This window comes from Gracilinanus agilis, chromosome 4 (genome assembly GCF_016433145.1).
Source record: "Gracilinanus agilis isolate LMUSP501 chromosome 4, AgileGrace, whole genome shotgun sequence".
NCBI lineage: Eukaryota > Metazoa > Chordata > Mammalia > Didelphimorphia > Didelphidae > Gracilinanus > Gracilinanus agilis.
This window is the reverse complement of record NC_058133.1, coordinates 413328063-413400151: the sequence shown is the minus strand read 5'-3', so window position 1 is coordinate 413400151 and position 72089 is coordinate 413328063. Positions and strand designations below refer to the sequence as shown.

At 36.7% G+C, this 72089-nt stretch overlaps 3 protein-coding genes across 4 annotated transcripts in view; 1 reads left to right on the top strand and 2 right to left on the bottom strand.

Annotated features, from left to right (window-relative positions):
• Positions 1–405, bottom strand: part of CCDC170 (coiled-coil domain containing 170) — a 117154-nt gene extending 116749 nt beyond the window's left edge. The window contains 2 exon segments of the mRNA XM_044674854.1: positions 155–376; positions 379–405. Of these exon segments, the coding sequence (XP_044530789.1) occupies positions 155–376; positions 379–405 (249 nt within the window).
• Positions 406–15037: 14632 nt separating this feature from the next.
• LOC123243668 (glyceraldehyde-3-phosphate dehydrogenase-like) lies at positions 15038–16306 on the top strand. Its single transcript, XM_044671703.1, has one exon. The coding sequence runs from the start codon at positions 15094–15096 to the stop codon at positions 16090–16092; it is 999 nt and encodes a 332-aa protein (XP_044527638.1). The 5' UTR covers positions 15038–15093; the 3' UTR covers positions 16093–16306.
• A 28473-nt stretch (positions 16307–44779) lies between these two features.
• LOC123245746 (damage-control phosphatase ARMT1-like) lies at positions 44780–71372 on the bottom strand. Of its 2 annotated transcripts, none has more exons than XM_044674750.1 (5): positions 71332–71372; positions 64542–64647; positions 50879–51123; positions 49238–49403; positions 44780–45571 (listed from the first exon to the last, which is right to left on the bottom strand). In XM_044674750.1, the coding sequence occupies exons 1-5, from the start codon at positions 71370–71372 to the stop codon at positions 44792–44794; spliced, it is 1338 nt and encodes a 445-aa protein (XP_044530685.1). In that variant the 3' UTR covers positions 44780–44791. The 2 variants fall into 2 exon arrangements, with proteins under 2 accessions (XP_044530685.1, XP_044530686.1); XM_044674751.1 differs by lacking the exon at positions 71332–71372 and adding an exon at positions 71177–71258.
• Positions 71373–72089: the final 717 nt, after the last annotated feature.

Genomic DNA, 72089 nt, shown 5'->3' with positions numbered 1-72089 from the left:
AGGAGGAGGAGGAGGAAGACAGGGGAAGAGGGAGATAGAAACAGAGAGACGGACAAAGAAGAAGCTATGGAGACCAACTAGGCATATTCATTTGCCCTTTTTGGATTTTCCACCAGCACCTGCACCCAGTAGTGCCTACTGAGATCACTGATACCTCGGGCGCAGCTGCGAGAGAGGAGACACCAAAGGCTGCGTTGCTAGTCATCTCGTAGAGCCTAGAGCAGGTGGAGGGGGGCCGGGAGCTATCCCCGCTGCTGCCGCTGCCGCTGCCGCTATTGCTATCCCTGCTCATGCTTGGCCCAGACGCGAACGCACGTCACCACTCCAAGTACCCGGACCCACGTTCCGAACTCGAACCTCTACCCAGGCTGCTGCTCAGCAAGCGATCTGCCCTGGGCAGGGCATCCGAGCGCCAGGATTCTGTCACCAGCGAGCTGTCTCCCTTAGCAACGCATAAACAAGCGGAGAGCCAAGAGGAGAAGAACGGATTTGTCAATTCTCGCGGGAAAAGTGAGCCTGTCTATTATCCCCGGGAGGAAATGCACGCAGGGAAACATAAGCTTGGAGGCCTGTAATTTTGAACTTGTGGCCACCGGGGAAAGGGACCAACAACCTCGTGAACTCCTCTCAGGAGGACCTGAAGAAGTCAAGGGTCAGTGACCACGACAGTGGCGCAGGGATCGGCTTTGAGAATATTATTCCCTTACCAGGAGGGAGCCTGAAGAGGGCACATAGAAAAGAGGGGCCGGACTGTTGTTCCAGGCTTTGACCAAGAGTTCATGATATCATCGTTTGACCACCCATGGTAGTTATGAGGGAAATATGTAGTTCCAGGCACATATCATCTCGAAAGTACGAGTGAGAAGTCTCCACCGACCTCCCAGAGATCCCAACCTGGCTCCCAGCTCAGTCACTGACCCCTCCCCTTCCGTGCCAGACCATCAATTGCTAAGATCCGAAGATTCTACCTCAGTTTCTTGCTCACCTCTTAATTGGTCTCCCTGGTGGAAACTTAACCCGAGCCTCTTGAAAGTTCAATTTACTCATCCCTCCTCTTTCTCTTTCAGCCAATAAGCCTCTTTTTCATCTACTATCTAATAAGATATAAATTCCTTCTCTTGAATTCAAAGCCCTCCCAAACTAACTCCAACCTAATCTCCCACTGCTTTCTCAAAAAGTACTCTTTAAGATCTAGCCAAGCTGAATTTTACTGTCCAAAAGTCATTTAGCTCTTTCCCATATCCGCATATATCTCAAGCAGTTTCCTCACCATGGAGTTCCCAATATCAGGAAAATCACAAGTCCAGTTCCTAGACAGGAATGCCTTTCCCCTGATCTCACAACTCAACCAATTGAAATCCCTGCTACCCTGAGAGATCTAACTTGTGCAGCAAGTCTTCCATAACCCTTCATTTTTTGCCTTTCAGTGTCTCCTGGCACTTTAATACTTCTTGGTTTCTAATTTGTATCCTAATTATTTGTGTCTTTACCTTATCTCTCCTCTTGATTTGCAAATTGCTTTGGACTAAAGACTATGTTTATTTTTGCGTAGCATGCTGTCTAGCAGTGTGTCTTGTAAACTCAAAGGAGGCAAGTTCAAATTGTAACCTTGATACTTAGTCCTTTATGAGGAAATCATCATCTCTGATGTTCACTTTCCTCATCTGTGAAGTAAAAGGAGTTAGACCAGATGATCTCTGGGCTTCCTTCCAGTTTTAAATCAAAGAGGGAACCATAGATTTCCAGTTGGAAGGAACCTTAAAGACCACTTAGCACAGGCCCCTCCTTTTATAGATAAGGAAACACGACTAGAAAAAGTGACTTGCCAAATCATACTTCTGGAACTTCAACCCGTGTCCTTGGCTTCAAATCCAGGCAACCTACTCTTGCAAGAGTGCTTGATAAATGTACCATACAATAAGAAAAAAATGTACTAAACATATACTCTACATATGTATATATGTTTTGTTTTGTTTTGTTTTTCAGTGGCAGACCCTTCTGAATTCTGTAAAATCACTACTTATTGGGGAACTCTATAAATTAGATCTGTTATGGCTTAGAGGATTTAATGTGTCATAAAAAGACAAAATCGAAATATTCCCTCATTTCCTTTATCTTTTAAAAATAGTCCCTATCTGAAAATCCTTCAGAGGTTTCTTAGAAACATCAGATTTTATAATATTGTAAAAAATATTTTAGGTTATTTTTTCATTGCAAACATGATATTAAGATGATAATTTTTAATAACCAACACAACTGGGGGAAAACAAAAGTTCCTAAAACTAAGTTAAAAACTGTCCTAAGAGACAGTGCTCACACACACACACACACACACACAGAGATATTTTAAATGATGTGAAATTATTTGAGGACAGTTCTATGAAGCATCACATTCAGCCTTGTGAATGGTTAAGAGTTTCAAATGCTTCAAGGTCATTTGCAAACAGGGCATTAAAACTGCCAATACAAGATAGAGGGATAGGGTTATCAACTGGATGTGTTCCTTCAAGATTCTTCAAGTGGAAGAGAGCTGTTGAAAGATGGAGAGGACAGTGACCTTAGTCTATAATCAGATGGATTAGAGGGAAAAGTAGTAATGCCAAATTATGCCAGAGTTGCATTTAAAATCTTTTTATTTTAAAATCTTTTATTTCATTTTTTAAAAACATGAATATTCCAATTGTAGCAAACATAGAAGATAAAAAATGAAACAATTATTTCAAGAAAGAAAATAATTACTTTAAACAAACAAAAAGACCACACTTGGAAGAAATTTTGCATTAAATATATTTAGCATTTATCTAATCAAATATTTGAAAACAGTGGAAGTTCCTTTAGAATGAGACTTGTGGGACAGCTGAGTGGCTCAGTAGATTGAGAGCCAGACCTAGAGATGGGAAGTCCTAGGTTCAAGTCTGACCTCAGACACTTCCTAGCTGTGTGATCCTGGGCAAGTCACTTAACCCCTATTGCCTAGCCCTTACCATTCTTCTGCCTTGGAACCAATACACAGTATCAATTCTAAGATAGAAGGTAAAGGTTAAAAAGAAAAGAATATGAGACTTGCAAATTTGAAGATCGAGGAAAAAGAGTGAAGGTAGAATAAGAAATTAAAAGATGGTATTGGGGGCAGCTGGGTAGCTCAGTGGATTGAGAGCCAGGCCTAGAGACTGGGAGGTCCTAGGTTCAAATCTGGCCTCAGACACTTCCCAGCTATGTGACCCTAGGCAAGTCACTTGACCCCCATTGCCTAGCCCTTACCATTCTGTCTTGGAGCCAATACACAGCATTGACTCCAAGATGGAAGGTAAGGGTTTTAATTTTTAAAAAAAGAGAGATGGTATTGAGTGTGAAAACACTCTTATTGTGAGAGTAAAGTCCTGAAGGAAGCAGATCATGGGATTTAGAGAACAAGTGAAAAAAATCAACCTTAGAAAAAAAGAGGGATGTTTCTTCTTCTGAAGCTGGAAAGTTGAAAGAATGGGTATAGAAACATCATTTCAGTTAGAAAGACAAGGCATGAGGGATCTCAATCTGGATGGTTTCCATCATCACATTCAAGATGGAAATGAGGTTATTTTGGTAGTAAGTGGGTCGAAATTGGGACTGAGGATTTTAGAAGAAGAGAATTATGAAACATTTGCTATACAAAGTATGCTAGAGAATCAGCAAAAGGTAAACGTTGTATAAATGAGTTCTTGTAATGATCTGATTGAGGCTACTGTTGTTTAGTTGTGTCCAACTCTATGTTAAGAAAACCCATTTGGGGTTTTCTTGGCAAAGATACTAGAATAGACTGTCATTTCCCTCTGCAGCTAATGTAACAAATGAGGAAACCAAAGTAAACAAAGTTAAGTAGCTGTGAGGTGGGTGATAGGAGGGAGGAAGGTAGGCGAAGGAAGGGAAAGGAAGGGAAAGCCAGAGGAAGGGAAGGAAGGTAGCCCAGCCTTTAGCCGCCAGCCCCAGTAGGGGAAATTGACCTGAACTCTTCGGAGCTCAATAAAGATCAGGTAGCACTTATTGTAGAATAGCTAGGTTTTATTTAGTTAGGAAAGGGGAAAGTTAAGTAGGGGAAAAGGATCTCCTCTGGTAGGCACTTCTCTAAGGCTGAGAGCCTCCAGGGTAGAAAGCCAAGAGACAGAGAGAGCCTTTCCAGGGTCAAGAGTACAAAAAGGGACCAAAACTCTCTCTCTTATACTTTCTCTGACACCTCCCACAAAGGAAGTGGGAGGTGTCAGGGGAAGTTGTAGCAGGGAATCTTGGGAGACATAGTCTCCCAGGGCTTAGAATATTTTTAAACGACACATTCCCCTCTGTGATCCTTTGGGAGACCAGTCTCCCCAATGGATCATAACCAACATAAATGAATTTACAATTACAATAAGATAAAGGGTATATACATCAATACAAGGGGAGAATGGTAACAATTTTTACAATATAAGGAAATCAAATGCTTGGCGCTTCTTTTACAAAAAAAAAAATTCCGGGGGCAGTCCCCTTCTTTCACAACAAAATATATAGATACATAAAACAAATGCATTTAAACAAAACAGGTGAATTTAACAAAACGACTGAATTTTAGCAAGACAAATGAATTTTAAACCAAACAAATGAATTTAAAACCCCCCAAAGTTCAAAATTTTGCACATCTGGTTGCTCTCTTTAGGCTCCTGGATCAGTATGCATTCTCCATGTGGTCTCCACAGGGATCTCCATCTGGATTCCAGGAGGTAGTAAATCTCTTTTCCTAAAATAACTTAAACTCTCCATATGAAATAAAAACACATTCCCCCCTGAGGAGGATAGAAAGAAACAATGAAATCACAGAGGGATATATGGCTGAGGCAGGAGGCGTATGAATCACTACCAATCAAATTCATTAGGAAAATTAGCACAAAAAAGCCAAATAACTATTGGATGAAAATTCTAAACATCCAATCCTAAATTTTATATGGAAAAAATTCTAAATAAGAGAAAACAAAATCACACTAGGTCTTGGAATAATGCCCAATCAAAGCAATCCATGTCTGACATCATACACTTACCCACTTAGCAGCCAGGATCATAGTCAACCACCATAGTAAGAAAGTTAGGAAAAAAGGGACTAGATTCTTATTTATTGGTCTGATATTTCATTTCTTCTTTTCTTCTTTTCTTCTTTTGTCATTTCTTCTCAGGGATAGAATATGGAGTCAGAACAGCCAATTGTTAAGTACTTGATATAAATTTTACAAGGCATGTGATTCAAGGATTCCTACGTCTTAATGTATGTTAAGCATTGCAACCTCAATTCTCACACTAGGTTCAAGTCCTTTTTATTGGCATAGAAGTCTCAGCAATCCTAGTAGGATTAGTTTCTCTATTTGACCTGTGTGCTCATTTGGTATCAGTCAGGTTAAGTACATGATGCTTTGGCACTGTGTGGGTATCTGTGCTCTGTATATTTGAAATCTGTGCTCCTTTGTTGATTCCATTTCTTCAAATCAGACATATGTGCAAAGTACCATATTAGTTAAAACAAATGGCAGTTTCAGTAGTCTAAGGCTTTGGGGCAGGCAGTTACAGTTAGAACAAATGGATATACTAAACCTACACTAATCTAATAATCAAAAACTCTTTCAATCTAGATAACACATGCTTCAAATACAAAAATTGCTCATGTATTTTTTTAAAATGTGCTAAAATTTCAAATATATATATATATATCCTATAATCAGTGACAATGAGAGAAAAAGAAAAAATATATATATGTACATATATACATATATATGTATATATAAGTTGCAATTCATGTCACTTAAGGAGGAGTAGAATATAAAGGTTCTTACCTAAGAATTTAGATGCATTTCCTCTTAGCTTAGCCATGATCCACAATGTGAGAGCAAATGAGGTAAAACAATGGAGTTATAAAAGCAATAATACATTTAAGAAAATACAAAAATATCACAAGTCAATTCAATACAGGTTTCCTAATATAGGTAATATACGTTCAAATCTTTCAAATATATAAATACAAGTCTTCCAAATTATCAACACAAAGGCACATGTCAAATACCAGATGGCACAAATAAAGATAAGGGGGTAAACAAGCACCATATTGTAAAATCTGCTTCTTCTTCCTTGCTATTTGGGGGAGAGAAAACTCAAAAGGGTTAATAGCAACAAAACAGCAAAAACAATAGAGTTTAATAGAGTTTAAGGGGCACCTCCTTTTGTCCCACGTGGAGGAGCAGAAGCACCCTGAGTAGTGTGTGGACGAGCTCCACTTAGAAGATACTGCTATGGGGTCATTTGTTGTGAGTTACTGCCTGATTATCAGTCCTGAAATTGCAATTCCAATACCAATGTTTCTCAAATTAGTATTATTTCTATAATTATTATTGTTGTTGTTATTACTGTTCCTGAAATTGTTGTAGTTGTTATTATTCCTAATTGTCTGGAACAGATTCCTGCAAATCATTACGAAGTGGCCCTTCTTGTTACAGAAGTGGCAGGTTGGAGATTGATAATTAGACTCTCAGAGAGGGGCAAGTGGTATTGGTGTAGTGTCATCATGCCCTCTTTCCTACTTTTGTATTTTATTTCATAATGATTTCAGTTCTTTTTGTATGGTATCCAATAGATCATTAGTTCGTACCTTTGTCTCTTCATGTCCTTTAATGGCATACACAGCTATTCTCCTGAATTCGTCCAGATCCATTTCTGGCCATTTGGGAAAATGTATCTTAAAGTAGTCCTGAATCACTCTGCTAGAATTGTTTACAAATTGTCACCTTATTTGTCCTATGCCTTGCTCTGTCAATAAATCTAAGTCCAAAAATTGACCTCCCGATTCAATAAGCCTGTCCATAAATTGAGAGGAAGTTTCATCATCATTTTGCTTTAGGCGATCAAATTTGGTCCAGTTCTCTGGATGTTCTGCACATTCTGTCATTGCTTTTAATATTGTAGCCCTAGCATTATTTAACTGCAAATATTCCTCTGGATCACTATAATTCCAGTGAGGATCCTCATGTAACCAGTATACTGCATCTTGTCCTCGGGCCTTATTTACATGAGAGATGATTTTGTTTCTTTCTCTCTGTGTCAGGAAGATCTGGAGTAATTTTTCCACATCCTTATAGGAAGGATTGTAATGGAAAAATATGTCTTCCATCCATTTCATTACAGCTATGGGTTTGTCATTATAATTTGGAACATCTTTTTTAAATTCTTTGATATCCTGAGGAGTGAATGGAGTGTTAAATTTATCACATCCCCAGATCAGTCTAATGTAGACGCTTCCCTTGGAGGGAAAAGGCCATCACAGGAATTAGAATCTGTAATGGGGATAATTTGAGGAAAGGTGTGTGGTACAAGGGAATTTTGAAAGGAGGTTATCAGGGATTTGTTAAGATAGTAAATCTAGATTATAGGTAGGCTGGAATAAGGAGATTCGGGATATAATAGGGCTGAATTCAGGAGTATAACACTGAAGGAATAAGATCTTCAGGAGAGGGAGAATTAATCTAACAGGCAAAGATGCTGGGCTTATAGACAAGGACTCAGACTTAAACACAGGCTGAGGGAAATAGACTAAACTGAAATTAACAATCAGGCTTTAGTTAATTTCATAGGAAGGGACTTGTTTTGAAGTTACACCTTCCTTCAAGATGGATATCCCGACTTCCCTTCAAGCCCAGAGTATGTTAGTTCTTTCCCTCTTCTTCCCTCTCTTAATAACTAACTGACAAATTATACTAATAGGTCTCTTGAAACACAAAAGGATTTATTATATTCAAAAGGATGATCTGACAGGAAAGTGAATTAAGGAAGCCCTAACAGTTGTCTCAGGAACCTCAGGTGGGGGAAGGGAGGCAGAGATAGAGTCTGAGTAAGGACCTGCCTTTAACTCAAGCTTACAAAGTGCTCTTGATATCCAAAGGGAATAAATGATGACTGACTAGTTTCTTTATGTCTAATATTATCAATTATAGTTAACCCTTCATGAATTTGAACTCCTGTCTAATCACTCTCCTTATTAACTCCACAGACATATAAGGTAAGGGAGGGGAGGTAGAAAATAATATAGGGAAGGAAGATATAAAGGGTTTATCCAAAATAACAATTTCTTAAATAAATATTTCAAAGCTAGGCTAAATTTCAATTCTACAGATAGGTAAGGAGGCAGCTCAGCTGGTCAGACAACCTCCCTCCACGGGAGACCCAAACCAACTGAACTTTTCCTCAAGATTCCAAACCCCTAACTGATTTCAGACTCAGCCAAAGCTTGAAAAAACTATATGACCCCCTCTCTATATACTATAAATCATATGAATCAGAATCATAGCATGGTTTTGGTTTCTTTTGAGTCATTTTGGTGCTTACCATGGCAGAACAGGTCTTTTAAGGTGTTTGTGTGCTTACCTTGGCATGGTTAGGAACTGGTATGGTCTCGGTTAGGGTTGGTTATGGGTTGGCAGAAGGGACAGGAGTATTAGGAGAAGGAGGAGAGGAGGGAGGGTTGGCCAGGAGATGCACAAGATGAGAGAGGAGTTTTGTTACATCTGTCTCTGACTCTATTGCAGGGGAAATAGGAGAAATAGGACTTTCCTCCTTCAGTATTTTGGAAACTGCCTTGCTGTGGAAAGCCATTGAGAGAAATAGAGTCTATAATAAGCATTTTTATCTAGATCCCATCAAAGTTAATGTAGCTGACAGGGTCATACTTTGACCTGAAAGATTTGAGTCAGGTGATGGATGGCATATCTGAGATAAAAAACCAGACCTCTCTCGATGGCTCCTCTTCATTATTGAAAGCATATTAATTTAGTTTTTAGGATAGCCTTAAGTTTTGTAAAAAGCCTAAGTGTCGTATAGTAAACCAGCAGTTAAGGAGTTAAAAGTTTTTCTCTAAGACGAAAATAAGAAAAAAAGCTGCCTGGGCTGTGAAATTGTTTCCAGACTGCCCAAGGTCAAAACCAGGCAAAGTCAGACAATCCCTGATCCAGTCAGGTGCATTCCTCCCAATAAAGTTAAAGACCCATTCATTAAAGGATATCTTTAAAATATAGAAATTTTTTCCCAGAAATAGCTTTCAGATAATAATGAGGCTCATTCCTAACCTTGAATCTTGTTCTATTTCAGGCTTAATCTTTATGAAGTAACCTTTTACCTTGAATAACTGTGCAAACTATAATTCTATTGTGCTTTGTAAAGTCATATGTTGATCATGACTTAATTCTGTAACCTTGGCATATCTGTGCAGCTGCAAAACTTCTTTGTACTTTTGTGTGAGATAGGTTTTTAATTCTGTATATATTAATCTTGAAGCTCCATGGCAAGTTGGAGCAGCTATGGGCTAACCATTAGTCTAGCTGTTCTCAATTTTCTGTTTTGTTCTTATTGACCAACACCACAAAAAGGCATTCAAAATCCCTGTTGATATAGAGCTGGACCTCTATACCTTACAAATTTTCAAATCCTCCTTTTCTACTGCACCATGCATAGTGTATTTGAAATTGTCCAATTGGGTTTGTACTGCTTAGATCTGGACCTGAAGTTTCCTATTTGAAGCCTTTTGCATTTTATTGGAAAATAAAAAAAGAAAAATTCCCAGCAGCATCAAAAGGAGGAGGCATTCGGAAACCATAAAGGTTTCCAATTTGGCAAAAGCCAAAAGGCTCTCTTGTATAGAAGCGTTCATATTGAGTGGCTTCTATTGATTTATTTATTTAGTCAGCTAGCCCCAATTATTTATTTATTTGGGGGGGGTATATTTATTTATTTAGGTTTAGCTGCAAAAAAAATTTTTTTTATTTATTTGTTTGGTTTTGCTATATATTATGTATTATTAGTGCTGCTCTCCAGTGGCAGAAAGGCAGCACTGCAGCTTAGCAGAAAAAAGGGATGGGGGAACACACTGAGTGCTCAGTACTGGCCTCTAGTGACCAAGATTCAGTACTACGGGGGAGGAGAATTAGGGCTGGGACTAGGGCTGGTGGGGGTGGGAAGGGGTGGAGTTAAAGCCAAAATGAACAAAGCAGGTGTAATGGAAGCCCTCCCAGCTGAAAAATCAAGGTAAGTGGAGTTTCATTTATTTGGGGATTTTTATTATTGCCTTTTAAAAAGGCAAAATAACTCCAGAGGGAGAGATTGGAAGTAGATAGGTAAGGTAGGAGGTAGTAGGGAGTTTTGAGAATTAGGCTGGGGTGGGTGGAAGTCAGAGAGGGACCAGGGTTTTTCCAGACCCCCTGCTGAGTTAGCCCGGCAAGCCCTGCTGAGGCAGAGGAGCTTAGCAGGGGTTTAGTAGGAGAAGCCCACCCACACCCCTTTTGGGCTGGAAATTTTTTTATTTACCAGTATGCAGTAAGGCTGGTAGGCAGGCAGACAGGTTCAGGTCCAATCTGGTCGCCAAGTATTGTGAGATGGGTGATAGGAGGGAGGAAGGTAGGATAGGAGAAGGAAGGGAAAGGAAGGGAAAGCAAGAGGAAGGGAAGAAAGGTAGCCCAGCCAGTAGCCCCCAGCCTCAGTAGGGGAAATTGACCTGAGCTCAATAAAGATCAGGTATCACTCATTGTAAAATAGCTAGTTTTTTATTTAGTTAGGAAAGGGAAAAGTTAGGTAGGGGGAAAGGATCTCCTCCAGTAGGCACTTCTCTAGGGTTGAGAGCCTCCAGGGTACAGAGCTGAGAGAGAGAGAGAGCCTTTCCAGGGTCGGAGGGGGGAAAGGCAACAAAACTTTCTCCTTTTTACTTTCTCCAATACCTCCCACAAAAGAAGTGGGAGGTGTGAAGGGAAGTTGTAGCAGAGAGTCCTGGGAGACATAGTCTCCCAGGGCTTAGAATATTTTTAAATGACACATGGCTGATTAGCACAATTTGTCAATTTCTGAGATATAAATACTTGAACTAATAATTCAACAATTGGCTCTTGTGAGTCAGTTTGAGCAGTTCAGAGTGGGTGAATGACCTGAATATAAAGAGGGAAACTATAAATAAGTTAAGTGAACACAAAATAGTATACCTATCAGATCTCTGGGAAAGGAAAGATTTTAAAACCAAGCAAGAGTTAGAGAAAATTACAAAATGTAAATTAAATGATTTTGATTATATCAAGCTAAAAAGCTTTTGTACAAACAAAAATAATGTAGTCAAAATCAGAAGGGAAACAACAAATTGGGAAAAAAATCTTTATAACAAAAAACTCTGACAGGGGTCTAATTACTCAAATATATAAGAAGTTAAATCAATTGTATAAAAAATCAAGCCATTCCCCAATTGAAAAATGGGCAAGAGACATGAATAGGCAATTCACAGGTAAAGAAATCAAAAGTATCAATAAGCACATGAGAAAGTGTTCTAAATCTCTAATAATTAGAGAAATGCAAATCAAAACAACTCTGAGGTATCACCTCACACCTAGCAGATTGGCTAAAATGAAAGAAGGGGAGAGTAATGAATGCTGGAGGGGATGTGGCAAAATTGGGACATTAATGCATTGCTGGTGGAGTTGTGAACTGATCCAACCATTCTGGCTGGCAATTTGGAACTATGCTCAAAGGGCTATAAAAGAATGCCTGCCCTTTGATCCAGCCATACCATTGCTGGGTTTGTACCCCAAAGAGATCATAGACAAACAGACTTGTACGAAAATATTTATAGCTGCGCTTTTTGTAGTGGCAAAAAACTGGAAAATGAGGGGATGCCCCTCAATTGGGGAATGGCTGAACAAATTGTGGTATATGCTGGTGATGGAATACTATTGTGCTCAACGGAATAATAAACTGGAGGAGTTCCAGGTGAACTGGAGAGACCTCCAGGAAGTGAAGCAGAGTGAAAGGAGCAGAGCCAGAAGAACATTGTACACAGAGACTGATATACTGTGGTAAAATCGAATGTAATGGACCTCTGTACCAGCAGCAATGCAATGACCCAGGACAGCTCTGAGGGATTTATGGTAAAGATGCTACCCACATTCAGAGGAAGGACTGCAGGAGAGGAAACATATAAGAAAAACAAAGGCTTGAAAGCATGGGTTGAGGCGGACATGATTGGGGATTTTGATTCGAAACAACCACATCAATGCAACTAACAACAATATGGAAATAGGCCCTGAACAAGGTCACGTTACAACCAGTGGAAATGTGGGTCAGCCATGGGTGGGGGGAGAACGGGGGAGGAAGGGTAAAGTAGTGGTATGAAGCATGTGAACAGGTTAAAAATGAATATTAATAAATGTTTAAAATAAAAAAAAATTAGTGGTGATAATTCAATCAATGTTAATGATAATTTGAATGGAATTAATGATAGTTTAATCAATGTAAATGATTAATTTAAAGAGAATTAATGATAATTTGGTGTTAGTGCTAAATTATCTGAATTAAATACTGGTAATGGTGTAAATTGTAATTTAACTAATGTTAATAGTAATTTACCCACTGGTAGTAGTGATTTAACTAGTGTTTGTAATAATTTGATTACAATTGACAATGGTTTATTTGGTGTTGATAATAATTTGATTAGTGTTGTAAATAAGTGTGAGAAAAAGAAAAATAGTGGTGTAAATGGTGTTGGAAGTTCTAGTAATTGTGTAATTAAGAATAATGAAAATTGTGATTTAATTAAGGATAATCTGATTGTAAATAAGAACAATGATACCAGAATAGAGGTGAAAAGGACCAAAGGTGTAAAATCCTGGGAAAATTCTGTAATTCAAGACCATGTTAAGTTGGATGGACAGGAAACAATGGAGCTTTGTTCCAATGTTATTGTTTTAGCTCCTGTGTTGGAAATTTTTCAATCTCCCAATAGCACAGAGCCACATGTGTCTGTGACTATTGGAGACCAGATTTATGATCTTCTTATTGATACAGGAGTGAGTAAATCAGTTTTGCAAAGTTTTTCTGAAAATTGTAGAGCTGTTGGTACAATGGATGTGGTTGGTGCTGCAGGCAAAACTCAGAAAGTAGCTAAATTACAACCAAAAATGATAACTCTTGGACCCCTTTCCATGGAGCATGCTTTCCTTTATATGCCAGGATGTCCCATGAATCTTTTAGGCAAGGATTTGCTGTGTAAATTAAGGGCTACTATCCAATGTACTGAGTCTGGTGATATTTCTTTACATCTCCCCAAGGAATCTTTGAAAGCTTTTCCATTGCTTTTCTCAGATTCCAACAGTACAGAAGATGACTTAGGTACAATCTATCCAATACCTGAGGATATACCTAAGGACTTGTGGTCAAAATTATCCATAGATGTTGAGTTGCTAAAATCAACTACTCCAGTCAGGGTGAGGACAAAGGAGGTAACACTGTGGGTATCTTAAATATTAATGGGTTTAGAGAAAGGGGAGAAGGAGAACTGACTGGAAAGGGATAACAGACCAGACTAACAAACTGGGAAAACACAAACCTCTCCAAAGAACAAGGAATGGGAGATTATGGTTTGGCAGTTGATGTCAACTGCCACCACAGATCCACCTAGCCTGGGAGTCTGTGAAACTAACAAGTGAGTAGATTGGGACCAAAGATTTATAAAGACAGGTTTAATTAGATAAACATTGGTTTTGAAGGAAGGGAAAGGGATGTCAATTCTAACAATCTATGGGCAAGTCTCTGGGTCAGGGAACGAACTTATCTACACTAAGCTAAAGGCTATATCAAGGCACAGCTGGACTATCAGGGATGGAAGTGAGATCCTCACTGCTGAGTCCCGTCCAAATCCAGTGATGATACAGCTCTCCCAGGTCCTCAGCCAGTAATCCTTAAGATGGGTAAGGTTAGGGAGTTAAACCAGCCTGAGCTGACCAGCAGCCCAGGTCAAGTTTGACATTCTCAACCTAACTTCCCTCATACAGATGATTTTCTTCCTTCAGGATACCAGGATACAAACTCCACTTTCTCTGTGGTCTCCTGCTGAGTCAGTTGGTCAGCAACCACTTTCACTCAGCCAACATGGAGTCCATCTCAGGAGAGAGAGCCACTTCCTGCTTCCTCATTCCATTTAGAATTCCCCAGCCTTGTTCGATAAGCTTCCTAATAATACCTAATCTTTTACCCTACCTTTTAATTTATCTACAACATGCTCACATGACTTCAGAAGTTGCCATACTTCATAAGTTTAAGATTTTAATTGTTTCGGTTAAGTGCTATTCTAAGACTTAGATCTAAACTAAATTGAATGTCAATTTTGTATATCTTTCAGTCTTAGATTTCCTTAAGTTCTTTTTTTTATTTTTTTAACCCTTACCTTCCGTCTTGGAGTCAATACTGTGTATTGGCTCCAAGGCAGAAGAGTGGTAAAGGTAGGCAATGGGGGTCAAGTGACTTGCCCAGGGTCACAGAGTTGGGAAATGTCTGAGGCCAGATTTGAACCTAGGACCTCCCATCTCTAGGCCTGGTTCTCAATCCACTAAGATACCTAGCTGCCCCCATAACTTCTTGGGGATTATATTAACACAATGTTTTACAATAAATGGGTACTCAAATAAATGTTAACTGTTACAAATTGGTTACGTTTATACATATAAATGCTAAAAATTATGAAATGGTTAAAAACAAAACAAATTTAACAAAATTCTACATGTAAAAATACCCAATGTTTCAATTTCATTAGACCAGTTGTCAGAAATTAATAAATCAACATCAATATGTTGTTTTAGCTGTAGTGTTTAACTTTAGCTCTCACTTTTTAAACAAGCAGTGCAAAAAAGGAACTAAATATTACAAGATTGTAGGACTCAATCAGGTTAGCTTTTCTAATATCATTTGCTCATGCATTTAGACTAAAAGAAACTGTTAAAGTTATATACAGCACTCTCATTTTATAAGTGAGGAAGAAGACCCAGAAACTTTAGGTAACATTCTAAGTAACATAGAAACCCAGAATTTGAATCTTAGGTCCACTGACTCTATAAATCCAGGGTTATTCTATTAATGTTGCTCAAGAAACATTATCTAATTCAACATTCATGTATTAGGAAATGTCATATACAAGACATCATGTTGGATATTGGACAGTGAGAAGCTTAAAAAATTACTGTCTCTGGCTCTCAGCTCTACACCCAAGCTCGCTGCCAGAATCCTCTGCTGCAGTCGCATCCTTTAGACAAGATGGTGAAGGTCGGAGTCAACGGATTTGGCCGTATTGGACGCCTGGTGACCAGGGCAACATTCAGCTGCAAAGACATAGAAATTGTGGCCATCAATGACCCCTTCATTGACCTCTCCTACATGGTTTACATGTTCCAGTATGATTCCACCCATGGCAAGTTCAAGGGCACTGTAAAGGCAGAGAATGGAAAGCTGGTGATCAACGGAAAACCCATTACCATTTTCCAGGAGCGGGATCCCGCTAACATTAAATGGGGAGATGCTGGAGCCGAGTACGTTGTGGAATCCACTGGCGTCTTTACCACCATGGAAAAGGCCGGGGCTCACTTGAAGGGTGGAGCCAAGCGAGTCATTATCTCTGCCCCTTCTGCTGATGCCCCAATGTTCGTGATGGGGGTGAACCATGAGAAATACGACAATTCCCTCAAGATCGTCAGTAATGCCTCCTGCACTACCAACTGCTTGGCCCCCTTGGCCAAGGTCATTCATGACAACTTTGGCATTGTGGAAGGACTCATGACCACAGTCCATGCCATTACTGCTACCCAGAAGACAGTAGATGGCCCCTCTGGCAAGCTGTGGCGGGATGGGCGTGGGGCTGCCCAGAATATCATCCCTGCTTCCACGGGTGCCGCCAAGGCTGTGGGCAAGGTCATACCTGAGCTGAACGGGAAGCTCACAGGCATGGCCTTCCGTGTTCCTACTCCCAATGTGTCTGTGGTGGATCTGACCTGCCGCCTGGAGAAAGCTGCCAAATATGACGATATTAAGAAGGTGGTGAAGCAAGCTGCAGAGGGGAACTTAAAGGGCATCTTGGGCTACACAGAGGACCAGGTAGTATCCTGTGACTTTAACAGCGACACCCACTCTTCTACCTTCGATGCTGGCGCTGGCATTGCCCTCAACGACCATTTTGTCAAGCTCATTTCTTGGTATGACGAGTACGGTTACAGCCACCGTGTAGTAGACCTCATGAAGTACATGGCCACCAAGGAGTAAAGTGGAAAGCCATGATGGATCTTCATCCCCAGCCAAAAAAAGAGTAGTTCCACCACTGGGGAGCCCACATCCATAATAACCTATGTCCCTGTGCTGGGGATCCCATGCCCTCTTCACATCCCTGCCCCAGGCACCCCTGTAGTGGGGGGAGGAGCATAGTCCTATCTTGTGTACCATCAATAAAGTCATCACGTTCAGTGCAAAAAAAAAAAAATTACTGTCTCTGATCACAAGTATTTGTATGGAGTAAATAGTAATTAAAGTCACCAAACCTAAAAAACATCTAGGGTTCCTGCTACAAAAAGCAAAATAAGAGACAATGGGGGTTCTAACCCAAAAATCCATAGATATATATTCAATAGTTAGGGGAATCCAGTGACATCTACTTTCAATCAAAGTAAAGGACTTGTTTTCAAAAGGGATTTCTTCCGGGCTTGTTTGCGCTTGAGAAAAGTAAAATTTACAAGTCAGTGATCTAGTATAATCACTTAATCTTTCAATACCACCTGGAAATTTTTTTTCTTTCAAAATCTAAACTAGACAACCTGTCAGATAAAAAATCTAGCTAAAGATAAAAATTATTATGATTAATAACTGAGAAATGCCCTGTTTAGAATAGTGGAGAGTTCATCTTATTTATAAACACTGTCCTTACTCTTCTGTAGCTGAATGCAACAAAATTTTGACAGTTCCCAAGAGAAATTTTAACTTTCTTGAAGTATTTGATTATGACTGATGTACACAGGCTATGCTTGAGGGGAGTTCAGTTTACTTGTATAGAACAGCCAGGACTAGGAACAAATGCAAAATGTTTATTTAGAAACTTTTATAAGGTTTCTAGATTTGTAATCTGTCATCTCAGACCCAGATTCCTCTCCATAAAGCATTTGGACTGCAGTTATGACAATGTAACATATTACAAGCTTTGGACTCAATCTCCCAACCTCAGCTCCATTTGCAGTTTAGAACTCCAAAACAATGTTACTTCTTCCTCTCAGAATTTTAGGGGTAGACCCTGAGGAGTTATGAAGTATCACTCCACTACTATCATTCAAAAGCTCTCATTGCATATATTCCTCCCAATATCAATCATCAGTTAATATTTTCCCCAAATCTTCTCATTAATAATTATTCTTCCAATATTATTTGGCTACTTGATATCCCCTTTGTACCACTGATAATGAATTATCAACAAGTAGTTTTTACAAAAGGATAATTATTGAAAAGATATAGATGTTGAGTATGACCAAAATCCTCCAAAACTGAGAGCCCACTCCCCTCTACTACCTAGGTCCCTAAAAAGTTAATTCAAACTTAAAAATGGGTTTTCAAAGCATCCCCATTGCCAAGCTCACTTTTGGTGGTCATAGAGCCATTGGAGAAGATACTCTCTTGCTTGCATAACACAAGTGTGTCGGCTGCTCAGTCCATTCATTACTAGACTGTGTCAAGCAGTTGCTCCTCAAAGATAATTGCTGCAGACTCCGGTTGCTGTACTTCACATGTCTCTTGTGCTCTTTCAAAGTTGACACAGTCATACCCAGATCTATTTGTCTCCAATACTCTTTCACATAAAATCAGGAAAGGATGAACACAATAGAGAAAGAAGAAGCAGACCAAACACATGGTATGGGTAAAAGGAATGAAGGAAACAAGCATTTATAAAGTGAATTTTTTTTTTACTATATATCAGGTGAATTTTTTTTTAGTTGAAATCATGCCATGTGACAAAATGAAAGGAAACATTCAGAAAATTTAAAGAAGAAAATTGCATTATGTGGAAAGGAACCACAGACAACTAATATTAGTAATAAACATATAGGTTCCTTAATGTAAATTCATAAAGGAAGACCTAGAGAGTAACACAACACTGAAGAGAGACTTCAATATCCGTCTCTTGGTTTTAGATAAGTCTAACAGAAAGATTAAACAGAAAATGTGGAACTAAACAAAAAGCTGGAGAAACTACAATTAGTCATTAAAAACTACAATTAAAAATTTAAAACTACAAACTACAATTACTTAGGTCATCTTTTAAATGGGCAGCAAAAAAATATCTATATATTTCTTAGGACCATTTGGAACTTTTATAAAAATCAGCTATGTATTAGGGCACAGAGATATTCCAAACAAATGTAAAGAGTAGAAACATTTACTTCATCCTTTATAGACCATAATGCAATAAAAAAGTTATTAGTTCAAGGATCATAAAAAATAGACACCTTGGATAAAGGAATATCAGGATTCCTAATCATGAAAAAAAAGGATAGACACCTATTCAAATGAAAATTTCTAAATGAAATCATAAGTGAGTGGGTCAAAGAACAATCATTGAAATGATTAATGATTATGTGAAAAAATTGTAACAACAAAACCAGGAAGATATAGGTTAAAACTCTAGCTCTGACACCTAGTTATAATTATAATAATAGTTAACATTTATATAACACTAACCATGTGCCAGGCACTGAACTATAAACACTTTACAATTATTATCTCATTTGATCCTCACACCAACCTTGCAAGGTAAGTGCTGTTATTATCCCCATTTTACAGATGAAGAAACTGAGGTAGAAGATAAATGACTTAACCAGAATCACTCAGCTAATAAGTGTCTGCAATTGAATTTGAACTTCCTATTTCCTGACTCTAAGCCTAGTAGGCCACTTACTATCCCAAGGGTTATGTGACTCTGTATACTTAATGTCTGAGTAACACTGAGAAATTCCCTAAAACAAATTTTCAGACTTTTGGGTCTCAGGACACTTTTGTACTCTTAAAAAATTGAGGACTACCCCCCCCCTCCAGCAAAGAGCTTTTGTTTATATAGATTATATCCAGGAATATACTAGAGTCAACTCAAACAGATTCACCAATTGCTAGTTAAATTTTCAATGTGAATATTTATGCCTCAAAAACAATCAAATCACAAAGCAGGGCTTGATTTATTGTTTTTTTAATTCCTAGACTTTAAAAAATAATAAAGAAAAATAATAATGCAGATTAAAGTTTAAAGTATGCCTTACGTACTTTTTTTTTTCCAGAAAGGAACTTTTAAATACTTACCAGCATTTACCTAGTTTTATCCAACAGTATTTGCCATATTAGAAATTAACAACTTGGTTTTACTAGGAAAATAATTTTGGTTTTGAAGCTCTCCTATAAGGGTCTCTTAAGGGGGAACCAGGGACCCCCAACACCCATTTTGAGAAGCGCTGCTCTAGATTCATAAATCACACACAAATTATAACTGCACTGATAGTTTCCTCATTACAGAGTTCTCTATACTGGTGTGCTAGTAAAACTCACCCAAAAAACAACAGGAAGGAGAGAGGGCAGTGGTTTGAGGTGGGGTGTAGAAGATTACAAAGGCCATGGTGCCTCCACTGCAAAAGAATTGAGTGGATAACAATATTTACTCTTCCAAAGGTACTGGAAATTTTCCAAATGTCCACTAAGAGAGCCTAAAATTGTCTGCTGTTACTTCTTCTTACCACTCGTTCTACTGCCATGGTGTTCCTCTCCTCCCTTCTTCTGTGTCACCTATGAAACCAATTAACTAATTTATAGGCCTGAGAGACTTGTGAAAATTATCAAATCACATTAAACTATTGTACTTGGGTCCATATGGATTAGTTCCTACTCCCTGGAGAGAGTAAGCAAATCATTTTATCCTTAAAATAAAAATTTTTCAGGATATAAATGTACTATTTTTGCTAATGTGTTTTTCTAATGTATTTTCCAAATAATATTTAACTAATAAAAATGGGTGACAGTGCTTTAAATAACAAGGACTGATGACAGTACACTTTAGAGTTATATAAACAGTTTTGAGCTTTGAAAGGACCCCAGTGACTAAACAGCTGTTGTTTATATCATTTGAAAACATAGAACTCCATATTTGATTTATTGCTTTTATCTGTAATTGTTCACTCTGAATCAAATAAACAAAGTTTCAAAAATATGCAATACAGCAAGAACTTTTTCTAGGAAAAAGGCTCTTAAATATAGATAGGGTTTTGCCTAAAGACCAAGAACTGTATCTTCTGTTGTTGTTCAGTCATTTTCAATTGTATCTAACTCTTTATGATCCAATTGGGAATTTTCTTGGCATGATTTGCCTTCTTCTCCAGCTCACTTTACAAATAAGGAAACTAAAGCAAACAGAGTAAAGTGACTTGTCCAAGGTCACACAGCTAGTAAGTGTCAGGCTAGATTTGAATTTAGGAAGAGGAGTCTTCCTGACTTCAGACCCAACACTCTATCCACTGTCTCACCTCTCATATTTTCTACTTCTCTGGAAATCGTTCTTAAAATTCAAGCAATTGGAATTTAGTCCTAGAACACTAAAGTTCTCTTCAACTTTACTGTTCACTGTTTTTCTTTTTTTACTTTAAGTAAAGCTTTACTGTTCATTGTTGTTGTTTTTTACTTTAAGTTTTACTGTTCACTTTTTTTTACTTTAAGTTAAGCTTTACTGTTCACTTTTTTCTTTAAGTTAAGCTTTACTATTCACTGTTGCTTTTTTAGTTTAAGTTAAGCTATACTGTTCACTGTTTTTTTTTACTTTAAGTTAAGCTTTACTGTTCACTTTTTTCTTTAAGTTAAGCTTTACTGTTCACTGTTTTTAACAGTTTACTGTTAAGTGTTACTGTTAGGGAATTAATTAAAAGGGAAAAGTAACTTTTTTGACCTTACCAACCATTAGGCATTAAGTGTGTTTGGTTTCCATCCAATACTCAGTGCCTACCCCAGTGAGGAGCCTACATGGCATCTCCCTATTGTGTTGGAGTCAGGACCCAATTTTCGCTTTCTGTAGGATCATGGATCAGCTGGCCCTGGAGCTAGAAAGACATGAGTTCAGGTGCTACCTGTGACACACTGGCTGTATGACCCAAAGCAAGCCACTTACTGTCCCACTACTCAAGGAGATTCATTAAGAGGATAAATTGCAGAGGGAGTAAGTAGCTGCATTGATGTGGGAGCTCCTTACACCAATGAAAATCTAAGCCTTTCCCTAGGATGAGGTGTGGTGAATAGAGCTGAGACACCTAGCTGCCCCGGAGAGCTACCCTTGACATCAGAAAGACTTAGGCTCAAGCTCTGCCACTGGTAGCGCACGTGTGATCACAAATCATTTAACCTCAGTTCTTTAAGACTCAACTATAGTGGGGGGCAGATGGGGAGAGTCAGACCTAGAGACAGGAGGTCCTAGGTTCAAATCCGGCCTCAGACACTTCCCAGCTATGTGACCCTGGGCAAGTCACTTGACCCCCCATTGCCTACCCTTACCACTCTTCCACCTAGGAACCAAAACACAGAAGTTAAAGATTTAAAAAAAAAAAAAAGACTCAATTATAGGGGGCAGCTGGGTGATTCAGTGGATAAAGAGCCAGGCCTAGAGATGGGAGGACCTGGGTTCAAATCTGGCCTCAGACTCTTAGTGGCTGTGTGACCCTGAGAAAGTCACTTAAGTCTCTTGATTGCCTAGCCCTTACCTCTCTTCTGCCTTAGAATCAGTACTTAGTGTCAACTTTAAGACAACACAAGAGTTTTTTTAAAAAGATTAAGTTATATAAAGATAGACATAGATAACTCATAATGCAAAAATGGCAGCAGTCTGAGTTACATGTTCCCAAGCATCTTCTGTCCTGGGCCATCATGTTGGAAGGACTGAAGAATGGATTGTTGCTACTTATGGGGCCCCATCACAGTGATCACTGTGACCTTGAAAATATTGTAGCAACAAATATTTGAGCTCTATATGGAGCCCAATCAGCGGTGAAAGTACTAAAGGAGACAACCGAGTCAAAGAGGCTATGATGCTGCCTTCCCTTTTGATGGACGCATGAGAAAAACTTCATGGTCATCACAGTGACTAAGGTCAAAGCCAGGACTGGTGCTTTAGCACCCCTAAAGCCCTCTGCTCTGGCTGCTGTCAATATTGCTGTCATGTCCCCACCTCCATCCACTCTTGGAAGGGAAAAATGCCCCCAAGGAGTCAGTTTTGGGGCTATCTCAAGAGGCTGGGACTGGATACACCCAGATCCCAATGAAACAACCTTATTGATTCCCATATTTTTTAAATTATCTAATTACAGGGTTGGAATCTACTTGGAATATTGGGGCAGGTTCCATTGCATCAGAAAATCAGCTACATATTCAGTAGAAATTATCTCTCTCCAGGTCTAATTGATCAAGATGGTAGCCCTCAGGAAAACCCTTTCAACACTATCAATAACTGGATTAATCTAGCAAAAATTTTGGAACAATAAAATAACCACCAACACTCTGGGTCACTTTAGTCTCTTCCTCAACTATATAAGCCCATTTGTCAACTAGTGCAATATTTTAAAAGAATGTTCTCCAGTGGCCCAGCCTGGAATTATGAATTCTTGGTAAATTACTTTAAACATTCATTATTCCATGTCACAATTCAGAAAAGGGCTCTTTATCTCCAAATGGTGTTTTGCAGGGAGAAAGAGTGGTTGATCTTAATTCTTCTCCCTCTTTTGGGAGGGGGAGAAGAATATGACATTGTAAAACTACAAATAATGGATTATGGATTATAATAATGATGGATTATCATAATAATACTTTCAACATTGATCTGTTTCTTTACATTAGGGTGAAAAAAAATCACTTAGTCTAACTCTCCAGCCTACCACCTAAATGTGGCAGCTTTTCACAAGACAACTATATGTGGTACCACAACAAACTCTCAAAGGAAATAAATTTAATTCTTTCAGGTCCATGTTACCATTTGTTGGAAGCATGGCCTGAGAAAATGTTTCTTTCTATATTCCCCAGAAATGACTGGGTTAATGGAAAATTTAGTTAAAGGGAAAGAATTGTATTGGGTTTGAGGACCTAACAACTTGACTTATTTGCCCATCTTTTGAGGGATAAGGGAAAGTTAGGTAGATTTGACTTTAAGAGTCAACTAATATAATATAATTTAATATTTGATTACTTTCTAATGATTATATCATGTTGTTGTTCACTTGTTCACTTGTTTCTAACTCTTTGTGACCTCATGGACCATAGTACAATGTTTTCTTGGCAAATATACTGGAGTGGTTTGCCATTTCCTTTTGCATTGGATTAAGGCAAACAGAGGCTAAAGTGACTTGTCCAGGGTCACATAGCTAGGTTCTGAGACTGAATTTGAAACTCAGGTCTTCTTGACTGTAGTCTAGTGTTATATCCACTGAGCCACCTTGCCACCTCCCCCTAGACAGTCTCATACCAATTATAAATGGATAAGGTCTTATTTTATTTCATGCAATGCTGAGAATTTTTTTTAAAACCTTTGGAGTATTTAATACTCATTCTTCAAAGGAGCTATGACCTCATCCATGTGAAGACTCCCTCCCAAGATGTAGATCACAGCTTATCCATACTTGTCCATGCGGGGTGACTTATCAATATCTTCTCATAAGTTCACTTGTAGGGGGAGGAGATGGATCTCTCTACTGTCCTACCTCTACTTTGATGTTTCTGTCATTAGGAGGATACTTGTGATATCTTGATAAGGATTGTCCACTGACATCAGTCTTCACTCTTGTCTAGTAACTAATATATCTTTTTTTTTCATGCAAGCATTTTTTGACAATATTCTTTGCAATGTGTTATAGCATGCTTACACTACCACATGTCATCTGAGTGATACCTATTTTTATTTCCTATTTTACTTATTTATTAACAGTCTCTCAAACATAAGATCAAGTGTCCAATGCTTTATGGAAAATAATGCAGTCCTAAATCTATGTTCATATGATTAATTTAAAATATCAAAAGAAAATCACATGAAATGCACAACTTTGACTTAATATGTTTAAAAAATCTACTGTAGCACCCCTTACAAGGCCATGTCCCAAGGTCCCATTTATATTGGTAAACTGGGTGCTCAGAGGCAGCTGAATGCTATTTCCACTAGGAAATTCCTAGATGTAGGCATAATTCTGAGAAGCCAAGGTCCTAGCATTATAATTCATCAGCCCTCAAGCAGTATGTTTTTCCTTGAACTGTCCAGACTTAATGGGTCTTTAAAAAGAGTATTTATTGATATATTATAGTAAGCAAAGTTAGTACAAAATATCCCTTTCAAAAACTAAGCATACTCTCCTCTTATACATACAAAGCTCCTAGAGAGAATGGGCTCAACATAAGAGAGCCCATGTGGAAAAAAGGATTTTTTTAAAAAAAGGGTATTCTTAGTTATTCCCTTTGTGGAATCCTTATAAAATTCCCCATGGGGGAGCTAGGTGGCTCAGGAGATAGAGTGCCAGATCTAGTGAGAGAAGTCCTGGGTTCAAATCTGACCTCAGATACTTCCTAGCTGTGTGATCCTGGGCAAGTCACTTAACCCCAATTGCCTAGCCTTTAACATTTTTCTGCCTTGAGACCAACATATCAATTGGTTTGACTGTAATATCAATACTAAGGCAGAAGGCAAGGATTTTTAAAACTAATAAATAATTAATGAACTACTGACAATTATAATAAATTAATTATTTGATGGTTAGTGGTTAATAACTATTAATAATTAAATATATTGTTATGCTATGTATAAATTATATAAATATAATAATATTTAATGCTATAATTAATAATTAATAACTAAGTAATTTATGATTAGTCATTAATAAATAAATTAATGAGATTAATAAATTAAGTTTGCCTTGAGTGTAGCTCTCTGCCCCAAGGATTTGAGCCTTTGCAAATTCATGAAGTTGCCTTTCCTCCATTTGTCTATTTTATCTTCAGCTTCTAATCCAGATGCTATGGTGAGTCACTGCCTTTGGGGATGCTGCTGCTGATAGCAATAGGAACTCCAGATCCTCTGACCTTTTGAAATTCATGGTACCATGCCTTGATCAATATGGGTACTCACTGGCCCCCTCCTTGCTGTCCTCTGGTACAGGCACAATGGGGTGCTTCCCCAAAGCACTTCTGAGCCTAGAAGCTCCAGAAATGGACTTCAAGCTTCTGAACTGGCTTGCTGGGTGACAAGTAGCCTGCAGGGCATGACTAGATTCTCTTCAGCCAATCACAAAATATTTCCTGTTTCATCAATTGCTTTTATCCAAGTACTTTATTCCTCCCAAATTGATTTAGGACTTTTTTCACATTTAGTTTACACATTTGATTGATTGAAAAATCTGGACTTCCTGTGTTTGTGTTAGTTAATTGGGTTAGAGTTAGAACCTCCACTCCCACTCTTACCCTACATTATCCAAACTTTAATTAAACCAATATTTCCTTGTTTTGTTAGCTTTAGTTAAGCTCCTTGCTGCCAAGAACCCAAGCCCTGCACCATGATTCATCTGATATAATCATAGCATTTTAGCATTAGGTTCTTAAAAGTCATCTAACCCAACCTCTCCACACTTCCTTCTCTCCATACATACACACTCCAATGTATAAAACCATCTCTTTAATTTTTCCAAAAGGAAAGCTTCAGGGAACAAAGCCAAAATGGCAGACTAAGGTGCCAAGTTCTCCACACATCCCGTCTAAACAACTTTAAACCACATTTTAAAGCAAATTTGAAGCAGGAAACCCAAACAAAAAAGCCACCATAAATCACGTTTAGAGGTCAGGGCAACTTAGGATGATAGGTCTATGGGCACCGCTGAGGGCTGAGCACAGCATGGAGGAAGCAGGATCAGTTGTGGACCTTGAAGGTCCACAGTAGTGGAGGCACCAATAGCATCCAGTAACCAAGATGGCTAAAGACACCGAATACCTGATTAGAAAGAGATTCAAGAGGACTCCCTCTGACTTTCATTTCTGTCTTTGCCACGTTGCTTCACTAGTTCCTGCCAGTCTGTCTCATTCTTTAGTCATCATCACTAGTTATCCTTGTCCCTAGTTTCCAGCTTGGATGATATCTTGGGGTACTTCTAAGCTTGGGGAAAGAATTTGTGAAATTCTTGTGAAAAGAATTCCAGAAAGAATCTCTGCTCGAATACTGAACAGTATCCCAGCTCTGGGTACTAAACTGTTAACTTCTCTAATCACCTTGACTTAACTCCACAGCTGGACTCCCCTCCACTGGATAATAACAGGTGTAACCGCTCTAAGGTACCATCGCCAAAGGATGGGGGAGAATGAAAGAGAAACCCCTTCCCCTCGTGACTATCCTTTCCAATGGACACAAGAGAAAAGATGAAGATTGGACTTTTGCTTTAGAGCTCACCTTCAGCAAACTTGCTTTTTCTCTGTCACTTAGAGTGTGACCAATGTTTTCATTTAATCATTGGATGTTCTTTAGCTATTCCAGCTGAATTATAGGTCAAGACTCTACAATTTCATTAGGCTCATGAGGAATTTGTTGTTGTTGTTTTCTTATCATTCTTGTTTTTCCCTTTTCTTTTCTTTTTTCAATTATGATTATTTCTTTTCTCTCTTCCTACCTCCACTAATTTAAAAGAAAAGAATAACAATGTCCTTGTAACAAATATGCATGATTGTGTAAAACAAATTCTACGTCAACAAATCTATGTCTCATTCTACATCTTGAATCATCACCTCTTTGTCAGGAAGTAGATTTATCATCAGTCCTCTGGAATCATGCTTGGATAGATATTAATCAGACTTCTTCAGTCTTTCAAAGTTGTTTATAATATTTTATCTTATAAATTCTTCTTCTGGTTCTGCTCACTTGACTCTGTTTCACAATACAAATCTTCCCAAGGTTTTCTGAAAACAACTCTTTCATCATTTCTTGTAATATAGTAGTACTTCATTATAATCATACCATAATTTGTATCACTAGTCCACAAATAATGAGCAATCCCTAATTTTTAAGCTCTTTGACACTATTAAGAGTATATATGGGGGGCAGGGGGCTGGGTAGCTCAGTGGATTGAGAGTCAGGCCCAGAGACGGGAGGTCCTAGGTTCAAATCTGACCTCAGACACTTCCCAGCTGTGTGACCCTGGGCAAGTCATTTGACCCTCGTTGCCCACCCTTACCACTCTTCCACCTAGAAGCCAATACACAGAAGTTAAGGGTTTAAAAAAAAAAAGAATATATATGGGGCAGCTGGGTAGCTCAGTGGATTGAGAGCCAGGCCCAGAGATGGGAGGTCCTAGGTTCAAATCTGGCCTCAGACACTTCTCAGCTGGGTGACCCTGGGCAAGTCACTTGACCTCCATTGCCTACCCTTACCATTCTTCTGCCTAGGAGCCAATACACAGAAGTTAAGGGTTTAAAAGAAAAAAAAAAGAAAACAAGAGTATATATAATAGTGTCAAAGAGTTTATTACACAAATGTATATGTGTATTCCTATATGTATATTCCTATATGGATGTGTACAGGTCATTTTAATTGAGAAATTTCTTATCCTCTGGTCAAGTTGTACACATATCTAATATCAAGTTGTCTGGAAAAATTCTTACATGCCTCCTTTACATATAAGTTGAAGAAAACATATTGACTTAAAACTGAATATAAAGCATCAATCAATATTCTTGAGAAAAGTATTAGAAAAGCTAACTTTATTTTTGTTTTTACATTTAAATTTCCCTGAACTTGGAAACATTACTCCTCAAACCAATTTTAAATTATGAAAAAGAGAAGATCATTTATTTTTTTTAACAATCCAAAAGAAAATTTTAGAAAAAAGAACCAGGAAAAGAAGGAAGTAATGAATGTAAACAGCAATTTCCCAGTCACCCCAACCTACAGCAGGTTTCATTTTTTTTAAAACAGTTGTAAGACATTAATAGTGCTTCCAGATTATTTCTTCGGTAATCGTGACCTATGTCTTGGGGGAATCAATGCTAAAACTTCCAAAAGAATATAGGACAATTTACCAAAACCTTCAGTTGAAAATTAAAATTTACTGTCATGTTGAAAAAGCAATTTCTATTTTTAAAACAGGGATAAAACCCACTCTATTTGAATGAACAGATACTTATGTCTATAAATTTTTTTTGATCATTTAGAGTTGGAGTTGGGGAGGCTTGGGTGGAGAGTTTGAGATTTGCCTGACCCTCTTTTAGATATGCCTTGGGCTTCTTTTAAAAGCATGCCAACTTCCTTTCAGTGGGCAATAATAATTCTTGTTAATAAAAAGTTAAAAGAAGTGTTGAAGGCAAAGTTTTTTTTTCCCCCTAAGCACTGCTGTGGCTTCTTAAAGTTGATTGTAATATCGTGTTGAGGTTTGGGGGGAGGAAATATATAAGAACTTCTTTGATGATTGTCTTCAAATTCATGCCAGGCTAGATCTTATTGCAAATTGAGGTTCATCCAGCACTATAAGGAATGATTCCCATCTACTTTGCCAGTAACATCATAAAAATAAATTAATCTCAGTTTTTTGAGAGATTTTTATCTTCTGGCAGTTCACAAATTTGGCCTCATTTAAAATACACTATTTATAAATCTGGGTTAATAGCCAAAAAAAAAAAGGAAAAAAAAAACAGTTCAGTGACAGCTTCCTTCTTTCCCCTGTCTCCACCATTTTTTTTTCCAATAAGGAAATAAACAGAAGGCAGAAAAACCAGTAGCTCACTTCATCCTTGCCTCTCTGATGAAAACTGTGATTCGGGCTATTTTTCCTGAAAGTTTTGAAATGGCACAATATATAAATAAAGTAACTCCATAGATTGGTTTTATAGTTATTTTATATATCTACATTTATTTTGTACTTTTGTTATGCCAAGTGCTATGAGAGGTACAAAGAGAACATTAACTGGGGAATCAAAAGCTCTGAGTTCTAATATATCTTTTTATCAGCTAGTTGTATCACCTTGGACAAGTCCTTTTACTTCTCTGTGCCTCAGTTCTCTCAGTTATAAAGTGAAGAGATAAAGGACTAAATGACTTCTGAAGTTTCTTCTAAGAACCATCATTCTATAACTCTAAGTAAAAAAGATGGTAGATAACTGCAACCTCGGAGGTCTGATGAACAAGTATGCTCCCCACCTCCTGACAGAGGAGTGATAGACTCAAGGGACACAATAAGACCCACATTTTTAAACATGGAAAACTTAGGAAGGGTTTTTCCTCAATTGTGATTATTTGTTTAAAAAAAAAAAAAGACAGTAGACCTAGTCTTCATCTTCAAGGGACTTATAGTTTATAAAAGAAAATTGGACAAATATAAATAATCCTTAGAACCATAAAATAGACAAAATCAGTTACAATAAGATAAAAAATATATTAAATATGGGGAAAGATAACTAGGATAAACAGAATGATCAAATGGAATTAGTCACTGAAAGTTTCTTGGAAGAGGTGAATCCTAAGCAGAACTTTTAAGGACAGAACCTCAGAGGATTAAACAACAAAACTGCCGTATTAGTCCAGATCTGTAGTCCACCCACACCAATATTGTCCTTGACAATAGAACCAAGAGTCAAATTGGGGAAGGGCATGGCTATCCTTATTCATTCATCCATCTTCATTCCCCTACATACGTACATTCAAAATACATTTCCTAATATCTTACTGGAAAACAATTTCAAAATATGTGAAATATATTCCTAAACATCCTTAGTTTCCAGTAACAATTTATGAGACTAGCATCCACAATTCAATTTAAACACATTTTCAGCTTTATTATCTTTCCACCTAATAAGTTCCAGTTTTTATCAATATCTCAATACATCTTTCTGTTTTTATTCCTACTGACTCTTCAATGTTCAAGTCCTTAATAATTTTGCCTGATTTATTACAGTACCTAACTGGTTTCTCTACCTCCAATATTTCTCTCCTAAGCCCCCAATTCATCCTACATTATCTAAAATATCACACTAAATGTTGTATTCCCTTACTCAGAACTAAAACAAAACACTTAACTGTCATAAATTCAAACAGGATAGCACAGATTGGATTTGTTTGGTTTTTTTTTTTTAATGTTATGGGACCTAAAGATGAAAAGGAGAAAGACAAAAAGAACAAATTTGTGTCCTCTATATTTTTGAAAGGCATAAGCACATAAGTCTGGAAATTCAATGAATGTAATATATAAATGATAACTCAAGAGAATTTAGGACAACAAAGTCTCCATTCCTTACTATCTTTATCAAATATATTGGGAACATTGAACCTCTTAACTGTATTAAGTTTCTAAATATGTCACAACTCTTAGGCCTAATTGATTTTATATATTTTATTTTATGGTTCTAAGGTTCATTTATATTTGTCCAATTTTCTTATATAAGCTATAAGTCTCTTGAAGAGAAAGCCTAGGAAAGCTTGCTTTCCTACCTTCAGACTTAAAATGCTACTGCCTATCTGGTCTATTTGGTGTTCTCTTAATTTTTTTTAATCATGTAATTTTATCCACAAAAAAGTTAATCTACTTTTATTTCCAACATATCTATATTTATAAATTATGCTAAAACTCAAGAATTTGGAGGAAAGAGATGAAGTTAATATTATTTTTAAACTTTTAATTTTATTTATTAATGTTTAAAAAATCCTTTTTGCCTTTGAGAGCAATGTGTTAAATTTCCTTCACTATATGAGAAAAATCCCTTTATATGTCCTGGAAGATAGAGTGAATTTGTAAATAATAATTATTAGTAATTATTCAGTTCAGTTGAACAATATTAGCTAGTCAGTCAGATAAATGTCTTATTTTAGATACTTTGTGAATTGAAAGAGGCACAATTAAACAATCAAATAATAGGTCATGCTAGACAGTGAGCCTAGCTTTTGAATAGATGTCATTAGTAGACCATTGCACTTGGCCAGGCAAGACATGATGAAGTCCTCAACTGAAGTGGTGGTTGTGTGGGGGAAAAAAAAAACAGGAAGAATCCCAGAAATTGGGTGGAGATAGAAATGACAAGTTTTAGAAGCTGCTTAGATCTGAGGGTGGGGATATGTGAGCTAAAGTGAGGAGTCTAAGGTGACATGGAGGGTATAAAACTGGGTGACTGGAAGGATGATGGCATCCTTGACAAAAATGAGGAAGCAAAAAGAGTGGGTTTGGGACAAAAGAAAATGGAATCTTTTTTTTTTTTTTAACCCTTACCGTCCATCTTAGAATCAATACTGTGTAGGGTAGTGAGGGCTATGCAATAGGGATTAGGTGACTTGCCCAGGTTCACACAGCTAGGAAATACCTGAGACCAGATTTGAACTGGCTCTCAATCCATTGAGCCACCTAGTTGTTCCAAAAACGTAACGTGATTGGTGCAGAATGCAATCTACTCAAGCCTCCTCATCCTATATGCAATTCACTCTATTCCATGCAAAATGAAAAGAAGTAAGATTCTTACTTGCTCACCATTAGTTCTCTAAGCTCACCCTCCAGGGGAAACTTGCTCAAATCACAAGGTGATCTGGGGGTAGAGGATACAAATCAGGGGTAAGTATAACCTCTGCTGCTGCTGGATCCCAGATCTGAGTTAGTTAGAGCTGCCTTGAGAGGACAATATCCAAAGGAGAAGGGTCAAGACTGGAGTTATGGAAGGGAGGAGTACTAATAGTAAAGGGTAAAGGCTCGATGTCGTTTTATTGAAGATGAGCCTCATGATTGACCATTTTAGAGGATATTATGCTCTTTCATGGACAATCTCTAATTGTCAGGGGCTCCATAAATACAAAATTTGATGTAAATAATTAAAAATGTATAGTATTCTTTTGAATTACTCTCTAATTAAGGATAGACTATTCCCCAGATATTTTAAGTCAGTATAATGCCTTATACTTAAAAAATGAAAAGTAACATTACAATAATAGGATAGGAATCTGCATGTGTTTCCTTCACATCAACTATTTTTTTTTTTGCCATTTCTGTTAAGTGCCTGAAAATAGGATGAAGCAATATCAAAACAACCAAAAAGGATAATCACAACAGCTCAAAGGATTAAAGGCAAATAAGAAACCTCTGATAAAACTGCTCCATTTTTTTCCAAATAGCAAAACAAATAGAAAATGGAATGAATGATGGTCTACTTTCAACTGGGTAAGAATGATAATCAGTAGCAGTAGATTATATTTCCTTCAGATCACAGCTAGTGATCTGGAATTCCCTAATCCACTTCTAGGAGGTACAATATCTAAAACAATTTGGGATCTAGGAGTCCCACTCCAAAATGGGGACAAAGAACCTGATCAAAGATTCTGGTTAAAAAAAAAAAAAGATTTTTCACAGAAGAAAAACAAATGCTTGATCACATGGGACGATGGGGACCTGATTGGGGATGTAGACTCTAAAGGATCACCCCAGTGCAAATATCAATAATATGGAAATAGGTCTTGATCAATGACACATGTAAAACCCAGTAGAACTGTGTATTGGCTATGGGAGGGGAGTGGGAGGAGAAGAGGAGAAGAACATGAATCATGTAACCATGGGAAAATATTCTTAATTAGTCTACAAAAAAAATTTAAAAATATTCCTAAAAGGAGACTAAATCAGTGGTGCGGGTCCTTCTCTGAGAATACTTTTTCAGTAGAACTGCAAGAAGCAGTCTCACAACAATCATTCAGGATCTCACCTGGTTCCTCTGAACATCTCTCTGGAAAAATACTAAGGTTCAATCTAGAACACAACCATTTCCCTAAGAATACTCAGTTCCATATTCCATGGGGAGACCTGTAGCAGCAACTTAATGCTTTCCCATCATTAAACAATTTGCACAAATACTAGAATATTCTGATGTCCCTCAGGGGATACTGGAATGTCAAATGCTTTTCAGAACAAACCCAGCCTCCCAAGGGCTTTCAAGACTAGAGATTAAACATATGTCAAATATATCAGAAATAACTTTCAGATTTCCAGTAAAATTAAAAGAATGTGATTTAAAGTCACATAGTTAATAAAGAGAACTGGAATCAGAAATAAAAATGTAGGGAGCTAGATACTGCAGTGGAGTCAGGGCTGGAATTAGTAAGACCTGAATTCAAATCCCACCCTGGGCAAGTTAATTAACCCTGTTTGCCCCAGGTTCTTCATCTGTAAAATGAGCTGGAGAAGGAAATGGCAAACCATTCCAGTATTCATTCTTGTCAAGAAACCCCCAAATGGGGGGGGGGGGGGAGAGCTGGGTAGCTCAGTGGATTGAGAGTCAGGCCTAGAGACAGGAGGTCCTAGGTTCAACCGGCCTCAGACACTTCCCAGCTATGTGACCCTGGGCAAGTCACTTGACCCCCATTGCCCACCCTTACCACTCTTCCACCTATGAGCCAATACACAGAAGTTAAAGGTTTAAAAAAAAGAAAAAGAAACCCCCAAATGGGGTCATGAAGAATCAGACACAACAGAAATAACCAAACATTAAAAATTATTCATATTTCTATGCCATTTGTTTCATTAGGTATTAACTAAAAGACTAGAAAATTTCATAAAATTAAAATGACAAGTAACTCAGAGTTCCTAAGTTCAAGTTACAACTTTTCATTTATTTATTCTCCTGCCACATTCGAGGTAGCATAGCATGGCTAAAGACATACTTTAGAACCAAAGAATTTGTATAAAAGTCTTATTCTGCTCCTTACTACTTACATTGTGTGACCTTGGTCATTTAACCTGTCTAGACCTCAGTTTTCTCATTTGTAAAGTGAAGGGGACTAGATGACTTCTAACAAACATTCCAACTCTAAAGCTATGATTCTGGGATCTTAATGAGCACCTCTTTTTTATTTTAGATATTCATTGAATAGGTTTCTCCTAAAGTTTTTTCTCTTTCTACATACTGTTATGATTAAAATTATCTAAAGATGATATCTTAATTATACTTATTTTTTAAATGACAAAAAGTGGGCCAGAGAAGGAGAGATCACTGGCCATGGGTGTCTGGTCATTCCCTTAGCAGCCTTCTTCCAAGAGACAGGCAAGAGATGGGAACTAAGAGACGCTTTTCTTGCTCTTGATTTCCTAGACAAAAAGCCCCCATTCCTTCCCACTACTCCAGTTTATGTCTGTCGCTTTCCACAGTCCCTACAACTGCTTTGGACTCCAACCTCTCTCTGGGCAAAAAGCAGGTCTTCACCAGGGAGTCAGGAGGGGCAAAGACAAAGGTCTTCTGGAGATGAGAAGCCATAAAATCTTTAGAATGGCTGCAAAGAGCTCATGCCCATCACTATCTTTCATTTACCCCTCTGTCTTAAAAGGCTTGTTTATATCTTATTCAACCAGAGGGTGGAGTAAGAAGCAATTGTAGCTTCAATTTTGATATTAAATCTTCTAAAATCCAAAAGTTGTCGTGGAATGCCAAAGAAAGGAGTACAGGTGAGTGTTAAATTTTCACAGTCCCTAAATGGTATGATGATATGACATTGAAATGAACAAATACAAGATGTAACTCCTTCATATTATTAAAATACTTTTATATTTTATGTTATTATGATGCCCTTCAATATTAATACATCATTTTAAATGCCTCTAGTATATAGGAATACCCCTAATTTCTGTTTTCCACTTTTAATAAAATGGGGGGGGACAGAAAAAAGAAAATTTGTATTTGGACAATATTCAGAGAATAATAGAGAGAATATTAAATTTGTAAAAGAAGTTAGTGTAAGAATTAAAATTTAGTTATTATATTTATATATTAAAATTATGTGGCCGCCAGGAATCAACAATTCAGGTTGATTCCGTAATTAAATCAGACCCAAGTCAGCATCGGGTTGAGGAGTTTATTTACAATCAGGAAGGTGAGTAGTGATAAAGAGAAGAGGGAGGTTAGAAGTCTAAATAAATGAAGCTGTAAGCCGCAAGGCCCAACAGCCGGATAGGCAGAGTTTAGAATTTGCCAACTAGGCCAAGGAAGCCAGCCTAACTTACCCACGTGACAATACAGAGTGTAATCTGTCTGTGGTCTCAGGAGATGCTTCTTCTTCCAGTTCCAGACGCCAACTCTCTTCACAGGAAGTTCACTAACTTACTTAAAGAGAATGTGTCTTTCATCACTTCCTCTGGTCCACCTCTAATTCAAATGGACAAATGGCAGTTTCTACATTGATTTGGACTGCCCAAAGGGCAGTCCCTTATTCTTGATTTGTTACTTATTGTCACGTGTGGGTAACTCGTCTCCCCTCCCCACTAAGGGAGGTGGGAGTGACATCATTAGCACGCCTGGGTTGGGTAGATTTTTGACTATTAATGGGATAGAGCTAATTTCTATTTACACATTAGGGAATAGGTATGATAAATAAAGCAAGAAAAAAACAATGATGAAATAAAAATCTCCAAAGACAATTTATCTGACATTCAAAACATGTAGGTGGGGACAGCCAACTGGAACTCTTGACAATTGTGACCTGATGCTGGCAGTATCTTGGCTCTGGCATGTCAGAGTACCATCAGAGGATAGAAGGATCCCCTTTAGGTCACTCTGCAGGAAGACATGGGGCCAGCCATGACATGCCTAAGAACCCTCAGAGCCATAGCAGGAGACTGGGCCAATTTAATGTGGCCCAGCTCATGTGCTAGGGACCTTCTAGGAGGTACAACATTATTGGAATCTATCTGGGCCATAGAAGGAGACCAACTCCTAGTAGGGAATCAATAATAAATATTTAATAATATAACTATTTGATAGCTAATTGTTACAAATAATGAATATTTTAGGCTTGCAAAACACAAATATTATCTCATTTTATTCTCACAACCACCCTGGAAGGTTGTACTAATATTATCCTCATTTTGTAGTTGAAGAAACTGAAGTTAAATGACTCATAAAGCTAGTAAGAGTTTGAATCCAGATTTGAACTCAAGTCTTTCTGACTCCAGATCTAGTACTCCCTTGTGTGAGAAGAGAAGAGACGAAAAAAATATACAGGTTATCTACTATTTCAATGGAAGTTATTTATCTATCTAAAAAACAAAGGAATCTAGGGATATCTTCATATGAGGTGTCAATTGTCAAAAATCATTCACTAGGAAACTAGAACAAGGAGAGATAATTTAATAATTATCTGACTCTTTGAAAAATCATAGTCAAACAAAGAACCCCTGGATAACATGTTTCAAGAAAACATAAAAGAAAATGATCCAAAGGACAAAGCACAAAATTGTAAGATCCAAAAGCTGTCTCCAAAAGGAAATCTAAATTGAAAACACCTGGGAATGTCACAACCAGAGCTTCTAGTGTTATGCCCGGAGAAGTATCCCAATAAATGAGTCTTGAGCCAACAATGCAATATGCAAAGGGACTTTATTGTCTAGCTTGAACTAGGGTCTCTCACAAAAAGTTGGTGAGGGACCCTGAGCTGTGCCTGGGCTAGAGTTTTTATGGAGTAGTAGTCAGAAGGGTAGAGGAATGTCTTTAGGTTGGGAAATCCTGCAGATAAGGGGAGTATCCTAAGGTATTCTTGTAGATACGGGGAATATCTGCAGGGAGGAGATCCTGGGGAGAAGCAGAAGGTCTGCAAGGTAGATAAGGTCAGTCCCTGGAGACTGGGGGTCTGCAAGGTTGGGATTCTTGTGGATAATTCTATTTCACCATAATGTCATATAAGGGTCAGGCCCATAATGTCATACAGGGGTCAGGATTTTTAATTCTGACTCTTTCTAGGTTCCACATTCCCCACTTCTGGAGTTGGATCATAAAGAAATCATTCTTAAATGTCATTACAATCGGACGGTATCAGAGAGATAGCTCAGTACTGTTGCCGATGGACCATAAGCTATACAGTGTTGATACGATCTATGACAAAGGTCACTAGTCTATCATAGTGGAAGCAAAGGAATTATCCTGCCTATAGTTTGCCTGAAAACCTTTTCGCTATGGGAGTACAATGTTCTATGCTGTCTCTGGGGCACAATGTCCCACAATGTCCCATGCTGTCTCCCCAAATATTTAAGGGAAGAGAGATGATGGTTTCAATCTTCTGTAGCTTCTTCAAGCTGATAAGGGGCATAGAATCTCCGAGATGGGGAGCAGGAGGAGGAGGAGGAGCTGTGGGCACAGGGTCTTCAGGGGTGTCTCTGCAGCGAATGCCAGGCTCCTGAAGGCTTGGAGACCAGGGACTGTTTCCCCAGACTGGCAGACTTGTCACTAGAGGGAGCATCCATCCCTAAGGCAGAAGGATAGAACCTAGGACTGGGGCAAAAACTAGGACACCAGATACAAAGAGAGAAAATTAGCACAATAGAAACTGATATTAAACACTAACATTTGGGTATCTTAGCCAACAGATTTTATCCCCAGAAATCATCCTCTGACAGGAATTGAACCTTTTAGGAAATTTGATCCCTAAGTTGTTTGCAGAGTTGGCATGTGATATGTCTATTAAAGAATACCCTTTTGCAAAGCCCACATTAATATGGCATCTATAACTACTTGAATAACAACACTTTACAGATAAATTTCTTTATCTCAGATTCTGGAGGAAATCCAGAAAGCCCTGGGTTATTTCCAGGGTCAAGATCCAAACTTCAGTTGTGGTAAATTAAGGCTGCAAGCTACAAGTCATCTATCACTAAACTTCACTTACTTCTCAAAGTGTGTTCCCTAGCAATTTGATAATTTTCAATTATTAACCTAATAGGTTGTTTGGGGAGATGGAAACATTAATTTACAACTTGTATTAAGTGCTGATTATGGGAACTTGCTCCAAGAAGGGAAGGTAGAGAGGAAAAACATTTCTTCACGTCCCAAGGGACGCATAGTGAGGGGCTCCATGTACAGGCCAAAGCTGTCACTGGCTCATGCCATCCTTGTGTCACTCAAGGATAGTAGCCTAGATGGTCAGAAGAGGTCCAGTCCAGGTTGAGCCCTAGAATTGCCTCTCTAACCATCACAGAACATTCTCTGTCTTTTGCAATATATCATCATTGGATCCCAGAAGCCTTCTCCTTCCTTAAAGACAAGTCTTTCCCATTACAGCTCAGAGAAATACTGCTAAGCAGCAGTCTTGAAACAATTTCCATACCCTCAAACAAGCCTTTCACATCCCTACCAGGCTGATCAATCAGTTATTCTTAACATATTTTGGCAATAATTAACATATCACACTTTAGTCACAAAACCTGAATTAAGGAACGGGAGTGCTGGATTGAGTAGCTCCACAGTAAATATAAATCAGGGCTATTATCGTCTCCTGTACTTGGGCCATCTGAAAGACTAAGACAACTCAGACAGGAATCTCTTCAGTGTAACTTTCAAGAGAATACCAGAATCATTTGTGATTTTCCCAACACCATATACACTAATTTTAGAAATTATCCCTAGATCAAGGATCCAATTATAAGAGTAGAACATCTATCTATTCTTTTTCACCTCATTATCTGTTCTCTTTCATCTCTCCTCGTTCCTTCTTCCTCTTTCTTTTTCCCTCAAACCCTCTGCTTAAAAGCAGAACACAACTTCCATTTACCCATAAGGAATCTGCATATTCAGGACATTCAAGTCTCTCTTTCTTCTGTATTCCAACACAACATACCTCTTCACTTTCTCTGACTCTCTGTAACCATCACAAAAATAAACATACCATTTGGTATGCCTTCAAATACTAATCAATAACTCCCAAGAATTGAGACACTGTACCTTTAGCATAGCGCTCATCAATTATAAGATTCAGTTCATAGTACAAATTGGTAAACTGAGGTAACCACTGAGGAGTGAACAAAATCTATGGTACAGTCAGGTTGACAATGAGCTTTTGCTTACATTCAAACAATACTTAAAATACATGTTTTAGCAACAATTTATGTAAAAATCATATTTAAAGGAATATCACAAAGCATGTATAGTATTACAGGGTCTATTTCCAATTACAAGATTTGAAACCTTTTAAGCACTGTAAACCTTAAAGCAAGCCTTTTGACAAGCAGGCTGCTTATCTATTTTTAAAACCAGGAAGTCAAATATAATAATAAAGTTAGTCAATTTTAATATACTGAGATGAAAAACCATTTGTGATAGTTTTTTTTAAACCCCCCCAAAAAAACCATTTATGATCAATTTAAACACTTAAACCTATTATATTTTTAAACCTCTTGTGATGGAAGGATAGATAAGGATGGAAAACAGTCTTCTTGAGATTAACACGGGCATTGTGCAGAGATGGCAGGGACCCTGCACCCCCCAACCCAGGCAGGCCTTTGACAGGGAAACTCCCTTCCCCTGAAACAAAAGAGATACACCTTCAGCCACACCTTGATAGCCTAAGCCCTGAGGATCCCAGACAGATCCTCCACTCACTGAATGCCACTCATTGAGTGCAAGGAGTCACGTCCACACTTTTGAAAAGGGGTTATGGGGGGCAACCCCTGACAGTTGCTTCACTCGTGCTGCCATGCCATGCCATGGAGGACAACCCCCTAGGGCTGCTCCACCCATGCTATCCCTCTGGCCACCAATCCCATCTTAGCAATAAATCTTTCTCACTTCTAAGCTAAGCCTGGAGTCCTCTCATTCCAGAGAAGGGCCTCCCCGACACCCCCAACCCAGGGGCTCGCCATTTTCATCTTTATAACAACTATACAAAGGAAATAGCTAAGCTAACAAATCTTAAGAGAAAAGTTGCAGAATCAAGGCCAGGTTTTTCAGTCCAAAGACAGAGCTCAGTTGACCCTCCTACAATCATTGAGACTCCAGGATCAACTGCCTCTCCTCAGGATTCTAAACCCTTTTCAACTGTCAGAAATTCTGCAGTAAGTCTTTGCAGGGTTAATATGCACCCTTTTGCACTACACAATTTATGTGGGTTTATTTTATATAACCTATAGATTTGCTAAATGTTATTTCAACTAAATTTCTATTTGATTCTCTAGGATTCTGTCATCACATCATCACATGCAAAGAATGATAGTTTTGATCCTTCATTGCCTAAATCCCTCAATTTCTTTTTCTTCTATTACTGCTATAGCTAGCATTTCTAGTACAATATTGAATAATAATGGTGATAAATGGGAATCCTGGCTTCACCTCTGATTTTATCATTAAGGCCTCTAGCTTGTCTCCATAACAGATAATGCTTAATGGTTTTAGATACTTGTTTTAAGGAAAGTTCCTTTTATTTCTTTGCTTTCTGTGGTTTTTAATAGAAATGGTTGTATTTTGTCAAAAGATTTTTCTGCATCTTTTCAGAAAATCTTGTGATTTTTCTTAGTTTTGTTAATATGGTTGATTTTGCTGATAGTTTTCCTAATGTTGAATCCGTTCTACATTCCTGGTACAAATCCCACAGGGTCATAGTGAATGATCTTTGTGATATCTTGCTATCATCTCTTTGCTAGTGTTTTTTTGCATCAATATTTAATACAAAAAATTCATTTATAGTTGTTCTTAGTTCTTCCTGTCTTATGTATCAGTCCTATATTTGTATCATAAAAGGAATCTGGTAGAACTACCTCAGTGTCTATTTTTCTAAAGGGTTCATTTTTTTATTTACTTTTTTAAAAAACCCTTGCCTTCCATCTTAGAATCAATATCATATACTGGTTCTAAGGCAGAGGCAGAAGAGTAGTAACAGCTAGGCAATGGGGGTTAAGTGATTTGCATAGGGTCATACAACTAAGAAGTGTCCAAGGGCAGATTTGAATCTAGCACTTCCTCTCTCTAAGCCTGGTTCTCAATATCCTGAGCTATCTAGCTGCCCCCTTCCAAATAGTTTAGGGTATTAGGCTTGTCCTCTAAATGTTTAGTAGAATTCACTTTGATAAATTCACTTGATAGAATCCATCTGAGCCTGCGATTTTTTCCTTGGAGAGTTCTTTGATGGCTTGTTCAATTTAAGATCGTTTAAATATTCTATTTCATCCAAGCAGTTTATCGTTTTGAATATTTGTTCATCCATTTTACTTAGATTATAAGATTTATTGGCATATAATTGGGTAAAATAACTCCTAATATTGCTTTAATTCTGTCATTAGTAGTGAATTCACCCTTTTCATTTTTGATACTGGTACTTGGTTTCTTCCTTTTTAAAATCAAATTAACCAATGGTATATCTTTTTATAAAAAACAGCTTTTAGTTTTAGTTCAGTGGTTTCCTTACTTTCAGTTTTATTAATTTCCCTTTTGATTTTCATTACTTTTCATTTTCATTGTAGAGTCATAAATGACCAGCTACTGACGGACTGTGAATTGACTCACAGATAACCCCTACCCACCCACCTACTAAAACTTCCCATCTTTCAAACTTCTCCATTGCCATTAAAGCCACAAACCATTCTTCCCATTCTCATAACCTGCTATCTTTGACTTCACACTTTCCCTCCCATATTACATATCCAAACCATTGCTACATCTTCCATCACTCTCCTCACACAACCACTACTCCAGTGTAGTACCCCTCACAACCCCTTACTTAGTCTACTGCAATTCTATCCTTCCCCACTCAAATTGACTTCCCACACAGCTACTAGAGTCATTTCCTAAAGTATATTCTCTAGTCGATAAACTTATTGCTCCCTATGTAAGATCAAGTATTTTTTCATCTTTACCTCACACTTCTAATTTCTATGTTTTAAAGTATATGTAATTACTGTAGTGGCACACATATAATTTGTAAGAAAATCTAAACATATCAAGAAAACAGGCCCAAAAAATCTTATTTCCTCAGACTAGAAAAAAAACAAATTTTTACATCTGGACAAGATGTGTACATTTTATTTCATTAAACTTATTTATTATGAGGACTTTTTTTTTTGGAAAAAAAAGTTGGGGAAGGAGATGTTATGAGAACATGAGGAAGGTTGGTTGAATATAAACAATTGTCAATGAAACACACAGAAGAGAGGAATTCAGAAATAGGGAAATTCAGAGGGTGAAACAGACAAGCAAGGTAACGATACAACCCAAAACTATGTAATGGTCAAATCACAAATTCATATGTAATCCTTTTTCTGGTTCTGCATTTTATATAAAAATCCACATTAGTCAAGTTTTTAAAACATTTTTTAAATAAGGGTCAAATTATGACTTTAGAAGATTGATGGTGGAAGCAATGCCTCCTCTCTGATAAAGAGGTAAAAAAAATAAGGTATACATATTCAAATATATCCAATGCATTGATTTTGTTTTTCCTAGACTATTATAGGTGCCAACTGAAGCAGGGTAAAAGAATTAGTGAAAAGATAACATGTTAAAAAATGGAAAAAGAGCATCAATATTTTTAAAAGAACCAAGGATCACGTCACATGCTATATAAGGACAAAATGGAAAATGATAAAAAAAATTTCAAATATTTTATTTTAGCAATTTAACCAGATATTTTTAAACTGGAAAATTTAGAAACTTGAATTGAAAAATTTATGGAATCAAAAATAACTTTAGTTTTCAAGTTCATTATGAGTAAACATTGTACTTCATTTAACAGACCTGCTAATAGCTGTTGTTTTGTTTATTCTCCAACAAAATGTAATACCCTGAAGAGTCTGCACTATACTTGAGCATTCATACAAATGCTTTTATCCCACTAGACTGTTTTGTGAATAATTTCATATTTGTTTTGATAATTAAATGTTCTATGTTATTTTTAAAAGAATCATCCATAAGTGAAAATATGTAGAAGTAAATAGATGAGCCATTAATTTATATACACAGTTACTATAGAACTTTTTTTCAGCTAAGAAGGAAGCTAAGATAATCTCATCAAAGCCTGCTTTTGGGTATCTGACACATTATTATTCAGTTCTATTGGCATAGACTTTGTTATAAGGAAATAGGTAAAATCTTAATCTTTGGTTAAAGGGAAAAGATAAAAGGTGAATGAGGTGATAGGAATGAAGGGATGGCTGAAAGTAGAGAAGGAATGAATGAGGTGGTATATTGGATGGTGAGGGAATAGGTGGGGTATTCAGGAGAAGCAGCTTAAAACAGGCTAGAGGCTGAGGCTAGAGACAGAAGATACTAGGGGAGATAGGCTGATCCCTTCAGGGCAGGAAAGGTATCCCTATGGAGATAAAGGAGTTGGACCAGTCAGAAGTGATTAAATCTGCCTTGAGAGCTTTCTCTTGTTAATTTCCAAAGTTTCTTGTGGGAAGAGTCAAAGGGGTTCCTCCCTGCCAGTGAGACTGATGGCAGGAAGTCTCCGGTAAGGACTTCCTGCCAAAATGGATGCCCGCAGTTCCCTCAAGAAATAAAGATAAAATAATTCCTACCCTCTTCGACCCTTGCTTAAAATTTTGACACAATGATTCACCAGAGGGTTTGAGTAGGTAACAAAGGAGTTTATTAACTTTAGGGTTAATCAGAAAGGAGAGAGGGGTTTAGGGTAGGGTTCTGTATTAGCTGCTAGGGAGAAACTGAAGCTGGGGGAAGGGTCAGGAGAGGGTTAGACTGAGGGAGAGCCTGCTCTCCCAGTCAGAAGATTTGGCTGCCTTAAAGTAAAGTATATAATAGATCAATAAAATAAGGGATAGATTGATTCAAAGATGTCCTACTTGCCTATAAAACTAAACCCACAAAGTCAAATCACCAAAACCAAAACTGCCCTTCCTCCCAGAGCCCAAAGGGAAACTCAGGTAAGATAATAGGGGTATAATATGGAGAAGGTCAGGGAAAAGTCCGGAGAAATCAGCTAGGTTCAAATTGCCAGAGACAAAAAGCACAGGCCAAAGCAAAGCCAAAAGCCAAAAGCAGAGCCTGAGTTGGACCTTCCACTCTCTTCAAGCCTCAGGTTCCAACTGACTTTCTCTGAAGATTCCAAGGCTTAACTGCCAGGGCTGTTTACAGTTTGACTCTTGCCAGAGCAAAAGCCTCTGTTGCATCCTTGCATTACAACTTGTAATTGTCTATTTTTAACTCTGTGATAGAAAACAAAACCAAACAGAATTTTAATACAATTTGTTTTATTAGCCTGGCTCCAGAAAACATATTCAGTTATATTTTTTCAAACTAAAGTGATGAAGTAGTTATACTTTCTAAAACAATTCAGATTAAAAACTGGTCCATAGTGGAAAATCATCCTTCCAAATTCAAAGCATGAGAATAATGCTTTTTGAATCATGGCCACATCTATTATAACCTAAATTCTCTCAAGCAGGCAAAGCATAAAAAATTCCAGAAAAGGAAATTCTTTATTTCTAAAGACAATTTGATCAATATATCTTTTGGTATACAGATATAATTCATAAGCATGAAAAAGATATCATATTCTTCAATAATACAGTTCCTTCTGGTCTGTTTATTTTTTTTCTTGTTTTTTTTTCTGTAATTTACTTAACAAATTTCACTCAAAAAGTTAAATGCATGCATAGGAATGCAGAATGCATATGAATGCAGGCTATTATCATTAAGAAATTCAAGTAAAAAAGGCAATTCCTCTGAATTATTTAATCTTTTACATCTTTATGGTTCAAACATCACAGTCTAACAAAATTTCTCCTCAGAGTGGATAAATTAAAACGTATGCAACCATAAGATGTGTGGTATCAGTAAAAACGAAGTTAAGATATTTTTAATATTTCCCAAAATGCCAACTATCATGTACCTTACTATCTTTCAAATGGCAAAACATAAATAAAAAAATAAATACAATTAACTATAAAAGCAAAATACACTTTTTACATTTATCTCAGTAACTTCACTTGAAATGTTGGACAATGGACATAAAGCTTCAGTGAATAATAAGAAATAAAAAGTTATTAAGACTTCCAAAGAAGCTGAATCCATAGACTCTTAATCAGCAATATCACAGAACAACTAATACTGAAAAATGTAAGCATTCAAAAAAAGAGGTAACTCAAAACCCTCAAAGTAATTAAATTTTTTAATGTCTTTTCTAGGGAAGAAATATGTGTTAGAGCCTTTCTTTAAAGAGTTTAAAAAGTGCCTAAGCCAAATCAAGCCCTCCATCAAACTGTAATATACCATAGTTTCCACTGGTCATCCATTCAGGATTAGAATCTGCAACTTGTTCTCCTTGCCCAGGGGCCAGACCAGCTTGAACTTGAGTTTTTACTGTTCTTATGCTACAGAGAGGTGCAGGATGGAAGCCATTCAAAGCCTCATGAAATGGAATTGTAAGCCCCCATTTTCTGTCTCCTAACAATTTCCTATAGTTCAAATCACCTTTGAAAAGAATTAAATTCGACTTTTGTAGATCAGCATACAAGTCAGGAGCAATATGAGGCATAGCACAATATTCAAAAGGCAGAGTCCAAAACATATGATCTTGGTAAACCCATGTCTTGTTTTTAAGATAGTCCTCCCAGATAAGCCCACACGTGGACAGGTACGTGTTCTCAGCAGCTTTTAATTGTGTAATCAACCAATTCACATCTTTTATATTAGTATCTGAAACAAACCAGGGAATACATTTTCCATGGAAATGGATCTCAGTAGCCAAGTTTGAGGCTATCAGGAAGTCTGCCATTACCAAATCTGTAACAAGTTCAAACCCTGCATTATCCAGGATAAAATCCACTCTAGTAACAGAAAAATTTTCCTGACTCATTTTCCTTTTGTTTAAAAGTAGCGACCAAAGGGTGTCCATATTATTCACTAAAATGAAAGGTTTTAGGCCTTCCAAAATGGTTAGTGGACTAGATGTTTGAGGGATGCTCTGACCAGGTACGACTGCCAGATCACACTTATTTCCCCATAACATAATCTGAAAAAAAAAAAAAGTACAAAAAAAAATCATTATTCAGTACTTATAAACAACCGAAATTCTCCAAAGGTTACATCAAGTCATATGCAATTCCATTTAAAACATTTTCCCCTTACAACTCAGGGTGGCATCAACTTATCTTTATATGAAAAATCATTTTGCTATCCTACAGATCAGAGGGGCTGGTGATGTAAGAAATATCCTCAGGCACCTGTGGAAGAGGGAAGAAAGCAGCCTGGCCCAGTGTCCCTCTGGTTTTCCAGTAACAAACTGGTGAACTCTGTGCTGGGGCAACAACACATGTGCCCACATGAGCGTCCCCTCTGGTGTGTATGTCATAGGTTCACCACTATGGCTATAGACAATACTCAGTTTGACTAATTCAAGTTTTCATTTTTGAACAATTTTTTTGAAATTAGAAAAACAACTGACTCAAAAGTGAAAAAATTCATCCAGTCAACCCATTGTTGTCAATGAAAAAGCAAAAAGTTTCCTCCCATTTACTATATTGAGCAGTTAAGATATAGAATAGAAGCAACGACTAGATAAGATTTGTGTAGTAGGAAGCTAGGTGGTGCAGTAGATAACTCCAGGTCTGAAGTTAGGAGGAACTTCATCTACAGGAGTTCACAAATTCAACCTCAGGGACTTTCTAGGTGTATGAATCTGGGCAAATCAATTAACCCTGTTAATCCTCCTCATTTGTAAAATGAGCTAGAGAAGGGAATGACAAACCACTCCAGTATCTTTGCCCAAAAAACTCCAAATGGAGTCAAGAAGAGTCAGCACAACTGAAAGGAATAAATATCATCAAAATTCTGTTAAAAGATAAGACTTCAAATACTGTAATTGAACTCAAGAATTAATAAAGAAAGGTGAATTCTCTTTTTCCAATATTTATTCTAAAAGTTAAAATGGCATTTAATTTTATTAGTAATTTTATTAGACTTTAAGCTTATTTCTGAGATAAATAACTTCATATAAACATTTTTAAACTAGAACTCTTAATGAACTTATATTACATGTTTAAAAAATCTCATCCTTGAATCATAAATGAAAATTGATTAAAATCATTTTTTAAAAGTACCAAAAAATCTGTTTAAAATGTTACTTTACAAATATTTCTATTTACTGCTAATTCCAACAAAAATAAAATGGCACATACTAGTATTGAAATTTTGTTTATAATTGTGGACCATTTCTTTTAAACCAGGCTAATTTTTGATATTCAACTTAAACTACTATACTGGTCCTTCAGGCTAATATTGGGCATTGGCAATGAAAGTTTCATGTAAACTCCTTCCCTTTTGCCTCTTAAAACCATACCAAACCAAAAATTATCTTTGACAGATTATAGAGTAGTATGGTAATTTGGAAATACTAAGTAACACTGTTCACCAAAAAAAAAGGAAAACATTGTTCCCATATCCCTTTGTGAGTTTAGAAACTATGTCAGGATGGAAAGACAGCGGTCGAGGTGAAGATTAGACATAGAACAAAGAATGAGCTTTTCTGTTCCAAAATTACATCCTTGATTTAAAAATATAGTTTAGAAGAGGGGGGTAAAGTTATAAATTTTTTGGTTAACAGAAGCTCTAGAGTATTCCAGCCAACCATAATATTCTATTTCCTCCTTTAATTAATATTATACAGCTAATCTATTTGAATAAGGAATGAAGTTTAAATAAATAATGTTAAGTCTGAAATCAGTTTCTGAAAGTCAAAAGATTCCATTAGGATCCAAACAATTAATATCTGTATTTGTAAAACATTATTTCAGTGTTTACCATTGTAAGCTTCACATTGTCAGTAGCAGAATGATCTATATCATTGATGGATTATCTTGCTTTCATAGATACGCTTACTCACATCTCCAGAATTTAATAGTATGCAAAACAAAAACATTAATTAGAATTATATCAAATATAAGTTTTGTGTGAAGCTAAAGTTCTGCAATATAGAGAATCAAATTTTTTAGCTCCAAAGCAAAACATGCCTACATTGCATAGGCAAAACTTTTTGTAAGAAATAAGATAAGAAAATCAATTTACAAAGCTGAACTTCTAGTACATATATCATTTTTAAAAACTATAACTCTAATACTACTGATTATTAATAATGTGAAAAAGGAATTTTTCTTCTTTTGATTATGGTACAGATTATTTTTAAAAAGAAATGATATGGATTTACAGCTCATTAACAATAAGTCATGAGAGTAAGGGATTCTAGGTCAGCAAATAAATAATAAAGTAAAAGAACATGTAGTAAAATGGTATACAAAACCATACAGGGGAGGCTGACCAGAAAAGATGGGACTAATCATGTAACAAAAGTAAAGGATAAAGAAGGAACAAGCCCAAGCACTATACTAGTATGTATAAAATATACAAAGGATCAGAAAAGTGTTAGAAGCCTCCTATAAAGAGGATTCATAGGAAAACATGAATAAGAATTATGTGTGATAAGAACACATAGGTTATAATCTACACTGATGGAAAGAATATCCACATTGATGTGATTGCACAGATCTACTGAAGAATTTGTGCATTTATTTATATATCTTATATAGATATTCATATATATCTATATGCATATTAATCTGAGAAGGGTGAAATGGAAAATGAAGTCCAGAATAAATGTAAAACTTATTTTGCCCAGCTTCATATTCTTAAGTCAATTACTGCATACAAAATTCATTTTTCAATACTAAAGAGTACCTCAAAATATTTCTATTATAATTTTGAACAGTTATTTAAATCCCTTATCTTACTTTTCACATGTTAAAGTCTTTTTTTCCCCAAAACTAGATTACAGTCTTCTTGAGATAAGGGAATGAGACAGATAATTCTAACCTTGGTTTGCCTTAGGATGTCTATTTCAAAGGCTTGGACATGGAAGATACTCAATAAATTTCACCTTAAAAAAGTCCTCTGCTTAAAATTTAAATCCTTCAGTTTTTACCTTCTGGTTATCTGGTTTCTCTTTCAAATATTCTGGGCTTTCAGTTTTTTTTGGTCCTTGGCCCCTGAACCTACTCTCTTACTAAATGGATAAGGATACACTTCCAAGAAGTTCTCAGAACAATAGTAATACCATTTTAGACTATTTTAAGTGAGAAAAGAAAAAAATGTAATGAAAAGCAAATATGAAAAAGGTATAGTATTTCACAGTCAAGGAAATATCTAACAAGATGACTAACTGCTCAAATTTTACACATAATGTGTGTGTGTGTGTGTGTGTATGTATGAATAATTTTAAAATATCAAGGCAAATGGTTCCTATGCTACTAGCAAGGATCTTTAGCTAAAGGAAAAAATTCTGAGGTGACCCCAAAATTCATTTTCAAATATTAAAATGAATTTTATTACTTGAATAAAATCATGATAAAAAAATCAATTGCAATTATGTACAAATAGTTTTAAATAATTTTTCAAATTTAAAACAATATATTTATATGCAAAAAATTAACTTTATAAATATAAACATTATATATGAATATGCATATGTGTATATATGTAGGTATATAGATATGTATGTACATGCAAATAATATATATTTTCCCCCTTTAAAGTAGCCAAAATAGGACAAAATATACTTATTCCAATAAAGTTATCACTGCTCAAAATATATATATGGAAAGACAGAGAAAGAATATTATAAAGTTACCTGCAAGAGTTTACAAAATTCATCTTTTTGTATATTTTCATCTACGACTTCAATCGTTCTTTTTGACTCTTGTAGATAAAGACATAAAGCCTCAATAGCACCTTGTGATTCTAAAAAATTCTGGTCTTTTGAGTCTTTAAATACATCAAAGTCACTGATTGGTGAACTAAAATGAGACAAGAGAAACAAGAAGTAAAAATAATCATGATGCTGTACTTCAAATAGTTTTTAATATCATCTTAGCAAATGAATAGTAAAATCTCAAATGTAGTAAAGGCTAAGAAGCATAAATCTCCTTGAAAACAAATCTAGATAATCCTAAAAGCTTACTTTGACAAATCAGAGTAATGTACAATATTTTGCAATATTGACTAATTTGATATTGCCTCCTATTGGCCAATTTCTCCTTCTGATAAAAACTTCAAAAGTCAGCAAGCACAAGGGAATAGGAAAAGCTTTGGCTTAAAATAATAATTTTTAAAATCCAGTCATTTATACAGCACTTTATGGATTCTAAAATACTAATATGTTCTCTCACTTATCCTCACAACAACCCTGTGAAGTAGGTGTTATTATTATTTATTCCCATTTTGTAAATAAGGAAATTGAGGCAGAAAAGGATTAACTGCCTTGCACAGGGTAAGTCTTCCAGGGGAGATTCAAGCTCAGATCTTCTTGAATACAAATTTAGCACTTTATCTACTCAACCACCTAGCTGCATTGAATTCATTCTAAAGTCAAGTTTGATTATCTACATGCAGTTTAGAAAAATTTAAATTCCAAACTGGTTACTCTTTCCCATCTCCTCATCCCCATACTTAACATCAATTATTTTCCTAGGCCATCTCATTCTGTTGCCTGGCCAGCACACAGTAAGAGAGTATGGAGAAATAAGAATAATGTTAACCAAAGAAAACAAATAAGAAACTAAGTCTGAAGGGGAAAATGACATATTTCAAAGTGATGTACAAAAAATTTGAAGATTATCTTCTTTTCCAAATTATCCATACTGTTTCCCCAACTTTTTTATATTCAGGTAAAAAATCAAAAGTTTATGGTATATAAGTTGTGACAAAAAAGTAACTTAAATGATTTTTTTAATATCTACCAGAATTTATATATCCAAATGAGTATTTTTCCTTTTAAAGTAATTAGATTAGGAGAAAATATTCTTATTCCGATGATGTTATCATTGCTCAAAATATTTTTTATTTCCTCTTTGGAATTGTCTTCAATCTGTGGCACAATCTTTTTAATATTTTCAATGGTGGCAAATCTTTATCTTTAGATGATAAATTTGACTTTTGGAAACAGTTAAAGTCTTTTGGAGCCAAATTTGGTAAATAAGATGAACTGGATTGAACTAAATAATACCATTTTGATTTTAAAATGAGGTTCTATTACTCATGAGCTGGTTCTGAAGACAATTCCAAAAGAGGTATTCAAATATGTTTTTGATGATGGCAGTATGGCTGGAATAAATATATTAATTCCCAATGTGACTTTGAAGAAAAACATCCATTTGCATGTTGAACTTCCATTCTATTTATTTAAAAATCCACCTCATTAGTTTATAATCACACCTCATGTTAAGAATAAGCTTGAGATTCATAATTTTTATACAAAAAGATATTTACTTACCTTAGCACTAATGCTTCATGAATTCTACGGTATAAATAACACTCTACATACAACCAAGGAGATTGAAACCAGCTTATTTTTTTGTCATTTTCATCTGAAAGACTAACTTGATCTTCCAGGTATTGGTTCCATATATCAGTATCAACCCAGTCATCATGCAAAGGCAGCAATGGCTTATCAGTTTGTAGTTCATTTCGTAATTTAGAAAGAAGAGAAATAGCTTTCTTTTCTGCTTCAGTGCCTTCCTAGAAAAAAGAATTTAAAAATACCTTTCACAAATTTTAATCATCATAAAATTATATGTTTAGCCATCTGAAGCTCAAAAATCAAAATTGCTTTTCAAGAGTCTTGGATTTTTAAAATGCCAAAAGCTGTTTAGAATAAACTGTGTTCTAATCTAGAATTCTGATTCTAGTTCTAAATCACTTATTATTCATGTAAGTCTCATATAAATATACTTTAGTAAAGGATCAAATGGTGGTAATCAAGATGGCGAATTCTGTATCTGGGACTACAACCAGCCCTTCTGTCCTACCTCTAAACAATGATATATGTGACAAATAAGATAAAACAACAAGAAAAAGAAATAAACAAATAGATTAACAGAAAGATTGTACAAATAAGTAGAAAAGAGAACTAAATACAATGAACTAATACTTTGAGATAGAAGAAAGCAAAAAGAAAATAAAGAATATCAGAAACTACACCATTAAAAAATGAAATATGGTAGAATTTTGAGGAAGATTTAGAATTACAAAAACTTCTGTTTATATAGGACTTTAAAGTCTACAAAGTATTTTACAGAAATTATCTTATTTATTCTTCAAAACAACCTTGTGAAGTATAGAATACAGGTATTATCCCCATTTGTTGATGAGGAAGTCACAGCTCAGAATCAGTAAGTGACTTGCCTGGGTCAGGTTCTGAACAGAGGTTTTCCTAACTAGAAAGCCAATACTATCTACTCAGTTATACTGTTTCCAAGAAATATAAAGAAAGATCTAATAGTTCTAAGACTATAAATTAGATCATTAAAAGAATTCAGGAATATGAAAATAAGAATTAATATTATTGAAAAGACAGTGGAAAATCTCAAAGTATTTTATTCTATGAGTATAGTGATTCAGATAGAACAAAAATTGCAGAAATAGAAGAAAAAAATTTAAATAGGAAAACTGGGGAAAGACCTTTATAAACAAAAGCAACAAAACGAGAGGACAGAGTTTAAAAAAAAACACATGAAGAAAGAATCTGAATAGCACCTTCTAGGAAATGCTCCAAGAAAATTATACTTAAATAAAAGAAACACAAACAAAGCTCAAATTGAGAGAGCCTTCAGGACAAAAAGAATGCAGAACTCTAAGTAACTCAGAAATGGAGCCAATGAATTTTAGTGCTACCATGTCAAAGAGAGAAAGAAAAAAAAAAATATATATATATATATATATATGAGTAGATAATTAAATTCTTAGCCAAAAAAAAAAAACTAATCTAAAATTGGGAGAACAAGGAATTAGAGGCTAAAATGTAATAAGCTAAGAAAGACAAGAGAAGCACGACAGCTACGTAGCTCAGCAGATAGAGAGCCAGGCCTGGTGATGAGAAGTACTGGATTCAAATCTAGCCAAAGATACTTCGTAGCTGTGTGAACTTCAGCAAGTCATTTAACCTCAAATGCATAGCCCTTACTGCAATTCTGCCTCAAAACTAATACTTAGTATCCATTCTAAGATGGAAAACAGAGGTTTTTAGAAGGATAAGGGGAAGAAAAAAAAAGAAAGAAACTGTTCTATGCACCAAAATTATCTATGCTTCAAAAAGCACACTCTGTCATAAAAAAAAATGGTTCATACCTGAAGTTGAAAAAAAAATGTAATTCTTTCCTGATGAGAAATATAGAACTAATGAGGGCAATTTGACATGTAAATTGATTAAGCAACTGAAAACTTAAAGGTAAACTAGAACTATAATCAAGTAAAGAATAACTAAAAACTAACAAGCTTAAAAATTTGTGATAAGATAGGAGAAGGGGGGCCAAGACAGTGGAGAAAAAAGGTAAGAACTTAGCTAAGCTCTGCCAAACTCCCCTCCAAACACTTTTAAATAACACCTTAAAAAACAAATTCTAGAATGACAGAACCAACAAAATGATAGGTTGAAACCATTTTCCTGCCCAAGACAACATAGAAGGTTGGCAGGAAGTGTCTTGTCTCAATGGAGTAAGAATGGAACAGCCTAGCACAGGCCGCACCCCAGAGAAGCCAGAAGCAAGTATTACAGGTGACTGACTCACCAGTAGGGGCTTCTGGAGCACTCTGTCTATAGAGGCCAAGGGGGTTGGTCAAAAGGATACCAAAGGGGACCCTTTGCTGGCACTAGGTGTAATATTCTTTTGCTTTACCCATACACAAATCTAGGTTCCAGGCCCAGGGCAAGAAGGAGTATTAGCACACTAGAGCATGCAGCCCCAGGGGAGCATGAATGCTGGTCAGAGTTCCAGAGCAGAAAAAATGCTTGTGATTGCTTACAAACCAGTGCCTAGGCCAGAAGAGAGGTGACCACACCTCTCTCATTAAATCATATAAATTCAGAGAACCAAAAACATACAGATTCCCAGAAACAGTTCTGAAAACAGCAGTATGAAAAACCTGAAGCAACAAAGTCAAAACAGCTACATACAAAGCCTCAAAAAAAAAAAAAATGTGAATTGGTCTCAGATCCAGAAGGAAGTCCTGGAAGAGTTCAAAAAAGGATCTTAAAAATCAAATAAGACAACATTGGGGGAAAATTGGGAAAATAAATGAGAGTGATGCAAGAAATCATAAAAAGAGAGTGAATAGCTTGGTAAAGGCACAAAAAAATAACTGAAAAAAAAATAATGACTTAAAGTATTGGCCAAATGGTAAAAGAGGCACAAAAATCTGTTTAGGAGAAGAACTTATTAAAAAGCTGAACTAGCCAAATGGGAAGAGATGTTCAAAAATTTACTGGGAAAAAGAACTCTTTAAAAAGTATAATTGGTCAAATGGAAATGGAAATACAAAAGCTCACTGAAGAAACAATACCTTAAAAATTATAACTGAGCAAGTAGAAACTAATGACTCCATGAAACTGCAAGAAACAATTGAGAAAGCCGAAAGAATGAAATGTGAAATCTTATTGGAAAAACAACTGACTTGAAAAATAAATCCAGGAGAGATCATCTAAATATTAGTGGTCTACCTGAAATCCATAATAATAATAAAAAAGAACTCAGACATCATCTTCCAAGAAATTATCAAGGAAAACTGGCCTGACAATCTAGAACCCAGGGGAAAATAGAAACTGAATCCACTAATTACTTTCTGAAAGTGATCCCAAAAGAAAAACTCTCAGGAATATCATAGTCAAATTCTAGAACTCTTAGGTCTAAGAAAAACATAGCAAAAGCAACTGAAAAGAAACAATTCAAATATCATGGACCCATAGTCAGAATAACATAAGATTAAACAGCTTCTATATTAAAGGATCAGAGGGCCTGGAATATATTCCAGAGGACAAAGGACTTCAACCAAGTATCACTTCCCCAGCAAAACTGAGCATAATCATTCAGGGGAAAAAATGGGTCTTCAATGAAATAGAAGGCTTTCAAACATTCCTGACAAAAAGACCAAAGCTAAACAGAAAATCTGACTCTCAAATACAAGATTCAAGAGAAGCATAAAAAGGCAAACAGGAAAGAGAAATCAAGATATTCAATAAGATTAAACTGTTTACATACCTACATGGGAATATGATTCTTGTAACTCCTCAGAATTTTATCATTATTAAGGCAGTTAGAAGTAGTATATATAGACAGAAGACAAGAGTATGAGTTGAATATGATGGGATGATATCTAAAAAAAATAAAATTAAGGGGTGAGAAAGAGGAATACATTGGGAGAAAGGGGAAGGAAGAAATTGAATGGGATAAATTATCTCCCATAAAAGAGTCAGGAAAGAGCTTTTAGAATGGAGGGGAAAATGGAGGAAATGAGGAGGGGAACACATGACTTTACTCTCATAAAAATTGGTTCAAAGAGGAAAGAATCTATATACTAATTTGGGTATAAAAATCTACCTACAGAAAACAGAAGGGAAGAAGATGGGGGATAGGGAGGAGCTGATAGAAAAGAGGGCAAATTGGAGGATGTGGTAGTCAGAAACTAAACTCTTTTGAGGATGGTCAGATTGAAAGGAGAGGGAAAAGGAATAGGGTGGGGTAAAAAAAGAGACAGAGAGTAATACACAGAAATCATAACAGTGAAAAAAAATTTTTCCAAGTCTCTTTAATAAAGGCTTCATTCCTCAAATATGAAGAGAAACAAGGTAAATGTATAAGGATACAAGTCATACTCCAATTGATATGGTCAAAGGATATGAACAGGCAGTTCTCAGACAAAGTCATTAAAACTCTCTCTGATCATGCAAAAAAAAAAACATTCTAAATCACTATTAATTAGAGAAATGCAAATTAAAACAACTCTGAGGTACCACCCCACACCAATCAGATTAGCTATTATGACAGAAAAGAAAAATGACAAAGCTTGGAGAGAATATGGGAAAACTGAGACACTAATGCACTGTTTCAGGAGATGAGATCTGATATAACCATTCTGGAAAACAATTTGGACCTAAGACCAAAGGACTATATCAAACAGTACATATCCTTTGACCCAGCAATACCATTACTAGGTTTTAGCTCAAGAGATAAAAAACAAAATGTGGAAGGGCTTATATGTACAAAAATATTTAAAGCAGCTCTTTTTTTGTTTTGTTTTTGTTTTTTTGTTTTTTTAAACCCTTGTACTTCGGTATATTGTCTCATAGGTGGAAGAGTGGTAAGGGTGGGCAATGGGGGTCAAGTGACTTGCCCAGGGTCACACAGCTGGGAAGTGTCTGAGGCCAGGTTTGAACCTAGGACCTCCTGTCTCTAGGCCTGACTCTCACTCCACTGAGCTACCCAGCTGCCCACCTAAAGCAGCTCTTTTTATGGGGACAAAGAATTGGGAAATGAAGGGATACCCATCAATTGGGAAATGTCTGAGTTAAGTTAATAGTAGATCATTATTATGGAATACTCTTATGCTGTAAGAAATGATGACCAGAAGGAGCTCAGAAAAACCTGGGAAGTCATACATGAACTAAAACACAGTGAAGTAAACAGAATCAGGAGAACATCATAGACAATGACAACAATACCATATGATGAACAACTGTGAATAACTTAGCTATTCTCAGCAATACAATGATCCAAAACAATCCCAAAGGATTCATAATTTTTTAAAAATGCCATCTGCTTCCAGAGAAAGAACTGATGGAATCTGAATCCAGACCAAAGCAAACTTTTTCTCTCTCTTTAATTTTTTTATTTGAGTTTCCTTTTACAATAGGATTAATATGAGAAAATGTATTACATGATTATACATGTAAAATCTATATCAGATTTGCTTACTACCTCAGCAGGGAGAAGAGGAAGGCAGAAGCAAAGAATTCAAGACTCAAATTTAAAATTTTTGGAAACTGTTTCTACATGTAATTGAGGGGAGGGGGATCAAATCAAAAAAAGAAATTCCTAAACAAATGGCTTGCTGAGTAAAGGAATCCCCAACTCCATTACAAACACTCTTTTCACAAAATAGGGCTGAAAGTTTCAAATCTGCTGGTAATGTTTTATCTGAGGTTATTTATCTATCGATTATGAAGTTATGCCTAGAATAATATATATTGGAGTTATGTCTTAGAAAAAAATAGAGTGGTAGACCAATGGAATAGGACACACAACACACAGTAGAAAAATGTTCATAATAATGTAGTGTTTCAGAAACTCAAAGGTCCAACCTCCTAAGATATTTACTATTTAACAAAACCTGTTGAGAAAACTGGAAAACAGTGGCAAAAACTACATATAGACCAACATCTTAGACCCATATACCTAGATAAAGTCAAAATGTGTCCATGACTTAAACATAAAAGGTGCTACCATAAGCAAATTAGAGAAGCATGGATTAGTTTACCTATTAGATCTGTGGAAAAGGGAACAATTTATGACCAAACAAGATAAAGAGCATTACAAGATATAAAATTTGGATAATTTGGATTACAATAAATTTTAAAATATTTGTACAAAGTCAATGAAACCAAGATTATTAGGAAAACATTAAGCTGTGAAAAATTTTCATAACAACCATATCTGACAAAGGCTTCATTTCTCAAATACATAGAACTGAGTCAAATTCATAAGATTCCCCAACTGATCCCCAAAATGGTCAAGCAATATGAAAGGGCAGTTTTCAGATGAAGAAGTCAAAACTAACTACAGTCATATAAAAAAATGTTCCAAATCATTATTGATTAAAGAAATGCAAATTAAAACAACTCTGAGGTACTACCTCACAACTATCAGATTGGCTAAAATGAGAGAGATCAGTGCAAGCAGATGAGCCAACAAGCTTGGGAGTAAGGGAGGAGGAAGGAAAGCAGTCCCACTTTTCCTATCCCAAAAAGTTAATATATATCCCTCACGATATCATCCAGTCCCTCCCCAGCAAATCCTAAGACATTTCTCATTGGACAATGACCACACAGAAAATGAACTCGAGACTTCCTCCCAAGAAGTGGCAGGTCTTCCAGGCACCAAGTCATTCTAACACATGGTGCATGGGGCTTCCTACATGGCACTTGCCTTGCTAACTGATTGCTTCATTCTTATTTATAGATTTAAAAAATAAACAGGTCTCCATATTGCCAGTTTTTACATCTAGACAAAATAAGGGAAGACCCAATACAGTCTCAGGGAGAGAAAGCTTGAGCTTCAGCCCTAAAATCAAACTGTTTGACCTCTAAAATTAGGCTTTTTGTTTTCTTGGGGGGGGGGGGTACAAAGGGATGCAACTAATATTAACTTTCTACATATTCCCTCTGATTCATTGGAAGACAGGGCTGCCCCACTGAATCATTCAATATATATTTATACATTTCAGGATTGTCTCACCAGGATACATAAGGGCTTGAAAGTATTATACTTTTAATGGAGGTTCTAACTAAGTTTTGTTGTTTCTTAACATGATATTAAAATGATTAATAGACTCACTGAAAGGGAACCATTAGTGGGACATTCCTCTTTTTGGCACAAGGATTTTACAATCAAGATAGCAGTGCAGATGAAGGACTGAAGGGAATAGTTAACCCAACTCCCACAGTTCAGTTTGTTATATCCAACGGCTCACTTCAGTTTCATGATATAGTGTCTGATATCTGGGAGTATCTTCTTAGGCCACCTGGAATCATACTAGTCCTTACAGCATTCTCTCTGGCAGATCTGCTTTTCCTGATCCAGGTCAGTGGTAACACTTTTCCTTAAAAAACAGATCTTAATAAAAAACAAAACAAAAACGATGAACCTTTAGGGTAGCTTCCCAGAAATGATGACCAAGAGGATTTCGGAGAAACCTGGAAAGACCTCCATGAACTGATGCAGAGTGAAGTGACCATAACCAGGAGAACATTATACACAGCAACAGCAATAATGCATGATGAACAACTGTGAAGGACTTAGCTGCTCTCAACAATACAATAGTATAAGACACCCTAAAAGGGCTTATGATGAAAAATGCTATCCACCGTCGGAGAAAAAAACAATGGAGTCTGTTGTGCAGATTGAAACAGATCACACTTCACTCCATTTTCTTCATTTTTAAAAATATATCTTCTTGGCAGCTAGGTGGCTCAGTGGACTGACAGTCAGGTCTAGAGATGGGAGGTCCTAGGTTCAAATCTGGCCTCAGACACTTCCTAGCTGTGTGACCCTGGGTAAGTCATTTAACCCCCATCGCCTAGCCCTCACTGCTCTTCTGCCCTGGAACCAATACAAAGTATTGATTCTAAGACAAAAGGTAAGGGTTTAAAAATAAAATAAAATAAAATAAAATGTATCTTCTTCTACAACATGACAAATATGTTTTGTAGGACAGGAAATGTATAACCAATAGCAAATTGCTTATGAGGGAGTGGAGAAGGGACTGAGGTAGAGAATGGGGAGCTCAAAATGTTACAAACCAAACACTCAAAATTGTTCTTACATTTAAGTAGGAAAAAATAAAAGCATTAATAAAGAAAAACTAAATTGGGGAATGGATGAACAAGTTATGGCATTAAAAAAAAAATTATGAAGGAAAAACTGTCCTGACATCCTAAAACCAGAGGGTAAAATAGAAACTGAAAGAATCCACTGATCACCTTCTGGGAGAGACTCCAAGATGAAAACTCCCAGGATTATCATAGCCAAATTCTATAGCATCCAGAGCAAGAAGAAACTATTAAAAAGAGCCAAAAAAAAAAATTCAAAATATGAAGCCATAGTCATGCTCAAACGAGATTTAGCAGCTTTTACATGAAAGAATCGGAAGGCCTGGAATGTGATGGCTCAGAGATCAAGGATGCTAGTACTACAACCAAGAATCATCTATCTAGCAAAACTGAGTATAATACTTCAGGGGGAAAAAATAGATATCTAATGACTTTCAAGCATTCCTGATGAAAAGACCAGAGTTGAACAGAAAATATGTCTTTCAGATATAAGGCTCAAGAGAAGCATAAAAAACTAAACAGGAAAGAGAAAACTTAAGGGATTCAATAAGGTTAAACTGTCTGTATTCCTACATGGGAAGATGATACTTGTAAGATCTAAGAGCTTTATCATTATTAGAGCAGTTAGTAGAAGTATAAATAAACAGAAGCCACGGCAATGAATGGTTATGATGGGATGCTTAAATGGATAAAATTAAGGGGTGGAAAGAGAGATGACTATTAATGGGACAATATCTAAAAAGTAGAAATAAGATGTGAGAAAAATAGATGCACTGGGAGAAGAAAGAAGGGAAAAGTAGAAAGAAGTAAATTATCTTACATAAAAGAAGTGAGAAAGAGCTTTTATAGGGGAGGAAAAGGTGACAATGCTTGAACCTTACTCTCATTGAAAATGACTCAAACTGGGAATAACAACATATATACCAGGTTGGATACAGAAGTCTATCTTACCCAATAGTGAAGCAGAAGTGGAAGGAGATAAGAGAAGGTATGGGTGGGAATTACGGAAAATATGGTAGGCTGGGGAAATCAGTGGTCAGAAGTAAAACACTTTTGAGGAAGGAGAGGGTGAAAGGAAATAGGGAGAAAGATAAATGGAAAGCATAAGATGGAAGGAAATACACAGCAATGAAAGCTGTGAAAAAAAATTCTATAGCAAGTTTCTCTGATAAAGGCCTCATTTATCAAATGTATAAAGAACTGAGTCAAATTTATAGAATACAAGTCATTCCCCAATTAATTAATGGTCAAAGGATATAAATAATTATTTTTAGACAAAGTAATCAAAGATATCTATAGTCATATGAAAAAATGCTCTAAATCACTACTGATGAGAGAAATGCAAATTAAAATAACTTTGAAGTATCACCTTACACCTATAAGATCGGTTAATTATAACAGAAAAGGGAAGGATGTGGGGAAATTGGGACATTAATGTACTATTGGTAGAATTGTGAATTGATCCAACCATTCTGGAGAACAATCTGGAACAATGCCCAATGGGCTATAAAACTTTGCACACCCTTTAACCGATACCACCACTAGGTCTATATACCAAAGAGATTAAAAAGAAGAAAAGGAAAAGAATCTACATGTACAAAAAAAAATTATGACAGTTCTTTTTGTGGTGGCAAAAAATTTGAAACTGAGATGATGCCCAGTCAGAGAATGGTATATGATTATGATGGAATACTATTGTGGCATAAGAAATGATGATCAAGATGCATTCAGAAAAACCTGGAAAAGACTTTACATGAACTAATGCAAATTGAATTCAGCAGGATCAGTAGAACAATGTACACAGAAACAGCAATAACATACAATTTAAGTGTGAATTACTTAACTATTCTCAGCAATACAATGATCCAAGACAATTCCAAAGAAAAAATTGATAGAAATCTGACTGTAGATTGTAGCATACTTTTCTTGTGTATGTATGTGTTGTCTGTATTTTCTTTCACAACATGACTAATTTGAAAATATGTTTTGTATGACTGTACAGGTATACCCAATTGCTTGCCTTCTTAATGAGGTGGGAGGGAAGAGATGGAGGAGAATTTAGAACTCAAAATATTTTTTTAAATGTTAAAAACTGTTTTTACATGTAAGTGGGAAAAAAACAAATATTTTAAATTATGGTTTTAAAATGTGATAAAGTTTATTATGTAGAATTTAAGCCATAAGTTTTTCTTTTTCTTTTTTTTTTAAGCTAAGAACCAGAAGGAAGAATCTGTGGAAAAAAAGGACCTAAAAGAAATAGTTCTAAAGGACTCAATGAGAGGGGTAGAAGTGAAATCTCTTTTGAAATTAGATACCAACCAGAAAAGATGGTTGAGTAGGAAGAAGTACAGATCAGTTCCTCTTACAACTACATAAAGAAAGATTAAAGAATATCAGACCAAGAAGTGATTGGAAAATCCATGGAAAAATCAGAAAGGCTTGCATTTCTAGCCCATGGTCACAGGGTAGGCCCACTGGAAAGTGATCAAGGTAGGAAAAATGGTCCAGTGCTACCACTGTAACCCCAGATCAGGATTGGGGATGTTGATTTCCAGAGTCAAAACCAGGATCGGCCTATAGTAATGGCATTTTTGATTCTCTGACCCAAGGATAGCAGTGTAAATTTAGCCCCAGATTCTGCCCAGGGCTACAACTACAAAAGTTCACAGGCTCCAATCAGGATAAGCAAACAATGCAGTTACTCTGAACTTACAGGCTCTTCTAGCTAACTGGGGGAGGAGGTGAGTGGTAGCAGTGGAAGTATGCACAGTCAGCAACTACCTCTAGGAATTCCAAGAAGTAGATCTTCAGCTATGTCACCTAGAACCAAACCAAGGAAAGGAGCATGGAAAGTCCAAGAAGGCAGTGATTAAACTATGTGTTAGGTCAGATAGTAAAAAGCACAAGGAAAGTTTTCAGTTCCCATACTGAGGTATTCCTATAATCCCTAAAGAGCATGGCATTCAATTCCTAGAAAAGTGGTATAAACTAGGATAGCACAAGGCAGGGACAAAATGAGAACACAACAGTCCTGTCAGAAGTGCAAAGCATTTGACTGTAGCCCCAAAACCCAATCTGGGAAGTAAGTATGAAAAATGAATAAATAAAAAAAAAAAACCTCCCACAATAGAGAACTATTAAGGCATTAGTGATAGCCAAGACCCAAACTCATAAGGGAGTAACTACAAAACACCTACAAGCAAAGAAGCTACTAGGTCAGTTAGTTTTCTTAGAAGAAATAAAACAAGAGTTAAAAAATTATATAATGGATGAAATGAGAGTGCTATAAGAAAGAACTAGAAAAGAAATGCTAATTTTAGAGGAAAAGTTCAAAAAGGGAATTAACAGCTTGGCATAATGGTTATAAAATCTTACCCAAGTAACAGATTCCTTGAAAATTAGAACAAACCAAACAGAAGTTAATGTCTCTATTAGATGAAATATTTTTAAAGTTAAAAGTTTGAAAAAAATGAAAGAAAATGTAAGTCATCTTCTAAAAAATTTTTTAACTAAAAAATTATATAGAAATCATCAAGGAGAGATCATTTAAGAATCTATGGGCCAGTGTAAGGGTTAAAAGGTAGGAGGAGTTTGACAAAAGTGAAGAGAGCTGTTGAATAAAACACTTAGTTTAATTTGAGAAGAAGTACAGATAGAAGATAGAAAATAGAAAAGAGGAAAGAAAGATTATTATTCTAATACCCTATGACTATACCTAAATTCCTAATACTATCTAAAATTTCTAAAACTCTACTTGTCTTCTGAGGACAGGTTCTTCTTGCCTACTCTATCTAAAATTCATTCACTATCTATCTTCCTAAATATCGACAGCCACCACCACAAACTCCTTTAACCAGTTTCTACCACCAGCTGTCAGTAGCCAACTGCCAGCAGCAGAGGCAAACCTCCTTCACTCTCCAGATCAAGAGGCAAAGAGCCTCTAAAAGCCAACGTTCCTTTCTTATCTCTCCTTCTGTTTCCCTGATAATGGAATCGTCAGCTCTGGTTCAAAGACCCCTGTCAGTTCTGCTCTACTTAGAAATCCTGCTCACTTACCTCTTAAAGACAGAGGGAAAGATTAAGAGAATCCCTTTAACACTAGCAAAAAGGCATGCCCCCTACCCAAAAAAAAAAAAAAAAAGTCTCTATATTGCATTTCAAGAAATCATCAAAGGAAACTGGCCAAAACTATCAGAAGAGGACAAAGTGAAAATAGAATCTACCAATCACCTCCTGAAAGAAACTTAAAAATGAAATAAGAATTTCAAGAACCCCCCCCCCAAAAAAATGCTGCAAGCAACCAGAAAATAAAACTAAGTACCAAGCATTCGTGGTCAGGATTATTGGTAACAGCTTTCTTCTTTTGAAAACTGCCCTCATTATCCTTTGATCACTTAAGGAAAAGAAATTGACTCTGACAAGCAGTGTATAGGATGGATTGGAGCGGGGAGACACCTGAAGCAAGGAAACAAGGAGTAATGTAGGTGAGAAGTGATTTGAGCCTGACCTAAGGGGATAGCTGGGTAACTAGAGACCAAGAGCTGGATACGAGAAATGTTCTTTAGATAGAAAAAATAACAAATTTTCTGAATTCAGTGGACAAGTAGGATAAGGGGAGAGGAGTCTAGAACAGTGCTAAGATTACAAACCTGAGACATCTGAAAGCATCTTCAAAAGAATAAGAAATACTGAGAGGATGTTTTAGGAGGAAAGATGAGGTCAGTTTTAGCTATATTGAGTTTAAGATGTTTCTTAAGACATCTGATTTGAAATGAAAATTAAGACATCTAGGACTGAAGCCTGGAGAGAGAGATGACATGGGCTAGATTTTTAGATTTGGGAGTCATTCACATGGAGACAATAATTAAACTCATGGGAGGGGATGAAGTCACAAGAATAATGAGGGAGAAGAGAAAAGGGTCCAGGACAGAATCTTGGAGAACCCTCACTATAGTTATTATCCCAATGGTACTATATAATAACTACCATATACAACACTGGTAGTTTCTATGGAAAAAAAAGCATGTCAGTGTTCCAACTTAGGATGTAATGTAGATATTTTTTAATGAGTATATTAGGAGGGCTGATCCCCACAGCATCTGCTTAGCTGTGTGATCCTGGAAAAGTTCTTAACCTCTCAGAGGCTGTTTCCTCATCTGAAAGGTATTGAACTAGAGTTTTCTAAGGTCCTTTCCAGTTCTAATTCTATGATCTTCAGCATACTTACTGAATCATGAAAGCAATTGAAGCTTGAGAAAATACTGAGAAATGACAGGATATAAGAAAGGAGGCAAAAGGATGTTCACACAACCCAAAAGAACATAGGCCAAATTTAAGAGTTATTATTCAGCTAAATTATAGGTTAAATGGGATTCTGTGGCACAACCCAGGCCACTGGCTGTCATTTGTGATATTTTAATTCAAAAAGATCAGTATCATTATATTCATCTGTTATTTAAAAAAAAAAGTCTGAAGTCAAAAGACTTACTTAGCAATATTCATCAGATTCCTGGTTAATGGCTAATGAAAAGATAATTATTAAACATATAACCCTTACCTCTCCATACTTCTTAAAGAACTCATCTTTATGTCGATGCAATGCATCAATAGCCTTAGTTATGATTGGTGGCTTTTGGTCTTTCATTACAAGATAAGGATGAGATCTAAAAAAGAGAGAGGTAATACGTACTAGTGTTATTTTGTGATAATAAAATATTAACAATAATAGATCTGGTATCCCTTCACTTACAAAATACAATTCCTCTTCACAATTACTTTTCACATATTTGCTATGCCAATGTATATCCCCTGAAATGTTCTATCTGGTCTCAGGACATTATTCCTAATCTGACGAATACAATGAAGTAGGATACTATACAATGAAACTTAGAAAGAGTTGCTTTAGAAGCAGACTGACAGATGAGCATTTCCTTTCCTTTGGCCCCCTCTTTGAAAAGTTTGCCCAGCACTGACCTAAATGGTATTCTATTCAATTTATTCTAGCAAACATTAACCAAATGTCTATTATATTATAAGTACACCAGGATACAAAGATATAAGTGAAAATGCCTGCTTTGAGTTTAGAATCTAGTAGAAAGTTAAACATGATTTTTTTTTTTTTTACTAATATTTTAGCTAATTGTGTAAGTATGGGAAAAGTCAGACTCCAACGATATGTCTGCCTGGTACTGTAAAGATGGGATTAACTCTCCCCTTGCCTACTTTTAAATTTAATCACCAGAAGCATATACACCCTCCTTAATGCCTAAGTGAGGGAGGTCCGAAACGCACATGCTAAAGTGGGTAACAACTCAGAAACGACTGACTGCCCCCTGGGCCGTCCAAAGCAAAGTTATAGATTGCAATTGGGCCCCATAAAGTAGAGGAAGGTAAAGGAAGTGATGAAAAGAAAGGTCTTTGAAAGTGGCTGTAACTTCCCATGAGGGAGTTTCCAAGCTCTTTCGAGGCTGTGAAGGCTGGTGGAGGATCATCTTCTTCAGCAGGGACCTTGGTAAGAATGCTCTGGGATCTTCTTCCTTTGGACATTGGATTGGTGAGTAGAAAAAGCTGACCCTCCTTTCTTGATTTCTGGATAATACCAGATAGGACTCCCTCTTGGAGGAGGCTGAACGGATGAACCCCTTGCTTAATTTACCTCTGGGCCCTGCTGGAGTAGAGCCAGGGGCCAGAGTAAATATTTAGGGTGATGCGCCAGACTTCTCACTCTGCCCTCTTTCACAATACTCTTTCCCTCCATTTCATAAATAAAGTTGCTGAAAAGTCAGTTTTGACTTGAGTTATAATTTTGGTGATTCTCTCATATTTTAGTCAAATCATTAATTTTAACCCTTACAGTACTTTAATTTCTTTAAGGAAAATGTATAAATTCCAATCTTAATCCTTATCATCTGGAGATACTGACCCAAAAACAAATTCATTCATTCCATATACTGGCTTCCTAATTTCATTCCTATTCACCTGGTCCTAATATCTTACCCCCAAACCCAACACATCTCTATTTTTCTCTCCTCTATCTTTTCCTTTATATACTCTGGCTCACCCATTTCACTATTAAACTCCCCTTGATGCTCAATCTCTTCCTTTTATATTCCTTAAATTTCCTTGCATTAATTGAAACCTGGTTTTCCCAAGGTCTCTGGATCTCTGGCATACTTCTCCAGTGCTGGCTGCTACATCTTCTACTTTTCCATCCCTTACCCCATATAGAATTGGCATATTTCTTACTCCCCACTGTAAATTAGTTTTTTGTGCTACCCTTTCCCATTTTTTTAATGAATGATTTAAATGCAAGTCTGTTTTAATTATACACATCTCTTTCTCATTCTTTCATCCTGTTTCTTTACTTATTCTGAACTTGGGTCTGATGAGTCTGTCAATCAATAATCTTACAGTACACAGAGAGTTTATTCAGGAATAACTCCCACATCAATAATTTTTTCCATTGAAATATAAAATCTATTCCATTCTTTAACACATTATTTGCTGACCACTATTTCCAGCACCAACTACTTCTTTTCTCAAAGAAAGTCATGATACTGAGACATGAGTCAGCTGAATAATCTACAAATCTTTGGACTCATTTCTTCTTCATGAACCATGCTTTCCTATATATCTCTCCTCAAATTCAAATTTCCCCTTTTTGTATTAAAATATTCAAATATCAGAGCATATCTTAATTTGATTCATTTATATATGTTACTTCAATCAATCAACAAGCATTTACTAAAGACAAGGTACATTTCTAAATGTTCAGAGACAAAAATGAAAGTTACTGCTCTTGATTTGTATGTTTTCATTCTCAAGAAGAACTATGTCCTATTTGGCTATACATTGGTCAGAAAAAGCCTGAGTGCGATATTTTTACCATTTTTAAGGATTGTGCTCTACTGGCCCTGGAGAGGTGGGGGGGGGGGTGTTGTATCATCTCATATTCATCTAGGAAGGTTACCTATTTCACTGCCCTAGGGGACTTACCAGAAGCACCATACATACAGACATACAAAATAAATACAAGGTAATGGGGAGGACAGAAAGGGCAATATGCCAAGGCTTCATGAAAATGGAACTTCAGCTTATTCTTTCAGGAAAACTAGGTTTTCTAAGTGGAGGTAGAATAAGACTGCATTCAACACATAGAATATAGCCAAATCAAAGGCATTGGAGATGGGGCCTCACATGAAAGCAATAAGGCCAGTATGGCTAAACCATAGAGTGTATATAAAGTAATATATAAAGGTAGAAAGTTGGATGGGGCTAGGCTTTAAGTATCAATCATTGGATATTATATTTGATAACCTTAAGAGTATATATGCTTTTTTCCCTTGAATAAAATAGAAATTATCATCAAGAACTTTCATTTTTCTCTTTGTAATAACCACAAGGGCCTCTCAAAACTCCCGATATACAGGCCCTTAATAAATGACTTGAAGGGGCAGCTGGGTAGCTCAGTGGATTGAGAGTCAGGCCTAGAGGCGGAGGTCTCAGACACTTCCCAGCTGTGTGACCCTGGACAAGTCACTTGACCCCCATTGCCTACCCTTACTACTCTTCTGCCTTGGAGCCAATGCACAGTATTGACTCCAAGAAGGAAGGTAAGGGTTTAAAACAAATAAGTAAATAAACAAACAAACAAATAAATGAATATCTTAATAAATAGGCAAATAAATAAATAAATAAATGACTTGTTGATTGATATGAACTTTTAACAAAAGTAATTCATAACAAAACAAGGGGTGATAGGCTGAGAAAAGTACAAAAATAAGTTGGGTGGGGAGGAACAGCAAACAACTTTTACCTCAACTAAATCACCAATTCCAACAATGTTTTAATTGACACTTTTAAATTTGTCTACATATTATTACTTTTTTTTCTTTTTTTAAGTTATATTGGGGGCAGTTAGGTAGCCCAGTGGATAAAGTCAGGCCTGGAGATGGGAGGTCCTGGGTTCAAATTTAGTCTCAGGCACTTCCTAACTGTATGATGCTGGAAAAGTCACTTAACCCCCCATTGCCCTAGTTCATTCTGAGCCTTGGAACCAATATACAATACTGATTCTAAGATAAAAGGTAAGAGTTTTTTTTAAAGTTATGTTGTACTCAATGTATTCCATTTTTAAAAATTACACCATAAGTATCCATTTGAATGTTTTATATGAGCATATGTATGGTATACATATATAAAAGACATAGTGTGGGATAACATTAAAAAGGCTGAAGTGTGGAATCAAGAAAACTGGATTCAAATCTGGCATCTGATATTTACTAGCTTCCATAAAAATGGATTAATTACTTACACTACCTCACAGGGTTTTCATAAAGGAAGCACTGTGTTAACTTCAAAGAGCTATGTAAATGTGAATCATTCTTAAATAGTAAGGAATATTCATTAATTCTATTACTGAATAAATTAGTTATAGACTTGTGCTTTTTTGAGAAGCTGACATAGTTTCAGTGTTAAGATTTTTGACAGTAAAATATCTTAACAAAAAAATAGTTTTGTAAGATTTAACTTCCAGTACTGTTTCCTATATTTACTAAAGGAGTCACATTTCTAGGATATAGCCGTTTCTTTAAGAACATCTATTTGTTTTTCTCTGGGGCCACATTGAAGAAAAGGAAACTGTGAGGAACAATGAAGAGAACAGTGGATGCAGACTTTAAGGCAAAGCCACTTAACCTCAAGCAACACATTTTCCTTAAGCTCTTTTAATTTCGATTTCTTCACCTATAAAACTAGAGATGAAAAATATGCCATGAACTACCTGTAGGACCTTAATCATGTCACTAAACCTTTTTGCACCTCACTTTCTTCATCTGTAAAATAAGTTATCATTTGGACAAAGTAATGATAATGAACTCATTGATTGATGGCCTGAGACCCCCTACTAAGGTTTACATGTACAATAATATTTCATAGGGATATTATAGGTAAAATGAGGGGGAAACTAAAGTACTATTTAAATGATTGCCACTTTGAAAATGAACTTGAGATAATTTTGGCCATTAGGTTTAAACAAATATTCAACACATTATGTTCATTTTTTCAGAGTTCTGAAAAGAATTTAAAAGAAACTTTTATTTTAAAAGGTAGGAGGGGGCAGCTGGGAAGCTCAATGGATTGAGAGCCAGGCCTAGAGAGGGGAGGTCCTGGATTCAAATTTGACCTCAGAAACTTCCCAGCTGTGTGATCCTGGGCAAGTCACTTAACCCTCATTGCCTAGCCCTTACCACTCTTCTGCCTTGGAAACAATACAGTATTGATTCCAAAACAGATGGTAAGGGTTTAAAAAAAAAAAGTAGGAGTTATAAGTGCATATTACAAGTGCATATTACTGATCCAAATTCTCAGAGAAAATAAGATCAAATAATATACTTTAAATGATTTGCAAAAGTTTAAGATACTATATAAACGCTAATTATTATTTTTGGAGAAACATAATTGTATAGTTTCAAGAACTTCAGAAATTATTTTACCTAATCCCCTCATTTTCAAACTGAGGTCCAGAAAGGCTTTCAGTCAGTCAGTCAGTCAGTATTTACTAAGTATGTGCCAGGCACAGTGCTAAGCAATGGGGATACAAAAAGAGGGAAGAGAGCATCCTAATTCTCAAGCTCAGAATCTAAGGGGAGAAACAACAAGCAACCAAACATGTACAAACAAAATATGTAGAAAATAAATAGGAAATATTTAAAAAGAATGTACTAGAATTAAGAGATGAGAAAGGATTCCTTTAGAAAATGGGATTTTACTTGGGAAAGCAGGCAAATAGTAGGGAGAAATAAGGATAGAACATTCCAGTACAGATGACAATTAAGGACATCCAGCTCTGAGAGGTAGAAATGTCTGGGGAAAAGGGCTACAGTTAGACTGAAAGTTGGGCAGCCTGAGAGTGGTAGGTTAAAAAGGGGTTTAAATGAGCAAAATATGAGTTTTATATTTGATTCCATAGGCATAGGGAGCCACTGGAGTTTAATGAGTAGGAGGTGACATGTTCAGATCTCTGATTTAGGAAAATCACTTTGGCGGTTTTATGGAGACTTGAGGCAGGCAGATCCACCAGCAGGTTGTTGCAGCAATCCAAGAATGACTTGATTAGGTTGTGACTTGTCCAAGTTCACACAGCTATATGAGTAGCAGAGCCAGAACTAAAAACCTGTAATCCTAAATTTCAGAGTAATTTTCTTTCCTATATATCACACTTTTAAGAACTTAGAAACTTCTACTAATGGGAATAACTTTAGAAAAGTGGTCTCCTAAAAGAATAAAACAGAATTCTCAAGCACTATAACAAAAGAGGGGGAGCAGTTCCAAGAAGGGAAAAAATACTTTTTCAAATTGAAGTCCAGAGATATAGGCACAAAAGGTGACAGTGGTGTAAAAGCTAGTTCAATCCAGCTACCTTTTGTTAAATTTTCAGGGTGAACAATTTGGAACGCATATAAATCAGGTCTTGGTTTACTGTTTTGCTGATTATCTAGACTTAAGAAAGTGAAAGTGAAAACACATGACGAAGATTAAACGTAAAAACCTGTCATGAGCACTTTCAGTAGGCTGGTTGTTAAACATTTACCAGCACATTACTTGGGTGGCACCATTAGGATCCAAATCCCCAGCTCTCCAGAATTTAGCTCATTGCACTTAATCACTGTGAAAATTCCACCTTGGGTGACTATCTTCAGAAAAGTAGTCATCTCTTAAAAAGAATAAGAATTCTTGAGCAATCTGCTCTATGACATGAGAACCGGTGAGAGGGGAGGTCAGGTAGAGAAAGGACATGAAAGAAAATGAAAACTTTTTATAAAGACTCGTTGAGAAGAACTCAGGTTTCACAGGTACATAGACATTTAGTTACTTCACAACGGGTCACTGGAAGTTAGAGAAAAGAGGGAAGGGAGGACAACGTTCAGCAACTGTCAACTGTAATCAAGCTTCCAGCGCATCTCGCGTTCGCATCGAGGGTCTCTTCCCTGGAGGGAGAAGGAGAGGACTCCCGGCCTCACTCCCAGAAAAAGAATGATAGACGCGAGAGGGGAAGCGCCCACCACACGCCGCCGACACGGTTGAGCGTGGGGGGCAGCTGGGCCAGCAAAGAAGGAGGATCTTCTCCCTTCTCTTACTTTTCCTTCTCTTCCCTTTCCCTTTCCGAGACGGGAAGAGACCTCGGCAACTCACCAGCGCCAGACCCCGCCCGCACTGCGCACCGCGCTCCCCGCATCTCAATTCCTTCCGTTAATGGACCGGCTCTGCTTCGGGTCCAAGATCCCGACCCTACTTAGGGGCAAGGGTGGGGTGCAGGGGACTGAAAAAGAGAAGAAAGCGAGACGAACCCTTCCTCTTGGGCTGTCAACTGAGGTGGAAGTTCTTCCATCGCGTTTCATAAGGATGTAGCCTCGGCGCCTCCGGTTTCTCCCCCCCGGCCGCAGGAAGTAAGGCGAGCTCACGGAAGGAAAGAGGAGGAAAAGGCGGTGAGCAACAATTACGTCACTAAAGCCGGTTGGTCAAACCCCGCCTCCTCCCCTCTCACATCCTTACCGCTGGTTCTTTTTGAATACATAAACTTTATTCAATATTCCCCACTGTGAGACAGTCTGGTGAGATTTTTGGTGTGTCCTGGGAAGACTAGAACCTCTGATGTGAGGGCTTGCTAAGCCCTTTTCAAGCGGCTCCTTTGGTGTCTACCTTAAAACAGTCTCTACAGACCAGCTAAATCAGGGTAAGGGTAAGGATGGTCCACGAACTCTTCAGTGAGTTGAAATAAAGCATCCACCCCAAGCATGTGAAGACCTGTCCTTTGGAATGGAAAGATGAAACCAGCTTATTCCGATGGCCATGAAGGCTGCTGAAGCAAGTGCTGCAGAGCAATTAGAGCTTGCTTAGCCATCAAAGAAGCCGAGGTCATGGCCAGTCTTCCTGACTTTCGTCTTGCCGCTGGACTGTCATTTCTTATACCACAGCAGTATTCCCTTTTAAACACAGGCCACTTATTCCACCATTCCCTAACTGATGGACAGTCCTTCCATTACTAATTCTTTGCCACCACAAAAAGAGCTGCTATAAATACTTTTGAACTAATAAAATCTTCCCA

Bases quoted from the DNA above. Each gene is read 5' to 3' on its own strand.
- LOC123243668 (XM_044671703.1), top strand. From the start codon at position 15,094: ATGGTGAAGGTCGGAGTCAACGGATTTGGCCGTATTGGACGCCTGGTG.
- LOC123245746 (XM_044674750.1), bottom strand. From the start codon at position 71,372: ATGGAAGAACTTCCACCTCAGTTGACAGCCCAAGAGGAAGG. The intron at 64,648-71,331 runs GTTCGTCTCGCT...TCTCTTTTTTAG, and splicing joins TTGACAGCCCAAGAGGAAGG to ATCTCATCCTTATCTTGTAA. The intron at 51,124-64,541 runs GTAAGGGTTATA...TCTTTTTTCTAG, and splicing joins TCTTTAAGAAGTATGGAGAG to GAAGGCACTGAAGCAGAAAA.